Source organism: Miniopterus schreibersii (assembly GCF_964146895.1).
Source record: "Miniopterus schreibersii genome assembly, contig: HAP1_SCAFFOLD_67, whole genome shotgun sequence".
Classification (NCBI taxonomy): Eukaryota; Metazoa; Chordata; class Mammalia; order Chiroptera; family Miniopteridae; genus Miniopterus; species Miniopterus schreibersii.
In genome coordinates, this window is record NW_027669824.1 from 372,339 (window position 1) to 441,594 (window position 69,256).

Sequence of the window (69,256 nt, forward strand, 5' to 3'; positions counted from 1 at the left end):
TGGACCTAGGGTTAGGGTTATGTTGAGGGCTAGGGTTAGAGAGACGGTTAGGGTCAGGATTGGACCTAGGGTTAGGGTTATGTTGAGAGCTAGTGTCAGAGAGACGGTTAGGGTTAGGATTGGACCTAGGGTTAGGGTTATGTTGAGGGCTAGGGTTAGAGAGACGGTATGGGTTAGGATTGGACCTAGGGTTAGTGTTATGTTGAGGGCTAGGGTTAGAGAGACTGTTAGGGTTAGAATTGGACCTAGGGTTAAGGTTATGTTGAGGGCTAGGATTAGAGAGACGGTTAGTGTTAGGATTGGACCTAGGGTTAGGGTTATGTTGAGGGCTAGGGTTAGAGAGACGGTTAGGGTTAGGATTGGACCTAGGGTTAGGGTTATGTTGAGGGGTAGGGTTAGAGAGACGGTTAGGGTGAGGATTTTACCTAGTGTTAGGGTTATGTTGAGGGCTAGGGTTAGAGAGACGGTTAGGGTGAGGACTGGACCTAGGGTTAGGGTTATGTTGAGGGCTAGGGTTAGAGAGACGGTTAGTGTTAGGATTGGACCTAGGGTTAGGGTTATGTTGAGGGCTAGGGTTATAGAGACGGTTAGGGTTAGGATTGGCCCTAGGGTTAGGGATATGTTGAGGGCTAGGGTTAGACAGACGGTTAGGGTGAGGATTGGACCTAGAGTTAGGGTTATGTTGAGGGCTAGGGTTAGAGAGACGGTTAGTGTTAGGATTGGACCTAGGGTTAGGGTTATGTTGAGGGCTAGGGTTATAGAGACGGTTAGGGTTAGGATTGGCCCTAGGGTTAGGGATATGTTGAGGGCTAGGGTTAGAGAGACGGTTAGGGTGAGGATTGGACCTAGAGTTAGGGTTATGTTGAGGGCTAGGGTTAGAGAGACGGTTAGTGTTAGGATTGGACCTAGGGTTAGGGTTATGTTGAGGGCTAGGGTTATAGAGACGGTTAGGGTTAGGATTGGCCCTAGGGTTAGGGATATGTTGAGGGCTAGGGTTAGAGAGACGGTTAGGGTGAGGATTGGACCTAGGGTTAGGGTTATGTTGAGGGCTAGGGTTAGAGAGACGGTTAGGGTGAGGATTGGACCTAGGGTTAGGGTTATGTTGAGGGCTAGGGTTAGAGAGACGGTTAGGGTTAGGATTGGACCTAGGGTTAGTGTTATGTTGAGGGCTAGGGTTAGAGAGACGGTTAGGGTGAGGATTGGACCTAGGGTTAGGGTTATGTTGAGGGCTAGGGTTAGAGAGACGGTTAGGGTGAGGATTGGACCTAGGGTTAGGGTTATGTTGAGGGCTAGCGTTAGAGAGACGGTTAGGGTTAGGATTGGACCTAGGGTTAGTGTTATGTTGAGGGCTAGGGTTAGAGAGACGGTTAGGGTGAGGACTGGACCTAGGGTTAGGGTTATGTTGAGGGCTAGGGTTAGAGAGACGGTTAGGGTGAGGACTGGACCTAGGGTTAGGGTTATGTTGAGGGCTAGCGTTAGAGAGACGGTTAGGGTGAGGATTGGACCTAGGGTTAGGGTTATGTTGAGGGCTAGGGTTAGAGAGACGGTTAGTGTTAGGATTGGACCTAGGGTTAGGGTTATGTTGAGGGCTAGGGTTATAGAGACGGTTAGGGTTAGGATTGGACCTAGGGTTAGGGATATGTTGAGGGCTAGGGTTAGAGAGACGGTTAGGGTGAGGATTGGACCTAGGGTTAGGGTTATGTTGAGGCCTACGGTTAGAGAGACGGTTAGGGTGAGGTTTGGACCTAGGGTTAGGGTTATGTTGAGGGAGAGGGTTAGAGAGACGGTTAGTGTTAGGATTCGACTTAGGATTAGGGTTATGTTGAGGGCTAGGGTTTAAGGACGGTTAGGGTTAGGATTGGACCTAGGGTTAGGGTTATGTTGAGGGATTAGGATTAGAGAGACGGTTAGGGTTAGGATTGGACCTAGGGTTAGGGTTATGTTGAGGGCTAGGGTTAGAGAGACGGTTAGGGTGAGGATTGGACCAAGGGTTAGGGTTATGTTGAGGGCTAGGGTTAGAGAGACCGTTAGGGTGAGGACTGGACCTAGGGTTAGGGTTATGTTGAGGGCTAGGGTTAGAGAGACGGTTAGTGTTAGGATTGGACCTAGGGTTAGGGTTATGTTGAGGGCTAGGGTTAGAGAGACGGTTAGGGTGAGGATTGGACCTAGGGTTAGGGTTATGTTGAGGGCTAGGTTAGAGAGACTGTTGGTGTTAGGATTGGACCTAGGGTTAGGGTTATGTTGAGGGCTAGGGTTAGAGAGACGGTTAGTGTTAGGATTGGACCTAGGGTTAGGGTGAGGTTGAGGGTTAGGGTTAGAGAGACGTTTAGGGTTGGGATTGGACCTAGGGTTAGGGTTATGTTGAGGGCTAGGGTTAGAGAGACAGTTAGTGTTAGGATTGGACCTAGGGTTAGGGTTATGTTGAAGGCTAGGGTTAGAGAGACGGTTAGGGTGAGGATTGGACCTAGGGTTAGGGTTATGTTGAGGGCTAGGGTTAGAGAGACGGTTAGGGTTAGGATTGGACCTAGGGTTAGGGTTATGTTGAGGGCTAGGGTTAGAGAGACGGTTAGGGTGAGGATTGGACCTAGGGTTAGGGTTATGTTGAGTGCTAGGGTTAGAGAGACGGTTAGGGTTAGGATTGGACCTAGGGTTAGGGTTATGTTGAGGGCTAGGGTTATAGAGACGGTTAGGGTGAGGATTGGACCTAGGGTTAGGGTTATGTTGAGGGCTAGGGTTAGAGAGACGGTTAGGGTCAGGATTGGACCTAGGGTTAGGGTTATGTTGAGAGCTAGTGTCAGAGAGACGGTTAGGGTTAGGATTGGACCTAGGGTTAGGGTTATGTTGAGGTCTAGGGTTAGAGCGACGGTTAGGGTAAGGATTGGACCTAGATTTAGGGTTATGTTGAGGGCTAGGGTTAGAGAGACGGTATGGGTTAGGATTGGACCTAGGGTTAGGGTTATGTTGAGGGCTAGGGTTAGAGAGACGGTTAGTGTTAGGATTGGACATAGGGTTAGGGTTATGTTGAGGGCTAGGGTTAGAGAGACGGTTAGGGTTAGGATTGGTCCTAGGGTTAGGGTTATGTTGAGGGCTAGAGTTAGAGACACGGATAGGGTTAGGATTGGACCTAGGGTTAGGGTTATGTTGAGAGCTAGGGTTAGAGAGAAGGTTAGGGTTAGGATTGGACCTAGGGTTAGGGTTATGTTGAGGGCTAGGGTTAGAGAGACTGTTAGGGTGAGAATTGGATCTAGGGTTAGGGTTATGTTGAAGGCTAGGGTTAGAGAGACGGTTAGGGTTAGGATTGGACCTAGGCTTAGGGTTATGTTGAGGGCTAGGGTTAGAGAGACGGTTAGTGTGAGGATTGGACCTAGGGTTCGCGTTATGTTGAGGGCTAGGGTAAGAGAGACGGTTAGGGTGAGGATTGGACCTAGGGTTAGTTTTATGTTGAGGGCTAGGGTTAGAGAGACGGTTAGGGTGAGGATTGGACCTAGGGTTAGGTTTATGTTGAGGGCTATGGTCAGAGAGACGGTTAGGGTTAGGGTTGGGATTGGACCTAGGGTTAGGGTTATGTTGAGGGCTAGGGTTAGACAGACAGTTAGGGTTAGGATTGGACCTAGGGTTAGGGTTATGCTGAGGGCTACGGTCAGAGAGAGGGTTAGCGTTAGGATTGGACCTAGGGTTAGGGTTAGGTTGAGGGCTAGGGTTAGAGAGACGGTTAGGGTTAGGATTGGACGTAGGGTTAGGGTTAGGTTGAGGGCTAGGGTTAGAGAGACGGTTAGGGTTAGGATTGGACCTAGGGTTAGGGTTAGGTTGAGGGCTAGGGTTAGAGAGACGGTTAGGGTTAGGATTGGACCTAGGGTTAGTGTTATGTTGAGGGCTAGGGTTAGAGCGACGGTTAGGGTTAGGATTGGTCCTAGGGTTAGGGTTATGTTGAGGGCTAGGGTTAGAGAGACGGTTAGTGTTAGGATTGGACCTAGGGTTAGGGTTATGTTGAGGGCTAGGGTTAGAGAGACGGTTAGGGTGAGGACTGGACCTAGGGTTTGGGTTATGTTGAGGGCTAGGGTTATAGAGACGGTTAGGGTTAGGATTGGACCTAGGGTTAGGGATATGTTGAGGGCTAGGGTTAGAGAGACGGTTAGGGTGAGGATTGGACCTAGGGTTAGGGTTATGTTGAGGGCTAGGGTTAAAGAGACGGTTAGTGTTAGGATTGGACCTAGGGTTAGGGTTATGTTGATGGCTAGGGTTAGAGAGACGGTTAGTGTTAGGATTGGACCTAGGGTTAGGGTTATGTTGAGGGCTAGGGTTATAGAGACGGTTAGGGTTAGGATTGGACCTAGGGTTAGGGTTATGTTCAGGCCTACGGTTAGAGAGACGGTTAGGGTGAGGTTTGGACCTAGGGTTAGGGTTATGTTGAGGGCGAGGGTTAGAGAGACGGTTAGTGTTAGGATTCGACTTAGGGTTAGGGTTATGTTGAGGGCTAGGGTTTAAGGACGGTTAGGGTTAGGATTGGACCTAGGGTTAGGGTTATGTTGAGGGCTAGGGTTATAGAGACGGTTAGGGTTAGGATTGGCCCTAGGGTTAGGGATATGTTGAGGGCTAGGGTTAGAGAGACGGTTAGGGTGAGGATTGGACCTAGGGTTAGGGTTATGTTGAGGGCTAGGGTTAGAGAGACGGTTAGGGTGAGGATTGGACCTAGGGTTAGGGTTATGTTGAGGGCTAGGGTTAGAGAGACGGTTAGGGTTAGGATTGGACCTAGGGTTAGTGTTATGTTGAGGGCTAGGGTTAGAGAGACGGTTAGGGTGAGGATTGGACCTAGGGTTAGGGTTATGTTGAGGGCTAGGGTTAGAGAGACGGTTAGGGTGAGGATTGGACCTAGGGTTAGGGTTATGTTGAGGGCTAGCGTTAGAGAGACGGTTAGGGTTAGGATTGGACCTAGGGTTAGTGTTATGTTGAGGGCTAGGGTTAGAGAGACGGTTAGGGTGAGGACTGGACCTAGGGTTAGGGTTATGTTGAGGGCTAGGGTTAGAGAGACGGTTAGGGTGAGGACTGGACCTAGGGTTAGGGTTATGTTGAGGGCTAGCGTTAGAGAGACGGTTAGGGTGAGGATTGGACCTAGGGTTAGGGTTATGTTGAGGGCTAGGGTTAGAGAGACGGTTAGTGTTAGGATTGGACCTAGGGTTAGGGTTATGTTGAGGGCTAGGGTTATAGAGACGGTTAGGGTTAGGATTGGACCTAGGGTTAGGGATATGTTGAGGGCTAGGGTTAGAGAGACGGTTAGGGTGAGGATTGGACCTAGGGTTAGGGTTATGTTGAGGCCTACGGTTAGAGAGACGGTTAGGGTGAGGTTTGGACCTAGGGTTAGGGTTATGTTGAGGGAGAGGGTTAGAGAGACGGTTAGTGTTAGGATTCGACTTAGGATTAGGGTTATGTTGAGGGCTAGGGTTTAAGGACGGTTAGGGTTAGGATTGGACCTAGGGTTAGGGTTATGTTGAGGGATTAGGATTAGAGAGACGGTTAGGGTTAGGATTGGACCTAGGGTTAGGGTTATGTTGAGGGCTAGGGTTAGAGAGACGGTTAGGGTGAGGATTGGACCAAGGGTTAGGGTTATGTTGAGGGCTAGGGTTAGAGAGACCGTTAGGGTGAGGACTGGACCTAGGGTTAGGGTTATGTTGAGGGCTAGGGTTAGAGACACGGTTAGTGTTAGGATTGGACCTAGGGTTAGGGTTATGTTGAGGGCTAGGGTTAGAGAGACGGTTAGGGTGAGGATTGGACCTAGGGTTAGGGTTATGTTGAGGGCTAGGTTAGAGAGACGGTTGGTGTTAGGATTGGACCTAGGGTTAGGGTTATGTTGAGGGCTAGGGTTAGAGAGACGGTTAGTGTTAGGATTGGACCTAGGGTTAGGGTGAGGTTGAGGGTTAGGGTTAGAGAGACGTTTAGGGTTAGGATTGGACCTAAGGTTAGGGTTATGTTGAGGGCTAGGGTTAGAGAGACAGTTAGTGTTAGGATTGGACCTAGGGTTAGGGTTATGTTGAGGGCTAGGGTTAGAGAGACGGTTAGGGTGACGATTGGACCTAGGGTTAGGGTTATGTTGAGGGCTAGGGTTAGAGAGACGGTTAGGGTTAGGATTGGACCTAGGGTTAGGGTTATGTTGAGGGCTAGGGTTAGAGAGACGGTTAGGGTGAGGATTGGACCTAGGGTTAGGGTTATGTTGAGTGCTAGGGTTAGAGAGACGGTTAGGGTTAGGATTGGACCTAGGGTTAGGGTTATGTTGAGGGCTAGGGTTATAGAGACGGTTAGGGTCAGGATTGGACCTAGGGTTAGGGTTATGTTGAGGGCTAGGGTTAGAGAGACGGTTAGGGTCAGGATTGGACCTAGGGTTAGGGTTATGTTGAGAGCTAGTGTCAGAGAGACGGTTAGGGTTAGGATTGGACCTAGGGTTAGGGTTATGTTGAGGTCTAGGGTTAGAGCGACGGTTAGGGTAAGGATTGGACCTAGATTTAGGGTTATGTTGAGGGCTAGGGTTAGAGAGACGGTATGGGTTAGGATTGGACCTAGGGTTAGGGTTATGTTGAGGGCTAGGGTTAGAGAGACGGTTAGGGTTAGGATTGGTCCTAGGGTTAGGGTTATGTTGAGGGCTAGAGTTAGAGACACGGATAGGGTTAGGATTGGACCTAGGGTTAGGGTTATGTTGAGGGCTAGGGTTAGAGAGAAGGTTAGGGTTAGGATTGGACCTAGGGTTAGGGTTATGTTGAGGGCTAGGGTTAGAGAGACTGTTAGGGTGAGAATTGGATCTAGGGTTAGGGTTATGTTGAAGGCTAGGGTTAGAGAGACGGTTAGGGTTAGGATTGGACCTAGGCTTAGGGTTATGTTGAGGGCTAGGGTTAGAGAGACGGTTAGTGTGAGGATTGGACCTAGGGTTCGCGTTATGTTGAGGGCTAGGGTCAGAGAGACGGTTAGGGTGAGGATTGGACCTAGGGTTAGGTTTATGTTGAGGGCTATGGTCAGAGAGACGGTTAGGGTTAGGGTTGGGATTGGACCTAGGGTTAGGGTTATGTTGAGGGCTAGGGTTAGACAGACAGTTAGGGTTAGGATTGGACCTAGGGTTAGGGTTATGCTGAGGGCTACGGTCAGAGAGAGGGTTAGCGTTAGGAATGGACCTAGGGTTAGGGTTATGTTGAGGGCTAGCGTTAGAGAGACGGTTAGGGTGAGGACTGGACCTAGGGTTAGGGTTATGTTGAGGGCTAGCGTTAGAGAGACGGTTAGGGTGAGGATTGGACCTAGGGTTAGGGTTATGTTGAGGGCTAGGGTTAGAGAGACGGTTAGTGTTAGGATTGGACCTAGGGTTCGGGTTATGTTGAGGGCTAGGGTTATAGAGACGGTTAGGGTTAGGATTGGACCTAGGGTTAGGGATATGTTGAGGGCTAGGGTTAGAGAGACGGTTAGGGTGAGGATTGGACCTAGGGTTAGGGTTATGTTGAGGGCTAGGGTTAGAGAGACGGTTAGTGTTAGGATTGGACCTAGGGTTAGGGTTATGTTGATGGCTAGGGTTAGAGAGACGGTTAGTGTTAGGATTGGACCTAGGGTTAGGGTTATGTTGAGGGCTAGGGTTATAGAGACGGTTAGGGTTAGGATTGGACCTAGGGTTAGGGTTATGTTCAGGCCTACGGTTAGAGAGACGGTTAGGGTGAGGTTTGGACCTAGGGTTAGGGTTATGTTGAGGGCGAGGGTTAGAGAGACGGTTAGTGTTAGGATTCGACTTAGGGTTAGGGTTATGTTGAGGGCTAGGGTTTAAGGACGGTTAGGGTTAGGATTGGACCTAGGGTTAGGGTTATGTTCAGGGATTAGGATTAGAGAGACGGTTAGGGTTAGGATTGGACCTAGGGTTAGGGTTATGTTGAGGGCTAGGGTTAGAGAGACTGTTAGGGTGAGGATTGGACCAAGGGTTAGGGTTATGTTGAGGGCTAGGGTTAGAGAGACGGTTAGGGTGAGGACTGGACCTAGGGTTAGGGTTATGTTAAGGGCTGGGGTTAGAGAGACGGTTAGTGTTAGGATTGGACCTAGGGTTAGGGTTATGTTGAGGGCTAGGGTTAGAGAGACGGTTAGGGTGAGGATTGGACCTAGGGTTAGGGTTATGTTGAGGGCTATGGTCAGAGAGACGGTTAGGGTTAGGGTTGGGATTGGACCTAGGGTTAGGGTTATGTTGAGGGCTAGGGTTAGACAGACAGTTAGGGTTAGGATTGGACCTAGGGTTAGGGTTATGCTGAGGGCTACGGTCAGAGAGAGGGTTAGCGTTAGGATTGGACCTAGGGTTAGGGTTAGGTTGAGGGCTAGGGTTAGAGAGACGGTTAGGGTTAGGATTGGTCCTAGGGTTAGGGTTATGTTGAGGGCTAGGGTTAGAGAGACGGTTAGTGTTAGGATTGGACCTAAGGTTAGGGTTATGTTGAGGGCTAGGGTTAGAGAGACGGTTAGGGTGAGGACTGGACCTAGGGTTAGGGTTATGTTGAGGGCTAGGGTTAGAGAGACGATTAGGGTGAGGAATGGACCTAGGGTTAGGGTTATGTTGAGGGCTAGCGTTAGAGAGACGGTTAGGGTGAGGACTGGACCTAGGGTTAGGGTTATGTTGAGGGCTAGCGTTAGAGAGACGGTTAGGGTGAGGATTGGACCTAGGGTTAGGGTTATGTTGAGGGCTAGGGTTAGAGAGACGGTTAGTGTTAGGATTGGACCTAGGGTTAGGGTTATGTTGAGGGCTAGGGTTATAGAGACGGTTAGGGTTAGGATTGGACCTAGGGTTAGGGATATGTTGAGGGCTAGGGTTAGAGAGACGGTTAGGGTGAGGATTGGACCTAGGGTTAGGGTTATGTTGAGGGCTAGGGTTAGAGAGACGGTTAGTGTTAGGATTGGACCTAGGGTTAGGGTTATGTTGATGGCTAGGGTTAGAGAGACGGTTAGTGTTAGGATTGGACCTAGGGTTAGGGTTATGTTGAGGGCTAGGGTTAGAGAGACGGTTAGGGTGAGGATTGGACCTAGGGTTAGGGTTATGTTGAGTGCTCGGGTTAGAGAGACGGTTAGGGTTAGGATTGGACCTAGGGTTAGGGTTATGTTGAGGGCTAGGGTTATAGAGACGGTTAGGGTGAGGATTGGACCTAGGGTTAGGGTTATGTTGAGGGCTAGGGTTAGAGAGACGGTTAGGGTCAGGATTGGACCTAGGGTTAGGGTTATGTTGAGAGCTAGTGTCAGAGAGACGGTTAGGGTTAGGATTGGACCTAGGGTTAGGGTTATGTTGAGGTCTAGGGTTAGAGCGACGGTTAGGGTAAGGATTGGACCTAGATTTAGGGTTATGTTGAGGGCTAGGGTTAGAGAGACGGTATGGGTTAGGATTGGACCTAGGGTTAGGGTTATGTTGAGGGCTAGGGTTAGAGAGACGGTTAGTGTTAGGATTGGACATAGGGTTAGGGTTATGTTGAGGGCTAGGGTTAGAGAGACGGTTAGGGTTAGGATTGGTCCTAGGGTTAGGGTTATGTTGAGGGCTAGAGTTAGAGACACGGATAGGGTTAGGATTGGACCTAGGGTTAGGGTTATGTTGAGGGCTAGGGTTAGAGAGAAGGTTAGGGTTAGGATTGGACCTAGGGTTAGGGTTATGTTGAGGGCTAGGGTTAGAGAGACTGTTAGGGTGAGAATTGGATCTAGGGTTAGGGTTATGTTGAAGGCTAGGGTTAGAGAGACGGTTAGGGTTAGGATTGGACCTAGGCTTAGGGTTATGTTGAGGGCTAGGGTTAGAGAGACGGTTAGTGTGAGGATTGGACCTAGGGTTCGCGTTATGTTGAGGGCTAGGGTCAGAGAGACGGTTAGGGTGAGGATTGGACCTAGGGTTAGGTTTATGTTGAGGGCTATGGTCAGAGAGACGGTTAGGGTTAGGGTTGGGATTGGACCTAGGGTTAGGGTTACGTTGAGGGCTAGGGTTAGACAGACAGTTAGGGTTAGGATTGGACCTAGGGTTAGGGTTATGCTGAGGGCTACGGTCAGAGAGAGGGTTAGCGTTAGGATTGGACCTAGGGTTAGGGTTAGGTTGAGGGCTAGGGTTAGAGAGACGGTTAGGGTTAGGATTGGACCTAGGGTTAGGGTTAGGTTGAGGGCTAGGGTTAGAGAGACGGTTAGGGTTAGGATTGGACCTAGGGTTAGGGTTAGGTTGAGGGCTAGGGTTAGAGAGAGGGTTAGGGTTAGGATTGGACCTAGGGTTAGTGTTATGTTGAGGGCTAGGGTTAGAGCGACGGTTAGGGTTAGGATTGGTCCTAGGGTTAGGGTTATGTTGAGGGCTAGGGTTAGAGAGACGGTTAGTGTTAGGATTGGACCTAGGGTTAGGGTTATGTTGAGGGCTAGGGTTAGAGAGACGGTTAGGGTGAGGACTGGACCTAGGGTTAGGGTTATGTTGAGGGCTAGGGTTAGAGAGACGGTTAGGGTGAGGAATGGACCTAGGGTTAGGGTTATGTTGAGGGCTAGCGTTAGAGAGACGGTTAGGGTGAGGACTGGACCTAGGGTTAGGGTTATGTTGAGGGCTAGCGTTAGAGAGACGGTTAGGGTGAGGATTGGACCTAGGGTTAGGGTTATGTTGAGGGCTAGGGTTAGAGAGACGGTTAGTGTTAGGATTGGACCTAGGGTTCGGGTTATGTTGAGGGCTAGGGTTATAGAGACGGTTAGGGTTAGGATTGGACCTAGGGTTAGGGATATGTTGAGGGCTAGGGTTAGAGAGACGGTTAGGGTGAGGATTGGACCTAGGGTTAGGGTTATGTTGAGGGCTAGGGTTAGAGAGACGGTTAGTGTTAGGATTGGACCTAGGGTTAGGGTTATGTTGATGGCTAGGGTTAGAGAGACGGTTAGTGTTAGGATTGGACCTAGGGTTAGGGTTATGTTGAGGGCTAGGGTTATAGAGACGGTTAGGGTTAGGATTGGACCTAGGGTTAGGGTTATGTTCAGGCCTACGGTTAGAGAGACGGTTAGGGTGAGGTTTGGACCTAGGGTTAGGGTTATGTTGAGGGCGAGGGTTAGAGAGACGGTTAGTGTTAGGATTCGACTTAGGGTTAGGGTTATGTTGAGGGCTAGGGTTTAAGGACGGTTAGGGTTAGGATTGGACCTAGGGTTAGGGTTATGTTCAGGGATTAGGATTAGAGAGACGGTTAGGGTTAGGATTGGACCTAGGGTTAGGGTTATGTTGAGGGCTAGGGTTAGAGAGACTGTTAGGGTGAGGATGGGACCAAGGGTTAGGGTTATGTTGAGGGCTAGGGTTAGAGAGACGGTTAGGGTGAGGACTGGACCTAGGGTTAGGGTTATGTTGAGGGCTGGGGTTAGAGAGACGGTTAGTGTTAGGATTGGACCTAGGGTTAGGGTTATGTTGAGGGCTAGGGTTAGAGAGACGGTTAGGGTGAGGATTGGACCTAGGGTTAGGGTTATGTTGAGGGCTAGGTTAGAGAGACGGTTGGTGTTAGGATTGGACCTAGGGTTAGGGTTATGTTGAGGGCTAGGGTTAGAGAGATGGTTAGTGTTAGGATTGGACCTAGGGTTAGGGTTATGTTGAGGGCTAGGGTTAGAGAGACGGTTAGTGTTAGGATTGGACCTAGGGTTAGGGTTATGTTGAGGGCTAGGGTTAGAGAGACGGTTAGTGTTAGGATTGGACCTAGGTTTAGGGTTATGCTGAGGGCTAGGGTCAGAGAGAGGGTTAGGGTTAGGATTGGACCTAGGGTTAGGGTTAGGTTGAGGGCTAGGGTTAGAGGGACGGTTAGGGTTAGGATTGGACCTAGGGTTAGGGTTAGGTTGAGGGTTAGGGTTAGAGAGACGGTTAGGGTTGGGATTGGACCTAGGGTTAGGGTTATGTTGAGGGCTAGGGTTAGAGGGACAGTTAGTGTTAGGATTGGACCTAGGGTTAGGGTTATGTTGAGGGCAAGGGTTACAGAGACGGTTAGGGTGAGGATTGGACCTAGGGTTAGGGTTATGTTGAGGGCTAGGGTTAGAGAGACGGTTAGGGTTAGGATTGGACCTAGGGTTAGGGTTATGTTGAGGGCTAGGGTTAGAGAGACGGTTAGGGTGAGGATTGGACCTAGGGTTAGGGTTATGTTGAGTGCTAGGGTTAGAGAGAGGGTTAGGGTTAGGATTGGACCTAGGGTTAGGGTTATGTTGAGGGCTAGGGTTAGAGAGACGGTTAGGGTGAGGATTGGACCTAGGGTTAGGGTTATGTTGAGTGCTAGGGTTAGAGAGACGGTTAGGGTTAGGATTGGACCTAGGGTTAGGGTTATGTTGAGGGCTAGGGTTAGAGAGACGGTTAGGGTGAGGATTGGACCTAGGGTTAGGGTTATGTTGAGGGCTAGGGTTAGAGAGACGGTATGGGTTAGGATTGGACCTAGGGTTAGGGTTATGTTGAGGGCTAGGGTTAGAGAGAAGGTTAGGGTTAGGATTGGACCTAGGGTTAGGGTTACGTTGAGGGCTAGGGTTAGAGAGACTGTTAGGGTGAGAATTGGATCTAGGGATAGGGTTATGTTGAAGGCTAGGGTTAGAGAGACGGTTAGGGTTAGGATTGGACCTAGGCTTAGGGTTATGTTGAGGGCTAGGGTTAGAGAGTCGGTTAGTGTGAGGATTGGACCTACGGTTCGCGTTATGTTGAGGGCTAGGGTCAGAGAGACGGTTAGGGTGAGGATTGGACCTAGGGTTAGGGTTATGTTGAGGGCTAGGGTTAGAGAGACGGTTAGGGTGAGGATTGGACCTAGGGTTAGGTTTATGTTGAGGGCTATGGTCAGAGAGACGGTTAGGGTTAGGGTTGGGATTGGACCTAGGGTTAGGGTTATGTTGAGGGCTAGGGTTAGACAGACAGTTAGGGTTAGGATTGGACCTAGGGTTAGGGTTATGCTGAGGGCTACGGTCAGAGAGAGGGTTAGCTTTAGGATTGGACCTAGGGTTAGGTTTAAGTTGAGGGCTAGGGTTAGAGAGACGGTTAGGGTTAGGATTGGACCTAGGGTTAGGGTTAGGTTGAGGGCTAGGGTTAGAGAGACGGTTAGGGTTAGGATTGGACCTAGGGTTAGGGTTAGGTTGAGGGCTAGGGTTAGAGAGACGGTTAGGGTTAGGATTGGACCTAGGGTTAGTGTTATGTTGAGGGCTAGGGTTAGAGCGACGGTTAGGGTTAGGATTGGTCCTAGGGTTAGGGTTATGTTGAGGGCTAGGGTTAGAGAGACGGTTAGTGTTAGGATTGGACCTAGGGTTAGGGTTATGTTGAGGGCTAGGGTTAGAGAGACGGTTAGGGTGAGGACTGGACCTAGGGTTAGGGTTATGTTGAGGGCTAGGGTTAGAGAGACGGTTAGGGTGAGGACTGGACCTAGGGTTAGGGTTATGTTGAGGGCTAGCGTTAGAGAGACGGTTAGGGTGAGGACTGGACCTAGGGTTAGGGTTATGTTGAGGGCTAGCGTTAGAGAGACGGTTAGGGTGAGGATTGGACCTAGGGTTAGGGTTATGTTGAGGGCTAGGGTTAGAGAGACGGTTAGTGTTAGGATTGGACCTAGGGTTAGGGTTATGTTGAGGGCGAGGGTTAGAGAGACGGTTAGGGTGAGGTTTGGACCTAGGGTTAGGGTTATGTTGAGGGCGAGGGTTAGAGAGACGGTTAGTCTTAGGATTCGACTTAGGGTTAGGGTTATGTTGAGGGCTAGGGTTTAAGGACGGTTAGGGTTAGGATTGGACCTAGGGTTAGGGTTATGTTGAGGGATTAGGATTAGAGAGACGGTTAGGTTTAGAATTGGACCTAGGGTTAGGGTTATGTTGAGGGCTAGGGTTAGAGAGACGGTTAGGGTGAGGATTGGACCAAGGGTTAGGGTTATGTTGAGGGCTAGGGTTAGAGAGACGGTTAGGGTGAGGACTGGACCTAGGGTTAGGGTTATGTTGAGGGCTAGGGTTAGATAGACTGTTAGGGTGAGAATTGGATCTAGGGTTAGGGTTATGTTGAAGGCTAGGGTTAGAGAGACGGTTAGGGTTAGGATTGGACCTAGGCTTAGGTTTATGTTGAGGGCTAGGGTTAGAGAGACGGTTAGTGTGACGATTGGACCTAGGGTTCGGGTTATGTTGAGGGCTAGGGTCGGAGAGACGGTTAGGGTGAGGATTGGACCTAGGGTTAGGGTTATGTTGAGGGCTAGGGTTAGAGAGACGGGTAGGGTGAGGATTGGACCTAGGGTTAGGGTTATGTTGAGGGCTAGGTTAGAGAGACGGTTGGTGTTAGGATTGGACCTAGGGTTAGGTTTATGTTGAGGGCTAGGGTTAGAGAGACGGTTAGTGTTAGGATTGGACCTAGGGTTAGGGTTATGTTGAGGGCTAGGGTTAGAGAGACGGTTAGTGTTAGGATTGGACCTAGGGTTAGGGTTAGGTTGAGGGCTAGGGTTAGAGAGACGGTTAGTGTTAGGATTGGACCTAGGTTTAGGGTTATGCTGAGGGCTAGGGTCAGAGAGAGGATTAGGGTTAGGATTGGACCTAGGGTTAGGGTTAGGTTGAGGGCTAGGGTTAGAGGGACTGTTAGGGTTAGGATTGGACATAGGGTTAGGGTTAGGTTGAGGGTTAGGGTTAGAGAGACGGTTAGGGTTGGGATTGGACCTAGGGTTAGGGTTATGTTGAGGGCTAGGGTTAGAGAGACAGTTAGTGTTAGGATTGGACCTAGGGTTAGGGTTATGTTGAGGGCTAGGGTTAGAGAGACGGTTAGGGTGAGGATTGGACCTAGGGTTAGGGTTATGTTGAGGGCTAGGGTTAGAGAGACGGTTAGGGTTAGGATTGGACCTAGGGTTAGGGTTATGTTGAGGGCTAGGGTTAGAGAGACGGTTAGGGTGAGGATTGGACCTAGGGTTAGGGTTATGTTGAGTGCTAGGGTTAGAGAGACGGTTAGGGTTAGGATTGGACCTAGGGTTAGGGTTATGTTGAGGGCTAGGGTTAGAGCGACGGTTAGGGTTAGGATTGGTCCTAGGGTTAGGGTTATGTTGAGGGCTAGGGTTAGAGAGACGGTTAGTGTTAGGATTGGACCTAGGGTTAGGGTTATGTTGAGGGCTAGGGTTAGAGAGACGGTTAGGGTGAGGACTGGACCTAGGGTTAGGGTTATGTTGAGGGCTAGGGTTAGAGAGACGGTTAGGGTGAGGACTGGACCTAGGGTTAGGGTTATGTTGAGGGCTAGCGTTAGAGAGACGGTTAGGGTGAGGACTGGACCTAGGGTTAGGGTTATGTTGAGGGCTAGCGTTAGAGAGACGGTTAGGGTGAGGATTGGACCTAGGGTTAGGGTTATGTTGAGGGCTAGGGTTAGAGAGACGGTTAGTGTTAGGATTGGACCTAGGGTTAGGGTTATGTTGAGGGCGAGGGTTAGAGAGACGGTTAGGGTGAGGTTTGGACCTAGGGTTAGGGTTATGTTGAGGGCGAGGGTTAGAGAGACGGTTAGTCTTAGGATTCGACTTAGGGTTAGGGTTATGTTGAGGGCTAGGGTTTAAGGACGGTTAGGGTTAGGATTGGACCTAGGGTTAGGGTTATGTTGAGGGATTAGGATTAGAGAGACGGTTAGGGTTAGGATTGGACCTAGGGTTAGGGTTATGTTGAGGGCTAGGGTTAGAGAGACGGTTAGGGTGAGGATTGGACCAAGGGTTAGGGTTATGTTGAGGGCTAGGGTTAGAGAGACGGTTAGGGTGAGGACTGGACCTAGGGTTAGGGTTATGTTGAGGGCTAGGGTTAGATAGACTGTTAGGGTGAGAATTGGATCTAGGGTTAGGGTTATGTTGAAGGCTAGGGTTAGAGAGACGGTTAGGGTTAGGATTGGACCTAGGCTTAGGTTTATGTTGAGGGCTAGGGTTAGAGAGACGGTTAGTGTGACGATTGGACCTAGGGTTCGGGTTATGTTGAGGGCTAGGGTCGGAGAGACGGTTAGGGTGAGGATTGGACCTAGGGTTAGGGTTATGTTGAGGGCTAGGGTTAGAGAGACGGTTAGGGTGAGGATTGGACCTAGGGTTAGGGTTATGTTGAGGGCTAGGTTAGAGAGACGGTTGGTGTTAGGATTGGACCTAGGGTTAGGTTTATGTTGAGGGCTAGGTTTAGAGAGACGGTTAGTGTTAGGATTGGACCTAGGGTTAGGGTTATGTTGAGGGCTAGGGTTAGAGAGACGGTTAGCGTTAGGATTGGACCTAGGGTTAGGGTTATGTTGAGGGCTAGGGTTAGAGAGACGGTTAGTGTTAGGATTGGACCTAGGTTTAGGGTTATGCTGAGGGCTAGGGTCAGAGAGAGGATTAGGGTTAGGATTGGACCTAGGGTTAGGGTTAGGTTGAGGGCTAGGGTTAGAGGGACTGTTAGGGTTAGGTTTGGACATAGGGTTAGGGTTAGGTTGAGGGTTAGGGTTAGAGAGACGGTTAGGGTTGGGATTGGACCTAGGGTTAGGGTTATGTTGAGGGCTAGGGTTAGAGAGACAGTTAGTGTTAGGATTGGACCTAGGGTTAGGGTTATGTTGAGGGCTAGGGTTAGAGAGACGGTTAGGGTGAGGATTGGACCTAGGGTTAGGGTTATGTTGAGGGCTAGGGTTAGAGAGACGGTTAGGGTTAGGATTGGACCTAGGGTTAGGGTTATGTTGAGGGCTAGGGTTAGAGAGACGGTTAGGGTGAGGATTGGACCTAGGGTTAGGGTTATGTTGAGTGCTAGGGTTAGAGAGACGGTTAGGGTTAGGATTGGACCTAGGGTTAGGGTTATGTTGAGGGCTAGGGTTAGAGAGACGGTTAGGGTGAGGATTGGACCTAGGGTTAGGGTTATGTTGAGGGCTAGGGTTAGAGAGACGGTTAGGGTCAGGATTGGACCAAGGGTTAGGGTTATGTTGAGAGCTAGTGTCAGAGAGACGGTTAGGGTTAGGATTGGACCTAGGGTTAGGGTTATGTTGAGGTCTAGGGTTAGAGAGACGGTTAGTGTTAGGATTGGATATAGGGTTAGGGTTATGTTGAGGGCTAGGGTTAGAGAGACGGTTAGGGTTAGGATTGGACCTAGGGTTAGGGTTACGTTGAGGGCTAGGGTTAGAGAGACTGTTAGGGTGAGAATTGGATCTAGGGTTAGGGTTATGTTGAAGGCTAGGGTTAGAGAGACGGTTAGGGTTAGGATTGGACCTAGGCTTAGGGTTATGTTGAGGGCTAGGGTTAGAGAGACGGTTAGTGTGAGGATTGGACCTAGGGTTCGCGTTATGTTGAGGGCTAGGGTCAGAGAGATGGTTAGGGTGAGGATTGGACCTAGGTTTAGAGTTATGTTGAGGGCTAGGGTTAGAGAGACGGTTAGGGTTAGGGTTGGGATTGGACCTAGGGTTAGGGTTATGTTGAGGGCTAGGGTTAGACAGGCAGTTAGGGTTAGGATTGGACCTAGGGTTAGGGTTATGCTGAGGGCTACGGTCAGAGAGACGGTTAGGGTGAGGATTGGACCTAGGGTTAGGGTTATGTTGAGTGCTAGGGTTAGAGAGACGGTTAGGGTTAGGATTGGACCTAGGGTTAGGGTTATGTTGAGGGCTAGGGTTAGAGAGACGGTTAGGGTGAGGATTGGACCTAGGGTTAGGGTTATGTTGAGGGCTAGGGTTAGAGAGACGGTTAGGGTCAGGATTGGACCAAGGGTTAGGGTTATGTTGAGAGCTAGTGTCAGAGAGACGGTTAGGGTTAGGATTGGACCTAGGGTTAGGGTTATGTTGAGGTCTAGGGTTAGAGCGACGGTTAGGGTAAGGATTGGACCTAGATTTAGGGTTATGTTGAGGGCTAGGGTTAGAGAGACGGTATGGGTTAGGATTGGACCTAGGGTTAGGGTTATGTTGAGGGCTAGGGTTAGAGAGACGGTTAGTGTTAGGATTGGATATAGGGTTAGGGTTATGTTGAGGGCTAGGGTTAGAGAGACGTTTAGGGTTACGATTGGACCTAGGGTTAGGGTTACGTTGAGGGCTAGGGTTAGAGAGACTGTTAGGGTGAGAATTGGATCTAGGGTTAGGGTTATGTTGAAGGCTAGGGTTAGAGAGACGGTTAGGGTTAGGATTGGACCTAGGCTTAGGGTTATGTTGAGGGCTAGGGTTAGAGAGACGGTTAGTGTGAGGATTGGACCTAGGGTTCGCGTTATGTTGAGGGCTAGGGACAGAGAGACGGTTAGGGTGAGGATTGGACCTAGGGTTAGGTTTATGTTGAGGGCTATGGTCAGAGAGACGGTTAGGGTTAGGGTTGGGATTGGACCTAGGGTTAGGGTTATGTTGAGGGCTAGGGTTAGACAGACAGTTAGGGTTAGGATTGGACCTAGGTTAGGGTTATGCTGAGGGCTACGGTCAGAGAGAGGGTTAGCTTTAGGATTGGACCTAGGGTTAGTGTTAGGTTGAGGGCTAGGGTTAGAGAGACGGTTAGGGTTAGGATTGGACCTAGGGTTAGGGTTAGGTTGAGGGCTAGGGTTAGAGAGACGGTTAGGGTTAGGATTGGACCTAGGGTAGGGTTAGGTTGAGGGCTAGGGTTAGAGAGACGGTTATGGTTAGGATTGGACCTAGGGTTAGTGTTATGTTGAGGGCTAGGGTTAGAGCGACGGTTAGGGTTAGTATAGGACCTAGGGTTAGGGTTATGTTGAGGGCTAGGGTTAGAGAGACCGTTAGGGTGAGGATTGGACCTAGGGTTAGGGTTATGTTGAGGGCTAGGTTAGAGAGACGGTTGGTGTTAGGATTGGACCTAGGGTTAGGGTTATGTTGAGGGCTAGGGTTAGAGAGACGGTTAGTGTTAGGATTGGACCTAGGGTTAGGGTTATGTTGAGGGCTAGGGTTAGAGAGACGGTTAGTGTTAGGATTGGACCTAGGGTTAGGGTTATGTTGAGGGCTAGGGTTAGAGAGACGGTTAGTGTTAGGATTGGACCTAGGTTTAGGGTTATGCTGAGGGCTAGGGTCAGAGAGAGGGTTAGGGTGAGGATTGGACCTAGGGTTAGGGTTATGTTGAGGGCTAGGGTTAGAGAGACGGTTACGGTTAGGATTGGACCTAGGGTTAGGGTTATGTTGAGGGCTAGGGTTAGAGAGACGGTTAGGGTGAGGATTGGACCTAGGGTTAGGGTTATGTTGAGTGCTAGGGTTAGAGAGACGGTTAGGGTTAGGATTGGACCTAGGGTTAGGGTTATGTTGAGGGATAGGGTTAGAGAGACGGTTAGGGGGAGGATTGGACCTAGGGTTAGGGTTATGTTGAGGGCTAGGGTTAGAGAGACGGTTAGGGTCAGGATTGGACCTAGGGTTAGGGTTATGTTGAGAGCTAGCGTCAGAGAGACGGTTAGGGTTAGGATTGGAGCTAGGGTTAGGGTTATGTTGAGGTCTAGGGTTAGAGCGACGGTTAGGGTAAGGATTGGACCCAGATTTAGGGTTATGTTGAGGGCTAGGGTTAGAGAGACGGTATGGGTTAGGATTGGACCTAGGGTTAGGGTTATGTTGAGGGCTAGGGTTAGAGAGACGGTTAGTGTTAGGATTGGATATAGGGTTAGGGTTATGTTGAGGGCTAGGGTTAGAGAGACGGTTAGGGTTAGGTTTGGACCTAGGGTTAGGGTTACGTTGAGGGCTAGGGTTAGAGAGACTGTTAGGGTGAGAATTGGATCTAGGGTTAGGGTTATGTTGAAGGCTAGGGTTAGAGAGACGGTTAGGGTTAGGATTGGACCTAGGCTTAGGGTTATGTTGAGGGCTAGGGTTAGAGAGACGGTTAGTGTGAGGATTGGACCTAGGGTTCGCGTTATGTTGAGGGCTAGGGTCAGAGAGACGGTTAGGGTGAGGATTGGACCTAGGGTTAGGGTTATGTTGAGGGCTAGGGTTAGAGAGACGGTTAGGGTGAGGATTGGACCTAGGGTTAGGTTTATGTTGAGGGCTATGGTCAGAGAGACGGTTAGGGTTAGGGTTGGGATTGGACCTAGGGTTAGGGTTATGTTGAGGGCTAGGGTTAGACAGACAGTTAGGGTTAGGATTGGACCTAGGGTTAGGGTTATGCTGAGGGCTACGGTCAGAGAGAGGGTTAGCGTTAGGATTGGACGTAGGGTTAGGGTTAGGTTGAGGGCTAGGGTTAGAGAGACGGTTAGGGTTAGGATTGGACCTTGGGTAGGGTTAGGTTGAGGGCTAGGGTTAGAGAGACGGTTAGGGTTAGGATTGGACCTAGGGTTAGTGTTATGTTGAGGGCTAGGGTTAGAGCGACGGTTAGGGTTAGGATTGGACATAGGGTTAGGGTTATGTTGAGGGCTAGGGTTAGAGAGACGGTTAGGGTGAGGATTGGACCTAGGGTTAGGGTTATGTTGAGGGCTAGGTTAGAGAGACGGTTGGTGTTAGGATTGGACCTAGGGTTAGGGTTATGTTGAGGGCTAGGGTTAGAGAGACGGTTAGTGTTAGGATTGGACCTAGGGCTAGGGTTATGTTGAGGGCTAGGGTTAGAGAGACGGTTAGTGTTAGGATTGGACCTAGGGTTAGGGTTATGTTGAGGGCTAGGGTTAGAGAGACGGTTAGTGTTAGGATTGGACCTAGGTTTAGGGTTATGCTGAGGGCTAGGGTCAGAGAGAGGGTTAGGGTGAGGATTGGACCTAGGGTTAGGGTTATGTTGAGGGCTAGGGTTAGAGAGACGGTTAGGGTTAGGATTGGACCTAGGGTTAGGGTTATGTTGAGGGCTAGGGTTAGAGAGACGGTTAGGGTGAGGATTGGACCTAGGGTTAGGGTTATGTTGAGTGCTAGGGTTAGAGAGACGGTTAGGGTTAGGATTGGACCTAGGGTTAGGGTTATGTTGAGGGCTAGGGTTAGAGAGACGGTTAGGGGGAGGATTGGACCTAGGGTTAGGGTTATGTTGAGGGCTAGGGTTAGAGAGACGGTTAGGGTCTGGATTGGACCTAGGGTTAGGGTTATGTTGAGAGCTAGTGCCAGAGAGACGGTTAGGGTTAGGATTGGACCTAGGGTTAGGGTTATGTTGAGGTCTAGGGTTAGAGCGACGGTTAGGGTAAGGATTGGACCTAGATTTAGGGTTATGTTGAGGGCTAGGGTTAGAGAGACGGTATGGGTTAGGATTGGACCTAGGGTTAGGGTTATGTTGAGGGCTAGGGTTAGAGAGACGGTTAGTGTTAGGATTGGATATAGGGTTAGGGTTATGTTGAGGGCTAGGGTTAGAGAGACGGTTAGGGTTAGGATTGGACCTAGGGTTAGGGTTACGTTGAGGGCTAGGGTTAGAGAGACTGTTAGGGTGAGAATTGGATCTAGGGTTAGGGTTATGTTGAAGGCTAGGATTAGAGAGACGGTTAGGGTTAGGATTGGACCTAGGGTTAGGGTTATGTTGAGGGCTAGGGTTAGAGAGACGGTTAGTGTGAGGATTGGACCTAGGGTTAGGGTTATGTTGAGGGCTAGGGTCAGAGAGACGGTTAGGGTGAGGATTGGACCTAGGGTTAGGGTTATGTTGAGGGCTAGGGTTAGAGAGACGGTTAGGGTGAGGATTGGACCTAGGGTTAGGTTTATGTTGAGGGCTATGGTCAGAGAGACGGTTAGGGTTAGGGTTGGGATTGGACCTAGGGTTAGGGTTATGTTGAGGGTAGGGTTAGACAGACAGTTAGGGTTAGGATTGGACCTAGGGTTAGGGTTATGCTGAGGGCTACGGTCAGAGAGAGGGTTAGCTTTAGGATTGGACCTAGGGTTAGGGTTAGGTTGAGGGCTAGGGTTAGAGAGACGGTTAGGGTTAGGATTGGACCTAGGGTTAGGGTTAGGTTGAGGGCTAGGGTTAGAGAGACGGTTAGGGTTAGGATTGGACCTAGAGTAGGGTTAGGTTGAGGGCTAGGGTTAGAGAGACGGTTAGGGTTAGGATTGGACCTAGGGTTAGTGTTATGTTGAGGGCTAGGGTTAGAGCGACGGTTAGGGTTAGGATTGGACCTAGGGTTAGGGTTATGTTGAGGGCTAGGGTTAGAGAGACGGTTAGGGTGAGGATTGGACCTAGGGTTAGGGTTATGTTGAGGGCTAGGTTAGAGAGACGGTTGGTGTTAGGATTGGACCTAGGGTTAGGGTTATGTTGAGGGCTAGGGTTAGAGAGACGGTTAGTGTTAGGATTGGACCTAGGGTTAGGGTTATGTTGAGGGCTAGGGTTAGAGAGACGGTGAGTGTTAGGATTGGACCTAGGGTTAGGGTTATGTTGAGGGCTAGGGTTAGAGAGACGGTTAGTGTTAGGATTGGACCTAGGTTTAGGGTTATGCTGAGGGCTAGGGTCACAGAGAGGGTTAGGGTGAGGATTGGACCTAGGGTTAGGGTTATGTCGAGGGCTAGGGTTAGAGAGACGGTTACGGTTAGGATTGGACCTAGGGTTAGGGTTATGTTGAGGGCTAGGGTTAGAGAGACGGTTAGGGTGAGGATTGGACCTAGGGTTAGGGTTATGTTGAGTGCTAGGGTTAGAGAGACGGTTAGGGTTAGGATTGGACCTAAGGTTAGGGTTATGTTGAGGGCTAGGGTTAGAGAGACGGTTAGGGGGAGGATTGGACCTAGGGTTAGGGTTATGTTGAGGGCTAGGGTTAGAGAGACGGTTAGGGTCAGGATTGGACCTAGGGTTAGGGTTATGTTGAGAGCTAGTGTCAGAGAGACGGTTAGGGTTAGGATTGGACCAAGGGTTAGGGTTATGTTGAGGTCTAGGGTTAGAGCGACGGTTAGGGTAAGGATTGGACCTAGATTTAGGGTTATGTTGAGGGCTAGGGTTAGAGAGACGGTATGGGTTAGGATTGGACCTAGGGTTAGGGTTATGTTGAGGGCTAGGGTTAGAGAGACGGTTAGTGTTAGGTTTGGATATAGGGTTAGGGTTATGTTGAGGCCTAGGGTTAGAGAGACGGTTAGGGTTAGGATTGGACCTAGGGTTAGGGTTACGTTGAGGGCTAGGGTTAGAGGGACTGTTAGGGTGAGAATTGGATCTAGGGTTAGGGTTATGTTGAAGGCTAGGGTTAGAGAGACGGTTAGGGTTAGGATTGGACCTAGGGTTAGGGTTATGTTGAGGGCTAGGGTTAGAGAGACGGTTAGGGCGAGGATTGGACCTAGGGTTAGGGTTATGTTGAGGGCTAGGTTAGAGAGACGGTTGGTGTTAGGATTGGACCTAGGGTTAGGGTTATGTTGAGGGCTAGGGTTAGAGAGACGGTTAGTGTTAGGATTGGACCTAGGGTTAGGGTTATGTTGAGGGCTAGGGTTAGAGAGACGGTTAGTGTTAGGATTGGACCTAGGGTTAGGGTTATGTTGAGGGCTAGGGTTAGAGAGACGGTTAGTGTTAGGATTGGACCTAGGTTTAGGGTTATGCTGAGGGCTAGGGTCAGAGAGAGGGTTAGGGTGAGGATTGGACCTAGGGTTAGGGTTATGTTGAGGGCTAGGGTTAGAGAGACGGTTACGGTTAGGATTGGACCTAGGGTTAGGGTTATGTTGAGGGCTAGGGTTAGAGAGACGGTTAGGGTGAGGATTGGACCTAGGGTTAGGGTTATGTTGAGTGCTAGGGTTAGAGAGACGGTTAGGGTTAGGATTGGACCTAGGGTTAGGGTTATGTTGAGGGCTAGGGTTAGAGAGACGGTTAGGGTGAGGATTGGACCTAGGGTTAGGGTTATGTTGAGGGCTAGGGTTAGAGAGACGGTTAGGGTCAGGATTGGACCTAGGGTTAGGGTTATGTTGAGAGCTAGTGTCAGAGAGACGGTTAGGGTTAGGATTGGACCTAGGGTTAGGGTTATGTTGAGGTCTAGGGTTAGAGCGACGGTTAGGGTAAGGATTGGACCCAGATTTAGGGTTATGTTGAGGGCTAGGGTTAGAGAGACGGTTAGTGTTAGGATTGGATATAGGGTTAGGGTTATGTTGAGGGCTAGGGTTAGAGAGACGGTTAGTGTTAGGATTGGACCTAGGGTTAGTGTTATGTTGAGGGCTAGGGTTAGAGCGACGGTTAGGGTTAGGATTGGACCTAGGGTTAGGGTTATGTTGAGGGCTAGGGTTAGAGAGACGGTTAGGGTGAGGATTGGACCTAGGGTTAGGGTTATGTTGAGGGCTAGGTTAGAGAGACGGTTGGTGTTAGGATTGGACCTAGGGTTAGGGTTATGTTGAGGGCTAGGGTTAGAGAGACGGTTAGTGTTAGGATTGGACCTAGGGTTAGGGTTATGTTGAGGGCTAGGGTTAGAGAGACGGTGAGTGTTAGGATTGGACCTAGGGTTAGGGTTATGTTGAGGGCTAGGGTTAGAGAGACGGTTAGTGTTAGGATTGGACCTAGGTTTAGGGTTATGCTGAGGGCTAGGGTCACAGAGAGGGTTAGGGTGAGGATTGGACCTAGGGTTAGGGTTTTGTTGAGGGCTAGGGTTAGAGAGACGGTTACGGTTAGGATTGGACCTAGGGTTAGGGTTATGTTGAGGGCTAGGGTTAGAGAGACGGTTAGGGTGAGGATTGGACCTAGGGTTAGGGTTATGTTGAGTGCTAGGGTTAGAGAGACGGTTAGGGTTAGGATTGGACCTAGGGTTAGGGTTATGTTGAGGGCTAGGGTTAGAGAGACGGTTAGGGGGAGGATTGGACCTAGGGTTAGGGTTATGTTGAGGGCTAGGGTTAGAGAGACGGTTAGGGTCAGGATTGGACCTAGGGTTAGGGTTATGTTGAGAGCTAGTGTCAGAGAGACGGTTAGGGTTAGGATTGGACCAAGGGTTAGGGTTATGTTGAGGTCTAGGGTTAGAGCGACGGTTAGGGTAAGGATTGGACCTAGATTTAGGGTTATGTTGAGGGCTAGGGTTAGAGAGACGGTATGGGTTAGGATTGGACCTAGGGTTAGGGTTATGTTGAGGGCTAGGGTTAGAGAGACGGTTAGTGTTAGGTTTGGATATAAGGTTAGGGTTATGTTGAGGCCTAGGGTTAGAGAGACGGTTAGGGTTAGGATTGGACCTAGGGTTAGGGTTACGTTGAGGGCTAGGGTTAGAGGGACTGTTAGGGTGAGAATTGGATCTAGGGTTAGGGTTATGTTGAAGGCTAGGGTTAGAGAGACGGTTAGGGTTAGGATTGGACCTAGGCTTAGGGTTATGTTGAGGGCTAGGGTTAGAGAGACGGTTAGTGTGAGGATTGGACCTAGGGTTCGCGTTATGTTGAGGGCTAGGGTCAGAGAGACGGTTAGGGTGAGGATTGGACCTAGGGTTAGGGTTATGTTGAGGGCTAGGGTTAGAGAGACGGTTAGGGTGAGGATTGGACCTAGGGTTAGGGTTATGTTGAGGGCTAGGGTTAGAGAGACGGTTAGGGTCAGGATTGGACAAAGGGTTAGGGTTATGTTGAGAGCTAGTGTCAGAGAGACGGTTAGGGTTAGGATTGGACCTAGGGTTAGGGTTATGTTGAGGTCTAGGGTTAGAGCGACGGTTAGGGTAAGGATTGGACCTAGATTTAGGGTTATGTTGAGGGCTAGGGTTAGAGAGACGGTATGGGTTAGGATTGGACCTAGGGTTAGGGTTATGTTGAGGGCTAGGGTTAGAGAGACGGTTAGTGTTAGGATTGGATATAGGGTTAGGGTTATGTTGAGGGCTAGGGTTAGAGAGACGTTTAGGGTTAGGATTGGACCTAGGGTTAGGGTTACGTTGAGGGCTAGGGTTAGAGAGACTGTTAGGGTGAGAATTGGATCTAGGGTTAGGGTTATGTTGAAGGCTAGGGTTAGAGAGACGGTTAGGGTTAGGATTGGACCTAGGCTTAGGGTTATGTTGAGGGCTAGGGTTAGAGAGACGGTTAGTGTGAGGATTGGACCTAGGGTTCGCGTTATGTTGAGGGCTAGGGTCAGAGAGACGGTTAGGGTGAGGATTGGACCTAGGGTTAGGTTTATGTTGAGGGCTATGGTCAGAGAGACGGTTAGGGTTAGGGTTGGGATTGGACCTAGGGTTAGGGTTATGTTGAGGGCTAGGGTTAGACAGACAGTTAGGGTTAGGATTGGACCTAGGTTAGGGTTATGCTGAGGGCTACGGTCAGAGAGAGGGTTAGCTTTAGGATTGGACCTAGGGTTAGGGTTAGGTTGAGGGCTAGGGTTAGAGAGACGGTTAGGGTTAGGATTGGACCTAGGGTTAGGGTTAGGTTGAGGGCTAGGGTTAGAGAGACGGTTAGGGTTAGGATTGGACCTAGGGTAGGGTTAGGTTGAGGGCTAGGGTTAGAGAGACGGTTATGGTTAGGATTGGACCTAGGGTTAGTGTTATGTTGAGGGCTAGGGTTAGAGCGACGGTTAGGGTTAGGATTGGACCTAGGGTTAGGGTTATGTTGAGGGCTAGGGTTAGAGAGACGGTTAGGGTGAGGATTGGACCTAGGGTTAGGGTTATGTTGAGGGCTAGGTTAGAGAGACGGTTGGTGTTAGGATTGGACCTAGGGTTAGGGTTATGTTGAGGGCTAGGGTTAGAGAGACGGTTAGTGTTAGGATTGGACCTAGGGTTAGGGTTATGTTGAGGGCTAGGGTTAGAGAGACGGTTAGTGTTAGGATTGGACCTAGGGTTAGGGTTATGTTGAGGGCTAGGTTTAGAGAGACGGTTAGTGTTAGGATTGGACCTAGGTTTAGGGTTATGCTGAGGGCTAGGGTCAGAGAGAGGGTTAGGGTGAGGATTGGACCTAGGGTTAGGGTTATGTTGAGGGCTAGGGTTAGAGAGACGGTTACGGTTAGGATTGGACCTAGGGTTAGGGTTATGTTGAGGGCTAGGGTTAGAGAGACGGTTAGGGTGAGGATTGGACCTAGGGTTAGGGTTATGTTGAGTGCTAGGGTTAGAGAGACGGTTAGGGTTAGGATTGGACCTAGGGTTAGGGTTATGTTGAGGGCTAGGGTTAGAGAGACGGTTAGGGTGAGGATTGGACCTAGGGTTAGGGTTATGTTGAGGGCTAGGGTTAGAGAGACGGTTAGGGTCAGGATTGGACCTAGGGTTAGGGTTATGTTGAGAGCTAGTGTCAGAGAGACGGTTAGGGTTAGGATTGGACCTAGGGTTAGGGTTATGTTGAGGTCTAGGGTTAGAGCGACGGTTAGGGTAAGGATTGGACCCAGATTTAGGGTTATGTTGAGGGCTAGGGTTAGAGAGACGGTATGGGTTAGGATTGGACCTAGGGTTAGGGTTATGTTGAGGGCTAGGGTTAGAGAGACGGTTAGTGTTAGGATTGGATATAGGGTTAGGGTTATGTTGAGGGCTAGGGTTAGAGAGACGGTTAGGGTTAGGATTGGACCTAGGGTTAGGGTTACGTTGAGGGCTAGGGTTAGAGAGACTGTTAGGGTGAGAATTGGATCTAGGGTTAGGGTTATGTTGAAGGCTAGGGTTAGAGAGACGGTTAGGGTTAGGATTGGACCTAGGCTTAGGGTTATGTTGAGGGCTAGGGTTAGAGAGACGGTTAGTGTGAGGATTGGACCTAGGGTTCGCGTTATGTTGAGGGCTAGGGTCAGAGAGACGGTTAGGGTGAGGATTGGACCTAGGGTTAGGGTTATGTTGAGGGCTAGGGTTAGAGAGACGGTTAGGGTGAGGATTGGACCTAGGGTTAGGTTTATGTTGAGGGCTATGGTCAGAGAGACGGTTAGGGTTAGGGTTGGGATTGGACCTAGGGTTAGGGTTATGTTGAGGGCTAGGGTTAGACAGACAGTTAGGGTTAGGATTGGACCTAGGGTTAGGGTTATGCTGAGGGCTACGGTCAGAGAGAGGGTTAGCGTTAGGATTGGACGTAGGGTTAGGGTTAGGTTGAGGGCTAGGGTTAGAGAGACGGTTAGGGTTAGGATTGGACCTTGGGTAGGGTTAGGTTGAGGGCTAGGGTTAGAGAGACGGTTAGGGTTAGGATTGGACCTAGGGTTAGTGTTATGTTGAGGGCTAGGGTTAGAGCGACGGTTAGGGTTAGGATTGGACCTAGGGTTAGGGTTATGTTGAGGGCTAGGGTTAGAGAGACGGTTAGGGTGAGGATTGGACCTAGGGTTAGGGTTATGTTGAGGGCTAGGTTAGAGAGACGGTTGGTGTTAGGATTATACCTAGGGTTAGGGTTATGTTGAGGGCTAGGGTTAGAGAGACGGTTAGTGTTAGGATTGGACCTAGGGTTAGGGTTATGTTGAGGGCTAGGGTTAGAGAGACGGTTAGTGTTAGGATTGGACCTAGGGTTAGGGTTATGTTGAGGGCTAGGGTTAGAGAGACGGTTAGTGTTAGGATTGGACCTAGGTTTAGGGTTATGCTGAGGGCTAGGGTCAGAGAGAGGGTTAGGGTGAGGATTGGACCTAGGGTTAGGGTTATGTTGAGGGCTAGGGTTAGAGAGACGGTTAGGGTTAGGATTGGACCTAGAGTTAGGGTTACGTTGAGGGCTAGGGTTAGAGAGACTGTTAGGGTGAGAATTGGATCTAGGGTTAGGGTTATGTTGAAGGCTAGGGTTAGAGAGACGGTTAGGGTTAGGATTGGACCTAGGCTTAGGGTTATGTTGAGGGCTAGGGTTAGAGAGACGGTTAGTGTGAGGATTGGACCTAGGGTTCGCGTTATGTTGAGGGCTAGGGTCAGAGAGACGGTTAGGGTGAGGATTGGACCTAGGGTTAGGTTTATGTTGAGGGCTATGGTCAGAGAGACGGTTAGGGTTAGGGTTGGGATTGGACCTAGGGTTAGGGTTATGTTGAGGGCTAGGGTTAGACAGACAGTTAGGGTTAGGATTGGACCTAGGTTAGGGTTATGCTGAGGGCTACGGTCAGAGAGAGGGTTAGCTTTAGGATTGGACCTAGGGTTAGGGTTAGGTTGAGGGCTAGGGTTAGAGAGACGGTTAGGGTTAGGATTGGACCTAGGGTTAGGGTTAGGTTGAGGGCTAGGGTTAGAGAGACGGTTAGGGTTAGGATTGGACCTAGGGTAGGGTTAGGTTGAGGGCTAGGGTTAGAGAGACGGTTATGGTTAGGATTGGACCTAGGGTTAGTGTTATGTTGAGGGCTAGGGTTAGAGCGACGGTTAGGGTTAGGATTGGACCTAGGGTTAGGGTTATGTTGAGGGCTAGGGTAAGAGAGACGGTTAGGGCGAGGATTGGACCTAGGGTTAGGGTTATGTTGAGGGCTAGGTTAGAGAGACGGTTGGTGTTAGGATTGGACCTAGGGGTAGGGTTATGTTGAGGGCTAGGGTTAGAGAGACGGTTAGTGTTAGGATTGGACCTAGGGTTAGGGTTATGTTGAGGGCTAGGGTTAGAGAGACGGTTAGTGTTAGGATTGGACCTAGGGTTAGGGTTATGTTGAGGGCTAGGGTTAGAGAGACGGTTAGTGTTAGGATTGGACCTAGGTTTAGGGTTATGCTGAGGGCTAGGGTCAGAGGGAGGGTTAGGGTGAGGATTGGACCTAGGGTTAGGGTTATGTTGAGGGCTAGGGTTAGAGAGACGGTTACGGTTAGGATTGGACCTAGGGTTAGGGTTATGTTGAGGGCTAGGGTAGGAGAGACGGTTAGGGTGAGGATTGGACCTAGGGTTAGGGTTATGTTGAGTGCTAGGGTTAGAGAGACGGTTAGGGTTAGGATTGGACCTAGGGTTAGGGTTATGTTGAGGGCTAGGGTTAGAGAGACGGTTAGGGTGAGGATTGGACCTAGGGTTAGGGTTATGTTGAGGGCTAGGGTTAGAGAGACGGTTAGGGTCAGGATTGGACCTAGGGTTAGGGTTATGTTGAGAGCTAGTGTCAGAGAGACGGTTAGGGTTAGGATTGGACCTAGGGTTAGGGTTATGTTGAGGTCTAGGGTTAGAGCGACGGTTAGGGTAAGGATTGGACCCAGATTTAGGGTTATGTTGAGGGCTAGGGTTAGAGAGACGGTTAGTGTTAGGATTGGATATAGGGTTAGGGTTATGTTGAGGGCTAGGGTTAGAGAGACGGTTAATGTTAGGATTGGACCTAGGGTTAGTGTTATGTTGAGGGCTAGGGTTAGAGCGACGGTTAGGGTTAGGATTGGACCTAGGGTTAGGGTTATGTTGAGGGCTAGGGTTAGAGAGACGGTTAGGGTGAGGATTGGACCTAGGGTTAGGGTTATGTTGAGGGCTAGGTTAGAGAGACGGTTGGTGTTAGGATTGGACCTAGGGTTAGGGTTATGTTGAGGGCTAGGGTTAGAGAGACGGTTAGTGTTAGGATTGGACCTAGGGTTAGGGTTATGTTGAGGGCTAGGGTTAGAGAGACGGTGAGTGTTAGGATTGGACCTAGGGTTAGGGTTATGTTGAGGGCTAGGGTTAGAGAGACGGTTAGTGTTAGGATTGGACCTAGGTTTAGGGTTATGCTGAGGGCTAGGGTCACAGAGAGGGTTAGGGTGAGGATTGGACCTAGGGTTAGGGTTATGTTGAGGGCTAGGGTTAGAGAGACGGTTACGGTTAGGATTGGACCTAGGGTTAGGGTTATGTTGAGGGCTAGGGTTAGAGAGACGGTTAGGGTGAGGATTGGACCTAGGGTTAGGGTTATGTTGAGTGCTAGGGTTAGAGAGACGGTTAGGGTTAGGATTGGACCTAGGGTTAGGGTTATGTTGAGGGCTAGGGTTAGAGAGACGGTTAGGGGGAGGATTGGACCTAGGGTTAGGGTTATGTTGAGGGCTAGGGTTAGAGAGACGGTTAGGGTCAGGATTGGACCTAGGGTTAGGGTTATGTTGAGAGCTAATGTCAGAGAGACGGTTAGGGTTAGGATTGGACCAAGGGTTAGGGTTATGTTGAGGTCTAGGGTTAGAGCGACGGTTAGGGTAAGGATTGGACCTAGATTTAGGGTTATGTTGAGGGCTAGGGTTAGAGAGACGGTATGGGTTAGGATTGGACCTAGGGTTAGGGTTATGTTGAGGGCTAGGGTTAGAGAGACGGTTAGTGTTAGGTTTGGATATAAGGTTAGGGTTATGTTGAGGCCTAGGGTTAGAGAGACGGTTAGGGTTAGGATTGGACCTAGGGTTAGGGTTACGTTGAGGGCTAGGGTTAGAGGGACTGTTAGGGTGAGAATTGGATCTAGGGTTAGGGTTATGTTGAAGGCTAGGGTTAGAGAGACGGTTAGGGTTAGGATTGGACCTAGGCTTAGGGTTATGTTGAGGGCTAGGGTTAGAGAGACGGTTAGTGTGAGGATTGGACCTAGGGTTCGCGTTATGTTGAGGGCTAGGGTCAGAGAGACGGTTAGGGTGAGGATTGGACCTAGGGTTAGGGTTATGTTGAGGGCTAGGGTTAGAGAGACGGTTAGGGTGAGGATTGGACCTAGGGTTAGGGTTATGTTGAGGGCTAGGGTTAGAGAGACGGTTAGGGTCAGGATTGGACCAAGGGTTAGGGTTATGTTGAGAGCTAGTGTCAGAGAGACGGTTAGGGTTAGGATTGGACCTAGGGTTAGGGTTATGTTGAGGTCTAGGGTTAGAGCGACGGTTAGGGTAAGGATTGGACCTAGATTTAGGGTTATGTTGAGGGCTAGGGTTAGAGAGACGGTATGGGTTAGGATTGGACCTAGGGTTAGGGTTATGTTGAGGGCTAGGGTTAGAGAGACGGTTAGTGTTAGGATTGGATATAGGGTTAGGGTTATGTTGAGGGCTAGGATTAGAGAGACGTTTAGGGTTAGGATTGGACCTAGGGTTAGGGTTACGTTGAGGGCTAGGGTTAGAGAGACTGTTAGGGTGAGAATTGGATCTAGGGTTAGGGTTATGTTGAAGGCTAGGGTTAGAGAGACGGTTAGGGTTAGGATTGGACCTAGGCTTAGGGTTATGTTGAGGGCTAGGGTTAGAGAGACGGTTAGTGTGAGGATTGGACCTAGGGTTCGCGTTATGTTGAGGGCTAGGGTCAGAGAGACGGTTAGGGTGAGGATTGGACCTAGGGTTAGGTTTATGTTGAGGGCTATGGTCAGAGAGACGGTTAGGGTTAGGGTTGGGATTGGACCTAGGGTTAGGGTTATGTTGAGGGCTAGGGTTAGACAGACAGTTAGGGTTAGGATTGGACCTAGGTTAGGGTTATGCTGAGGGCTACGGTCAGAGAGAGGGTTAGCTTTAGGATTGGACCTAGGGTTAGGGTTAGGTTGAGGGCTAGGGTTAGAGAGACGGTTAGGGTTAGGATTGGACCTAGGGTTAGGGTTAGGTTGAGGGCTAGGGTTAGAGAGACGGTTAGGGTTAGGATTGGACCTAGGGTAGGGTTAGGTTGAGGGCTAGGGTTAGAGAGACGGTTATGGTTAGGATTGGACCTAGGGTTAGTGTTATGTTGAGGGCTAGGGTTAGAGCGACGGTTAGGGTTAGGATTGGACCTAGGGTTAGGGTTATGTTGAGGGCTAGGGTTAGAGAGACGGTTAGGGTGAGGATTGGACCTAGGGTTAGGGTTATGTTGAGGGCTAGGTTAGAGAGACGGTTGGTGTTAGGATTGGACCTAGGGTTAGGGTTATGTTGAGGGCTAGGGTTAGAGAGACGGTTAGTGTTAGGATTGGACCTAGGGTTAGGGTTATGTTGAGGGCTAGGTTTAGAGAGACGGTTAGTGTTAGGATTGGACCTAGGTTTAGGGTTATGCTGAGGGCTAGGGTCAGAGAGAGGGTTAGGGTGAGGATTGGACCTAGGGTTAGGGTTATGTTGAGGGCTAGGGTTAGAGAGACGGTTACGGTTAGGATTGGACCTAGGGTTAGGGTTATGTTGAGGGCTAGGGTTAGAGAGACGGTTAGGGTGAGGATTGGACCTAGGGTTAGGGTTATGTTGAGTGCTAGGGTTAGAGAGACGGTTAGGGTTAGGATTGGACCTAGGGTTAGGGTTATGTTGAGGGCTAGGGTTAGAGAGACGGTTAGGGTGAGGATTGGACCTAGGGTTAGGGTTATGTTGAGGGCTAGGGTTAGAGAGACGGTTAGGGTCAGGATTGGACCTAGGGTTAGGGTTATGTTGAGAGCTAGTGTCAGAGAGAAGGTTAGGGTTAGGATTGGACCTAGGGTTAGGGTTATGTTGAGGTCTAGGGTTAGAGCGACGGTTAGGGTAAGGATTGGACCCAGATTTAGGATTATGTTGAGGGCTAGGGTTAGAGAGACGGTATGGGTTAGGATTGGACCTAGGGTTAGGGTTATGTTGAGGGCTAGGGTTAGAGAGACGGTTAGTGTTAGGATTGGATATAGGGTTAGGGTTATGTTGAGGGCTAGGGTTAGAGAGACGGTTAGGGTTAGGATTGGACCTAGGGTTAGGGTTACGTTGAGGGCTAGGGTTAGAGAGACTGTTAGGGTGAGAATTGGATCTAGGGTTAGGGTTATGTTGAAGGCTAGGGTTAGAGAGACGGTTAGGGTTAGGATTGGACCTAGGCTTAGGGTTATGTTGAGGGCTAGGGTTAGAGAGACGGTTAGTGTGAGGATTGGACCTAGGGTTCGCGTTATGTTGAGGGCTAGGGTCAGAGAGACGGTTAGGGTGAGGATTGGACCTAGGGTTAGGGTTATGTTGAGGGCTAGGGTTAGAGAGACGGTTAGGGTGAGGATTGGACCTAGGGTTAGGTTTATGTTGAGGGCTATGGTCAGAGAGACGGTTAGGGTTAGGGTTGGGATTGGACCTAGGGTTAGGGTTATGTTGAGGGCTAGGGTTAGACAGACAGTTAGGGTTAGGATTGGACCTAGGGTTAGGGTTATGCTGAGGGCTACGGTCAGAGAGAGGGTTAGCGTTAGGATTGGACGTAGGGTTAGGGTTAGGTTGAGGGCTAGGGTTAGAGAGACGGTTAGGGTTAGGATTGGACCTTGGGTAGGGTTAGGTTGAGGGCTAGGGTTAGAGAGACGGTTAGGGTTAGGATTGGACCTAGGGTTAGTGTTATGTTGAGGGCTAGGGTTAGAGCGACGGTTAGGGTTAGGATTGGACCTAGGGTTAGGGTTATGTTGAGGGCTAGGGTTAGAGAGACGGTTAGGGTGAGGATTGGACCTAGGGTTAGGGTTATGTTGAGGGCTAGGTTAGAGAGACGGTTGGTGTTAGGATTATACCTAGGGTTAGGGTTATGTTGAGGGCTAGGGTTAGAGAGACGGTTAGTGTTAGGATTGGACCTAGGGTTAGGGTTATGTTGAGGGCTAGGGTTAGAGAGACGGTTAGTGTTAGGATTGGACCTAGGGTTAGGGTTATGTTGAGGGCTAGGGTTAGAGAGACGGTTAGTGTTAGGATTGGACCTAGGTTTAGGGTTATGCTGAGGGCTAGGGTCAGAGAGAGGGTTAGGGTGAGGATTGGACCTAGGGCTAGGGTTATGTTGAGGGCTAGGGTTAGAGAGACGGTTAGGGTTAGGATTGGACCTAGAGTTAGGGTTATGTTGAGGGCTAGGGTTAGAGAGACGGTTAGGGTGAGGATTGGACCTAGGGTTAGGGTTATGTTGAGTGCTAGGGTTAGAGAGACGGTTAGGGTTAGGATTGGACCTAGGGTTAGGGTTATGTTGAGGGCTAGGGTTAGAGAGACGGTTAGGGGGAGGATTGGACCTAGGGTTAGGGTTATGTTGAGGGCAAGGGTTAGAGAGACGGTTAGTGTCAGGATTGGACCTAGGGTTAGGGTTATGTTGAGAGCTAGTGTCAGAGAGACGGTTAGGGTTAGGATTGGACCTAGGGTTAGGGTTATGTTGAGGTCTAGGGTTAGAGCGACGGTTAGGGTAAGGATTGGACCTAGATTTAGGGTTATGTTGAGGGCTAGGGTTAGAGAGACGGTATGGGTTAGGATTGGACCAAGGGTTAGGGTTATGTTGAGGGCTAGGGTTAGAGAGACGGTTAGTGTTAGGATTGGATATAGGGTTAGGGTTATGTTGAGGGCTAGGGTTAGAGAGACGGTTAGGGTTAGGATTGGACCTAGGGTTAGGGTTACGTTGAGGGCTAGGGTTAGAGAGACTGTTAGGGTGAGAATTGGATCTAGGGTTAGGGTTATGTTGAAGGCTAGGGTTAGAGAGACGGTTAGGGTTAGGATTGGACCTAGGCTTAGGGTTATGTTGAGGGCTAGGGTTAGAGAGACGGTTAGTGTGAGGATTGGACCTAGGTTTAGGGTTATGTTGAGGGCTAGGGTCAGAGAGACGGTTAGGGTGAGGATTGGACCTAGGGTTAGGGTTATGTTGAGGGCTAGGGTTAGAGAGACGGTTAGGGTGAGGATTGGACCTAGGGTTAGGTTTATGTTGAGGGCTATGGTCAGAGAGACGGTTAGGGTTAGGGTTGGGATTGGACCTAGGGTTAGGGTTATGTTGAGGGCTAGGGTTAGACAGACAGTTAGGGTTAGGATTGGACCTAGGGTTAGGGTTATGCTGAGGGCTACGGTCAGAGAGAGGGTTAGCTTTAGGATTGGACCTAGGGTTAGGGTTAGGTTGAGGGCTAGGGTTAGAGAGACGGTTAGGGTTAGGATTGGACCTAGGGTTAGGGTTAGGTTGAGGGCTAGGGTTAGAGAGACGGTTAGGGTTAGGATTGGACCTAGAGTAGGGTTAGGTTGAGGGCTAGGGTTAGAGAGACGGTTAGGGTTAGGATTGGACCTAGGGTTAGTGTTATGTTGAGGGCTAGGGTTAGAGCGACGGTTAGGGTTAGGATTGGACCTAGGGTTAGGGTTATGTTGAGTGCTAGGGTTAGAGAGACGGTTAGGGTGAGGATTGGACCTAGGGTTAGGGTTATGTTGAGGGCTAGGTTAGAGAGACGGTTAGTGTTAGGATTGGACCTAGGGTTAGGGTTATGTTGAGGGCTAGGGTTAGAGAGACGGTTAGTGTTAGGATTGGACCTAGGGTTAGGGTTATGTTGAGGGCTAGGGTTAGAGAGACGGTTAGTGTTAGGATTGGACCTAGGGTTAGGGTTATGTTGAGGGCTAGGGTTAGAGAGACGGTTAGTGTTAGGATTGGACCTAGGTTTAGGGTTATGCTGAGGGCTAGGGTCACAGAGAGGGTTAGGGTGAGGATTGGACCTAGGGTTAGGGTTATGTTGAGGGCTAGGGTTAGAGAGACGGTTACGGTTAGGATTGGACCTAGGGTTAGGGTTATGTTGAGGGCTAGGGTTAGAGAGACGGTTAGGGTGAGGATTGGACCTAGGGTTAGGGTTATGTTGAGTGCTAGGGTTAGAGAGACGGTTAGGGTTAGGATTGGACCTAGGGTTAGGGTTATGTTGAGGGCTAGGGTTAGAGAGACGGTTAGGGGGAGGATTGGACCTAGGGTTAGGGTTATGTTGAGGGCTAGGGTTAGAGAGACGGTTAGGGTCAGGATTGGACCTAGGGTTAGGGTTATGTTGAGAGCTAGTGTCAGAGAGACGGTTAGGGTTAGGATTGGACCAAGGGTTAGGGTTATGTTGAGGTCTAGGGTTAGAGCGACGGTTAGGGTAAGGATTGGACCTAGATTTAGGGTCATGTTGAGGGCTAGGGTTAGAGAGACGGTATGGGTTAGGATTGGACCTAGGGTTAGCGTTATGTTGAGGGCTAGGGTTAGAGAGACGGTTAGTGTTAGGTTTGGATATAGGGTTAGGGTTATGTTGAGGGCTAGGGTTAGAGAGACGGTTAGGGTTAGGATTGGACCTAGGGTTAGGGTTACGTTGAGGGCTAGGGTTAGAGGGACTGTTAGGGTGAGAATTGGATCTAGGGTTAGGGTTATGTTGAAGGCTAGGTTTAGAGAGACGGTTAGGGTTAGGATTGGACCTAGGCTTAGGGTTATGTTGAGGGTTAGGGTTAGAGAGACGGTTAGGGTGAGGATTGGACCTAGGGTTATGGTTATGTTGAGGGCTGGGGTTAGAGAGACGGTTAGTGTTAGGATTGGACCAAGGGTAGGGTTATGTTGAGGGCTAGGGTTAGAGAGACTGTTAGTGTTAGGTTTGGACCTAGGGTTAGGGTTATGTTGAGGACTAGGGTTAGAGTGACGGTTAGGGTGAGGATTGGACTTAGGGTTAGGGTTATGTTGAGGGCTAGGGTTAGAGAGACGGTTAGGGTGAGGATTGGACCTAGGGTTAGGGTTATGTTGAGGGCTAGGGTTAGAGAGACGGTTCGGGTGAGGATTGGACCTAGGGTTAGGGTTATGTTGAGGGCTAGGGTTAGAGAGACGGTTAGGGTGAGGATTGGACCTAGGGTTAGGGTTATGTTGAGGGCTAGGGTTAGAGAGACGGTTAGGGTTAGGATTGGACCTAGGGTTAGGGTTATGTTGAGGGCTAGGGTTAGAGAGACGGTTTGGGTTAGGATTGTACCTAGGGTTAGGGTTATGTTGAGGGCTAGGTTTAGAGAGACGGTTAGGGTGAGGATTGGACCTAGGGTTAGGGTTATGTTGAGGGCTAGGTTTAGTGAGACGGTTAGGGTGAGGATTGGAGCTAGGGTTAGGGTTATGTTGAGGGCTAGGGTCAGAGAGACGGTTAGGGTTAGGATTGGACCTAGGGTTAGGGTTATGTTGAGGGCTAGAGTTAGACAGACGGTTAGGGTTAGGATTGGACCTCTGGTTAGGGTTAGGTTGAGGGCTAGGGTTACAGAGACGGTTAGGGTTAGGATTGGACCTAGGGTTAGGGTTAAGTAGAGGGCTGGGGTTAGAGAGACAGTTAGGGTTAGGATTGGACCTAGGGTTAGGGTTATGTTGAGGGCAGGGTTAGAGAGACGGTTAGGGTTAGGATTGGACCTAGGGTTAGGGTTATGTTGAGGGCAGGGTTAGAGAGACGGTTAGGGTTAGGATTGGACCTAGGGTTAGGGTTATGTTGAGGGCTAGGGTTAGAGAGACGGTTAGTGTTAGGATTGGACCTAGGGTTAGGGTTATGTTGAGGGCTAGGGTTAGAGAAACGGTTAGGGTTAGGATTGGACCTAGGGTTAGGGTTATGTTGAGGGCTAGGGTTAGAGAGACGTTTACGGTGAGGATTGGACCTAGGGTTAGGGTTATGTTGAGGGCTAGAGTTAGAGAGACGGTTAGGGTGAGGATTGGACCTAGGGTTAGGGTTATGTTGAGGGCTAGGTTTAGAGAGACGGTTAGTGTTAGGATTGGACCTAGGGTTAGGGTTATGATGAGGGCTAGGGTTAGAGAGACGGTTAGGGTGAGGATTGGACCTAGGGTTAGGGTTATGTTGAGGGCTAGGGTTAGAGAGACGGTTAGGGTGAGGATTGGACCTAGGGTTAGGGTGGTGTTGAGGGCTAGGGTTAGAGAGACGGTTAGTGTTAGGATTGGACCTAGGGTTAGGGTTATGTTGAGGGCTAGGATTATAGAGACGGTTAGGATTAGGATTGGACCTAGGGTTAGGGTTATGTTGAGGGCTAGGGTTAGAGAGACGGTTAGGGTGAGGATTGGACCTAGGGTTAGGGTTATGTTGAGGGCTAGGGTTAGAGAGACGGTTAGTGTTACGATTGGACCTAGGGTTAGGGTTATGTTGAGGGCTAGGGTTAGAGAGACGGTTAGGGTGAGGATTGGACCTAGGGTTAGGGTTATGTTGAGGGCTAGGGTTAGAGAGACGGTTAGGGTTAGGATTGGACCTAGGGTTAGGGTTATGTTGAGGGCTGGGGTTAGACAGACGGTTAGGGTTAGGATTGGACCTAGGGTTAGGGTTAGGTTGAGGGCTAGGTTTAGAGAGACGGTTAGGGTTAGGATTGGACCTAGGGTTAGGGTTAGGTAGAGGGCTAGGATTAGAGAGACGGTTAGGGTTAGGATTGGACCTAGGTTTAGGGTTATGTTGAGGGCTAGGGTTAGAGAGACGGTTAGGGTGAGGATTGGACCTAGGGTTAGGGTTATGTTGAGGGCTAAGGTTAGAGAGACGGTTAGTGTTAGGATTGGACCTAGGGTTAGGGTTATGTTGAGGGCTAGGGTTAGAGAGACGGTTAGTGTTAGGTTTGGACCTAGGGTTAGGGTTATGTTGAGGGCTAGGGTTAGAGAGACGGTTAGGGTGAGGATTGGACCTAGGGTTAGGGTTATGTTGAGGGCTAGGATTAGAGAGACGGTTAGGGTGAGGATTGGACCTAGGGTTAGGGTTATGTTGAGGGCTAGGGTTAGAGAGACGGTTAGGGTGAGGATTGGACCTAGGGTTAGGGTTATGTTGAGGGTTAGGGTTAGAGAGACGGTTAGGGTGAGGATTGGACCTAGGGTTATGGTTATGTTGAGGGCTGGGGTTAGAGAGACGGGTAGTGTTAGGATTGGACCAAGGGTAGGGTTATGTTGAGGGCCAAGGTTAGAGAACTGTTAGTGTTAGGTTTGGACCTAGGGTTAGGGTTATGTTGAGGACTAGGGTTAGAGTGACGGTTAGGGTGAGGATTGGACTTAGGGTTAGGGTTATCTTGAGGGCTAGGGTTAGAGAGACGGTTAGGGTGAGGATTGGACCTAGGGTTAGGGTTATGTTGAGGGCTAGGGTTAGAGAGACGGTTCGGGTGAGTATTGGACCTAGGGTTAGGGTTATGTTGAGGGCTAGGGTTAGAGAGACGGTTAGGGTTAGGATTGGACCTAGGGTTAGGGTTATGTTGATGGCTAGGGTTAGAGAGACGGTTAGGGTTAGGATTGGACCTAGGGTTAGGGTTATGTTGAGGGCTAGGGTTATAGAGACGGTTAGGGTTAGGATTGGACCTAGGGTTAGGGATATGTTGAGGGCTAGGGTTAGAGAGACGGTTAGGGTGAGGATTGGACCTAGGGTTAGGGTTATGTTGAGGGCTAGGGTTATAGAGACGGTTAGGGTTAGGATTGGACCTAGGGTTAGGGATATGTTGAGGGCTAGGGTTAGAGAGACGGTTAGGGTGAGGATTGGACCTAGGGTTAGGGTTATGTTGAAGGCTAGGGTTAGAGAGACGGTTAGTGTTAGGATTGGACCTAGGGTTAGGGTATTGTTGAGGGCTAGGGTTAGACAGACGGTTAGTGTTAGGATTGGACCTAGGGTTAGGGTTATGATGAGGGCTAGGATTAGAGAGACGGTTAGTGTTAGGATTGGACTTAGGGTTAGGGTTATGTTGACGGCTAGGGTTAGAGAGACGGTTAGGCTAAGGATTGGACCTAGGGTTAGGGTTATGTTGAGGGCTAGGGTTAGAGAGACGGTTAGGATGAGGATTGGACCTAGGGTTAGGGTTATGTTGAGGGCTAGGGTTAGAGAGACGGTTAGTGTTAGGATTGGACCTAGGGTTATGGTTATGTTGAGGGCTAGGGTTTAAGGACGCTTAGGGTTAGGATTGGTCCTAGGGTTAGGGTTATGTTGAGGGCTAGGGTTAGACAGACGGTTAGGGTTAGGATTGGACCTAGGGTTAGGGTTATGTTGAGGGCTAAGGTTAGAGAGACGGTTAGGGTGAGGATTGGACCTAGGGTTAGGGTTATGTTGAGGGCTAGGGTTAGAGAGACGGTTAGGGTGAGGATTGGACATAGGGTTAGGGTTATGTTGAGGGCTAGGGTTAGAGAGACGGTTAGTGTTAGGATTGGACCTAGGGTTAGGGTTATGTTGAGGGGAAGGGTTAGAGAGACGGTTAGGGTGAGGATTGGACCTAGGGTTAGGGTTATGTTGAGGGCTAGGGTTAGAGAGACGGTTAGTGTTAGAATTGGACCTAGGGTTAGGGTTATGTTGAGGGCTAGGTTTAGAGAGATGGTTATTGTTAGGATTGGACCTAGGGTTAGGGTTATGTTGAGGGCTAGGGTTAGAGAGACGGTTAGTGTTAGGATTGGACCTAGGGTTAGGGTTATGTTGACGGCTAGGGTTAGAGAGACGGTTAGGCTGAGGATTGGACCTAGGGTTAGGGTTATGTTGAGGGCTAGGGTTAGAGAGACGGTTAGGGTGAGGATAAGACCTAGGGTTAGGGTTATGTTGAGGGCTACGGTTAGAGAGACGTTTAGTGTTAGGATTGGACCTAGGGTTAGGGTTATGTTTAGGGCTAGGGTTAGACAGACGGTTAGTGTTAGGATTGGACCTAGGGTTAGGGTTATGTTGAGGGCTAGAGTTAGAGAGACGGTTAGGGTGAGGATTGGACCTAGGGTTAGGGTTATGTTGAGGGCTAGGGTTAGAGAGACGGTTAGGGTTAGGATTGGACCTAGGGTTAGGGTTATGTTGAGGGCTAGGTTTAGAGAGACGGTTAGGGTGAGGATTGGACCTAGGGTTAGGGTTATGTTGAGGGCTAGGGTTAGAGAGACGGTTAGTGTTACGATTGGACCTAGGGTTAGGGTTATGTTGAGGGCTAGGGTTAGAGAGACGGTTAGTGTTAGGATTGGACCTAGGGTTAGGGTTATGTTGAGGGCTAGGGTTAGAGAGACGGTTAGTGTTAGGATTGGACCTAGGGTTAGGGTTATGTTGAGGGCTAGGGTTAAAGAGACGGTTAGGGTTAGGATTGGACCTAGGTTTAGGGTTATGTTGAGGACTAGGGTTAGAGAGACGGTTAGGGTGAGGATTGGACCTAGAGTTAGGGTTATGTTGAGGGCTAGGGTTAGAGACACGGTTAGTGTTAGAATTGTAACTAGGGTTAGGGTTATGTTGAGGGCTAGGGTTAGAGAGACGGTTAGGGTGAGGATTGGACCTAGGGTTAGGGTTATGTTGAGGGCTAGGGTTAGAGAGACTCTTAGGGTGAGGATTGGACCTAGGGTTAGGGTTAGGTTGAGGGCTAGGTTTAGAGAGACGGTTAGGGTTAGGATTGGACCTAGGGTTAGGGTTATGTTGAGGGCTAGGGTTAGACAGACGGTTAGTGTTAGGTTTGGACCTAGGGTTAGGGTTATGTTGAGGGCTAGGGTTAGAGAGACGGTTAGGGTGAGGATTGGACCTAGGGTTAGGGTTATGTTGAGGGCTAGGATTAGAGAGACGGTTAGGGTGAGGATTGGACCTAGGGTTAGGGTTATGTTGAGGGCTAGGGTTAGAGAGACGGTTAGGGTGAGGATTGGACCTAGGGTTAGGGTTATGTTGAGGGTTAGGGTTAGAGAGACGGTTAGGGTGAGGATTGGACCTAGGGTTATGGTTATGTTGAGGGCTGGGGTTAGAGAGACGGTTAGTGTTAGGATTGGACCAAGGGTAGGGTTATGTTGAGGGCTAGGGTTAGAGAGACTGTTAGTGTTAGGTTTGGACCTAGGGTTAGGGTTATGTTGAGGACTAGGGTTAGAGTGACGGTTAGGGTGAGGATTGGACTTAGGGTTAGGGTTATGTTGAGGGCTAGGGTTAGAGAGACGGTTAGGGTGAGGATTGGACCTAGGGTTAGGGTTATGTTGAGGGCTAGGGTTAGAGAGACGGTTCGGGTGAGGATTGGACCTAGGGTTAGGGTTATGTTGAGGGCTGGGGTTAGAGAGACGGTTAGGGTTAGGATTGGACCTAGGGTTAGGGTTATGTTGAGGGCTAGGGTTAGAGAGACGGTTAGGGTGAGGATTGGACCTAGGGTTAGGGTTATGTTGAGGGCTAGGGTTAGAGAGACGGTTAGGGTGAGGATTGGACCTAGGGTTAGGGTTATGTTGAGGGCTAGGGTTAGAGAGACGGTTAGGGTTAGGATTGGACCTAGGGTTAGGGTTAGGTTGAGGGCTAGGGTTAGAGCGACGGTTAGGGTGAGGACTGGACGTATGGTTAGGGTTATGTTGAGGGCTAGGGTTAGAGGGACGGTTAGGGTGAGGACTGGACCTAGGGTTAGGGTCATGTTGAGGGCTAGCGTTAGAGAGACGGTTAGGGTGAGGATTGGACCTAGGGTTAGGGTTATGTTGAAGGCTAGGGTTAGAGAGACGGTTAGTGTTAGGATTGGACCTAGGGTTAGGGTTATGTTGAGGGCTAGGGTTATAGAGACGGTTAGGGTTAGGATTGGACCTAGGGTTAGGGATATGTTGAGGGCTAGGGTTAGAGAGACGGTTAGGGTGAGGATTGGACGTAGGGTTAGGGTTATGTTGAAGGCTAGGGTTAGAGAGACGGTTAGTGTTAGTATTGGACCTAGGGTTAGGGTATTGTTGAGGGCTAGGGTTAGACAGACGGTTAGTGTTAGGATTGGACCTAGGGTTAGGGTTATGTTGAGGGCTAGGATTAGAGAGACGGTTAGTGTTAGGATTGGACCTAGGGTTAGGGTTATGTTGACGGCTAGGGTTAGAGTGACGGTTAGGCTAAGGATTGGACCTAGGGTTAGGGTTATGTTGAGGGGAAGGGTTAGAGAGACGGTTAGCGTTAGGATTGGACCTAGGGTTAGGTTTATGTTGAGGGCAAGGGTTAGAGAGACGGTTAGGGTGAGGATTGGACCTAGGGTTAGGGTTATGTTGAGGGCTAGGGTTAGAGAGACGGTTAGTGTTAGGATTGGACCTAGGGTTAGGGTCATGTTGAGGGCTAGCGTTAGAGAGACGGTTAGGGTGAGGATTGGACCTAGGGTTAGGGTTATGTTGAAGGCTAGGGTTAGAGAGACGGTTAGTGTTAGGATTGGACCTAGGGTTAGGGTTATGTTGAGGGCTAGGGTTATAGAGACGGTTAGGGTTACGATTGGACCTAGGGTTAGGGATATGTTGAGGGCTAGGGTTAGAGAGACGGTTAGGGTGAGGATTGGACGTAGGGTTAGGGTTATGTTGAAGGCTAGGGTTAGAGAGACGGTTAGTGTTAGTATTGGACCTAGGGTTAGGGTATTGTTGAGGGCTAGGGTTAGACAGACGGTTAGTGTTAGGATTGGACCTAGGGTTAGGGTTATGTTGAGGGCTAGGATTAGAGAGACGGTTAGTGTTAGGATTGGACCTAGGGTTAGGGTTATGTTGACGGCTAGGGTTAGAGAGACGGTTAGGCTAAGGATTGGACCTAGGGTTAGGGTTATGTTGAGGGCTAGGGTTAGAGAGACGGTTAGCGTTAGGATTGGACCTAGGGTTAGGGTTATGTTGAGGGCAAGGGTTAGAGAGACGGTTAGGGTGAGGATTGGACCTAGGGTTTGGGTTTTGTTGAGGGCTAGGGTTAGAGAGACGTTTAGGCTGAGGATTGGACCTAGGGTTAGGGTTATGTTGAGGGCGAGCGTTAGAGAGACGGTTAGTGTTAGGATTGGACCTAGGGTTAGGGTTATGTTGAGGGGAAGGGTTATAGAGACGGTTAGGGTGAGGATTGGACCTAGGGTTAGGGTTATGTTGAGGGCTAGGTTTAGAGAGACGGTTAGTGTTAGAATTGGACCTAGGGTTAGGGTTATGTTGAGGGCTAGGTTTAGAGAGATGGTTAGTGTTAGGATTGGACCTAGGGTTAGGGTTATGTTGAGGGCTAGGGTTAGAGAGACGGTTAGTGTTAGGATTGGACCTAGGGTTAGGGTTATGTTGAAGGCTAGGGTTAGAGAGACGGTTAGGGTGAGGATTGGACCTAGGGTTAGGGTTATGTTGAGGGCTAGGGTTAGAGAGACGGTTAGGGTGAGGATAGGACCTAGGGTTAGGGTTATGTTGAGGGCTACGGTTAGAGAGACGTTTAGTGTTAGGATTGGACCTAGGGTTAGGGTTATGTTTAGGGCTAGGGTTAGACAGACGGTTAGTGTTAGGATTGGACCTAGGGTTAGGGTTATGTTGAGGGCTAGAGTTAGAGAGACGGTTAGGGTGAGGATTGGACCTAGGGTTAGGGTTATGTTGAGGGCTAGGATTAGAGAGACGGTTAGGGTGAGGATTGGACCTAGAGTTAGGGTTATGTTGAGGGCTAGGGTTAGAGACACGGTTAGTGTTAGAATTGGAACTAGGGTTAGGGTTATGTTGAGGGCTGGGGTTAGAGAGACGGTTAGGGTGAGGATTGGACCTAGGGTTAGGGTTATGTTGAGGGCTAGGGTTAGAGAGACGGTTAGGGTGAGGATTGGACCTAGGGTTAGGGTTATGTTGAGGGCTAGGGTTAGAGAGACGGTTAGTGTTAGGATTGGACCTAGGGTTAGGGTTATGTTGACGGCTAGGGTTAGAGAGACGGTTAGGCTAAGGATTGGACCTAGGGTTAGGGTTATGTTGAGGGCTAGGGTTAGAGAGACGGTTAGCGTTAGGATTGGACCTAGGGTTAGGGTTATGTTGAGGGCAAGGGTTAGAGAGACGGTTAGGGTGAGGATTGGACCTAGGGTTAGGGTTATGTTGAGGGCTAGGGTTAGAGAGACGGTTAGTGTTAGGATTGGACCTAGGGTTAGGGTTATGTTGAGGGCTAGGGTTAGAGAGACGGTTAGTGTTAGGATTGGACCTAGGGTTAGGGTTATGTTGAGGGCTAGGGTTTAAGGACGCTTAGGGTTAGGATTGGTCCTAGGGTTAGGGTTATGTTGAGGGCTAGGGTTAGACAGACGGTTAGGGTTAGGATTGGACCTAGGGTTAGGGTTATGTTGAGGGCTAGGGTTAGAGAGATGGTTAGGGTGAGGATTGGACCTAGGGTTAGGGTTATGTTGAGGGCTAGGGTTAGAGAGACGGTTAGGGTGAGGATTGGACATAGGGTTAGGGTTATGTTGAGGGCTAGGGTTAGAGAGACGGTTAGTGTTAGGATTGGACCTAGGGTTAGGGTTATGTTGACGGCTAGGGTTAGAGAGACGGTTAGGCTGAGGATTGGACCTCGGGTTAGGGTTATGTTGAGGCCTAGGGTTAGAGAGACGGTTAGTGTTAGGATTGGACCTAGGGTTAGAGTTATGTTGAGGGCAAGGGTTAGAGAGACGGTTAGGGTGAGGATTGGACCTAGGGTTAGGGTTATGTTGAGGGCTAGGGTTAGAGAGACGGTTAGTGTTAGGATTGGACCTAGGGTTAGGGTTATGTTGAGGGCTAGGATTAGAGAGACGGTTAGTGTTAGGATTGGACCTAGGGTTAGGGTTATGTTGAGGGCTAGGGTTAGAGAGACGGTTAGTGTTAGGATTGGACCTAGGGTTAGGGTTATGTTGAGGGCTAGGGTTAAAGAGACGGTTAGGGTTAGGATTGGACCTAGGGTTAGGGTTATGTTGAGGACTAGGGTTAGAGAGACGGTTAGGGTGAGGATTGGACCTAGAGTTAGGGTTATGTTGAGGGCTAGGGTTAGAGAGACGGTTAGGGCTAGGATTGGACCTAGGGTTAGGGTTATGTTGAGGGCTAGGGTTAGAGAGACGGTTAGGGTGAGGATTGGACCTAGGGTTAGGGTTATGTTGAGGGCTAGGGTTAGAGAGACGGTTAGGGTGAGGATTTGACCTAGGGTTAGGGTTATGTTGAGGGCTAGGGTTAGAGAGACGGTTAGGGTGAGGATTGGACCTAGGGTTAGGGTTATGTTGAGGTCTAGGGTTAGAGAGACGGTTAGGGTGAGGATTGGACCTAGGGTTAGGGTTATGTTTAGGGCTAGGGTTAGAGAGACGGTTAGGGTGAGGATTGGACCTAGGGTTAGGGTTATGTTGTCGGCTAGGGTTAGAGAGACGGTTAGTGTTAGGATTGGACCTAGGGTTAGGGTTATGTTGAGGGCTAGGGTTAGAGAGACGGTTAGTGTTAGGATTGGACCTAGGTTTAGGGTTATGTTGAGGGCTAGGGTTATACAGACGGTTAAGGTTAGGATTGAATCTAGGGTTAGGGTTATGTTGAGGGCTAGGGTTAGAGAGACGGTTAGGGTGAGGATTGCACCTAGGGTTAGGGTTATGTTGAGGGCTAGGGTTAGAGAGACGGTTAGTGTTTGGATTGGACCTAGGGTTAGGGTTATGTTGAGGGCTAGGGTTAGAGACACGGTTAGTGTTAGGATTGGACCTAGGGTTAGGGTTATGTTGAGGGCTAGGGTTAGAGAGAGGGTTAGTGTTAGGATTGGACCTAGGGTAAGGGTTATGTTGAGGGCTAGGGTTAGAGAGACGGTTAGTGTTAGGATTGGACCTAGGGTTTGGGTTATGTTGAGGGCTAGGGTTAGAGAGACGGTTAGGCTGAGGATTGGACCTAGGGTTAGGGTTATGTTGAGGGCGAGCGTTAGAGAGACGGTTAGTGTTAGGATTGGACCTAGGGTTAGGGTTATGTTGAGGGGAAGGGTTAGAGAGACGGTTAGGGTGAGGATTGGACCTAGGGTTAGGGTTATGTTGAGGGCTAGGGTTAGAGAGACGGTTAGTGTTAGAATTGGACCTAGGGTTAGGGTTATGTTGAGGGCTAGGTTTAGAGAGATGGTTAGTGTTAGGATTGGACCTAGGGTTAGGGTTATGTTGAGGGCTAGGTTTAGAGAGACGGTTAGTGTTAGGATTGGACCTAGGGTTAGGGTTATGTTGAAGGCTAGGGTTAGAGAGACGGTTAGGGTGAGGATTGGACCTAGGGTTAGGGTTATGTTGAGGGCTAGGGTTAGAGAGACGGTTAGGGTGAGGATAAGACCTAGGGTTAGGGTTATGTTGAGGGCTACGGTTAGAGAGACGTTTAGTGTTAGGATTGGACCTAGGGTTAGGGTTATGTTTAGGGCTAGGGTTAGACAGACGGTTAGTGTTAGGATTGGACCTAGGGTTAGGGTTATGTTGAGGGCTAGAGTTAGAGAGACGGTTAGGGTGAGGATTGGACCTAGGGTTAGGGTTATGTTGAGGGCTAGGTTTAGAGAGACGGTTAGGGTTAGGATTGGACCTAGGGTTAGGGTTATGTTGAGGGCTAGGTTTAGAGAGACGGTTAGGGTGAGGATTGGACCTAGGGTTATGGTTATTTTGAGGGCTAGGGTTAGAGAGACGGTTAGGGTGAGGATTGGACCTAGGGTTAGGGTTATGTTGAGGGCTAGGGTTAGAGAGTCGGTTAGGGTGAGGATTGGACCTAGATTAGGGTTATGTTGAGGGCTAGGGTTAGAGAGACGGTTAGTGTTAGGATTGGACCTAGGGTTGGGGTTATGTTTAGGGCTAGGGTTAGAGAGACGGTTAGGGTTGGGATTGGACCTAGGGTTAGGGTTATGTTGAGGGCTAGGGTTAGAAAGACGGTTAGGGTTAGGATTGGACCTAGGGTTAGGGATATGTTGAGGGCTAGGGTTAGAGAGACGGTTAGGGTTAGGATTGGACCTAGGGTTAGGGATATGTTGAGGGCTAGTGTTAGAGAGACGGTTAGGGTGAGGATTGGACCTAGGGTTAGGGTTATGTTGAGGGCTAGGGATAGAGAGACGGTTAGAGTTAGGATTGGACCTAGGGTTAGGGTTATGTTGAGGGCTAGGGTTAGAGAGACGGTTAGTGTTAGGATTGGACCTAGGGTTAGGGTTATGTTGAGGGCTAGGGTTAGAGAGACGGTTAGGGTTAGGATTGGACCTAGGGTTAGGGTTATGTTGAGGGCTAGGGTTAGAGAGACGGTTAGGGTGAGGATTGGACCTAGGGTTAGGGTTATGTTGAGGGCTAGGGTTAGAGAGACGGTTAGGGTGAGGATTAGACCTAGGGTTAGGGTTATGTTGAGGGCTAGGGTTAGAGAGACGGTTAGTGTTAGGATTGGACCTAGGGTTAGTGTTATGTTGAGGGCTAGGGTTAGAAAGACGGTTAGGGTGAGGATTGGACCTAGGGTTAGGGTTATGTTGAGGGCTAGGGTTAGAGAGACGGTTAGTGTTAGGATTGGACCTAGGGTTAGGGTTATCTTGAGGGCAAGGGTTAGAGAGACGGTTAGGGTGAGGATTAGACCTAGGGTTAGGGTTATGTTGAGGTCTAGGGTTAGAGAGACGGTTAGTGTTAGGATTGTACCTAGGGTTAGGGTTATGTTGAGGGCTAGGGTTAGAGAGACGGTTAGGGTGAGGATTGGACCTAGGGTTAGGGTTATGTTGAGGGCTAGGGTTAGAGAGATGGTTAGGGTTAGGATTGGACCTAGGGTTAGGGTTATGTTGAGGCCTAGGGTTAGAGAGACGGTTAGTGTTAGGATTGGACCTAGGGTTAGGGTTATGTTGAGGGCTAGGGTTAGAGAGACGGTTAGTGTTAGGATTGCACCTAGGGTTAGGGTTATGTTGAGGGCTAGGGTTAGAGAGACGGTTAGGGTGAGGATTGGACCTAGGGTTAGGGTTATGTTGAGAGCTAGGGTCAGAGAGACGGTTAGGGTTAGGATTGGACCTAGGGTTAGGGGTGTGTTGAGGGCTAGGTTTAGAGCGACGGTTAGGGTACGGATTGGACCTAGGGTTAGGGTTATGTTGAGGGCTAGGGTTAGAGAGACGTTTTGGGTTAGGACTGGACCTAGGATTAGGGTTATGTTGAGGGCTAGGTTTAGAGAGACGGTTAGGGTGAGGATTGGAGCTAGGGTTAGGGTTATGTTGAGGGCTAGGGTCAGAGAGACGGTTAGGGTTAGGATTGGACCTAGGGTTAGGGTTATGTTGAGGGCTAGAGTTAGACAGACGGTTAGGGTGAGGATTGGACCTCTGGTTAAGGTTAGATTGAGGGCTAGGGTTAGAGAGACGGTTAGGGTTAGGATTGGACCTAGGGTTAGGGTTAGGTAGAGGGCTGGGGTTAGAGAAACGGTTAGGGTTAGGATTGGACCTAGGGTTAGGGTTATGTTGAGAGCTAGGGTCAGAGAGACGGTTAGGGTTAGGATTGGACCTAGGGTTAGGGGTATGTTGAGGGCTAGGGTTAGAGAGACGGTTAGGGTACGGATTGGACCTAGGGTTAGGGTTATGTTGAGGGCTAGGGTTAGAGAGACGTTTTGGGTTAGGATTGGAAATAGGGTTAGGGTTATGTTGAGGGCTAGGTTTAGAGAGACGGTTAGGGTGAGGATTGGAGCTAGGGTTAGGGTTATGTTGAGGGCTAGGGTCAGAGAGACGGTTAGGGTTAGGATTGGACCTAGGGTTAGGGTTATGTTGAGGGCTAGAGTTAGACAGACGGTTAGGGTTAGGATTGGACCTCTGGTTAAGGTTAGGTTGAGGGCTAGGGTTAGAGAGACGGTTAGGGTTAGGATTGGACCTAGGGTTAGGGTTATGTTGAGGGCTAGGGTTAGAGAGACGGTTAGGGTGAGGATTGGACCTAGGGTTAGGGTTATGTTGAGGGCTAGGGTTAGAGAGACGGTTAGGGTGAGGATTGGACCTAGGGTTAGGGTTATGTTGAGGGCTAGGGTTAGAGAGACGGTTAGTGTTAGGATTGGACCTAGGGTTAGGGTTATGTTGAGGGCTAGGGTTAGAGAGACGGTTAGGGTGAGGATTGGACCTAGGTTTAGGGTTACGTTGAGGGCTAGGGTTAGAGAGACGGTTAGTCTTAGGATTGGACCTAGGGTTAGGGTGGTGTTGAGGGCTAGGGTTAGAGAGACGGTTAGTGTTAGGATTGGACCTAGGGTTAGGGTTATCTTGAGGGCTAGGGTTAGAGAGACGGTTAGGGTTAGGATTGGACGTAGGGTTAGGGTTATGTTGAGGGCTAGGGTTAGACAGACGGTTAGGGTTCGGATTGGACCTAGGGTTAGGGTTAGGTTGAGGGCTAGGTTTAGAGAGACGGTTAGGGTGAGGATTGGACCTAGGGTTAGGGTTATGTTGACGGCTAGGGTTAGAGAGACGGTTAGTGTTAGGTTTGGACCTAGGGTTAGGGTTATTTTGAGGGCTAGGGATAGAGAGACGGTTAGGGTGAGGATTGGACCTAGGGTTAGGGTTATGTTGAGGGCTAGGATTAGAGAGACGATTAGGGTGAGGATTGGACCTAGGGTTAGGGTTATGTTGAGGGCTAGGGTTAGAGAGACGGTTAGGGTGAGGATTGGACCTAGGGTTAGGGTTATGTTGAGGGCTAGGGTTAGAGAGACGGTTAGGGTTAGGATTGGACCTAGGGTTAGGGTTATGTTGAGGGCTAGGGTTAGAGAGACGGTTTGGGTTAGGATTGGACCTAGGGTTAGGGTTATGTTGAGGGCTAGGTTTAGAGAGACGGTTAGGGTGAGGATTGGACCTAGGGTTAGGGTTATGTTGAGGGCTAGGTTTAGTGAGACGGTTAGGGTGAGGATTGGAGCTGGGGTTAGGGTTATGTTGAGGGCTAGGGTCAGAGAGACGGTTAGGGTTAGGATTGGACCTAGGGTTAGGGTTATGTTGAGGGCTAGAGTTAGACAGACGGTTAGGGTTAGGATTGGACCTCTGGTTAGGGTTAGGTTGAGGGCTAGGGTTACAGAGACGGTTAGGGTTAGGATTGGACCTAGGGTTAGGGTTAAGTAGAGGGCTGGGGTTAGAGAGACAGTTAGGGTTAGGATTGGACCTAGGGTTAGGGTTAGGTTGAGGGCTAGGGTTAGAGAGACGGTTAGGGTTAGGATTGGACCTAGGGTTAGGGCTATGTTGAGGGCTAGGGTTAGAGAGACGGATAGGGTTAGGGTTGGACCTAGGGTTAGGGTTATGTTGAGGGCTAGGGTTAGAGAGACGGTTAGTGTTAGGATTGGACCTAGGGTTAGGGTTATGTTGAGGGCTAGGGTTAGAGAAACGGTTAGGGTTAGGATTGGACCTAGGGTTAGGGTTATGTTGAGGGCTAGGGTTAGAGAGACGTTTACGGTGAGGATTGGACCTAGGGTTAGGGTTATGTTGAGGGCTAGAGTTAGAGAGACGGTTAGGGTGAGGATTGGACCTAGGGTTAGGGTTATGTTGAGGGCTAGGGTTAGAGAGACGGTTAGTGTTAGGATTGGACCTAGGGTTAGGGTTATGTTGAGGGCTAGGATTATAGAGACGGTTAGGATTAGGATTGGACCTAGGGTTAGGGTTATGTTGAGGGCTAGGGTTAGAGAGACGGTTAGGGTGAGGATTGGACCTAGGGTTAGGGTTATGTTGAGGGCTAGGGTTAGAGAGACGGTTAGTGTTACGATTGGACCTAGGGTTAGGGTTATGTTGAGGGCTAGGGTTAGAGAGACGGTTAGGGTGAGGATTGGACCTAGGGTTAGGGTTATGTTGAGGGCTAGGGTTAGAGAGACGGTTAGGGTTAGGATTGGACCTAGGGTTAGGGTTATGTTGAGGGCTAGGGTTAGACAGACGGTTAGGGTTAGGATTGGACCTAGGGTTAGGGTTAGGTTGAGGGCTAGGTTTAGAGAGACGGTTAGGGTTAGGATTGGACCTAGGGTTAGGGTTAGGTAGAGGGCTAGGATTAGAGAGACGGTTAGGGTTAGGATTGGACCTAGGTTTAGGGTTATGTTGAGGGCTAGGGTTAGAGAGACGGTTAGGGTGAGGATTGGACCTAGGGTTAGGGTTATGTTGAGGGCTAAGGTTAGAGAGACGGTTAGTGTTAGGATTGGACCTAGGGTTAGGGTTATGTTGAGGGCTAGGGTTAGAGAGACGGTTAGTGTTAGGTTTTGACCTAGGGTTAGGGTTATGTTGAGGGCTAGGGTTAGAGAGACGGTTAGGGTGAGGATTGGACCTAGGGTTAGGGTTATGTTGAGGGCTAGGATTAGAGAGACGGTTAGGGTGAGGATTGGACCTAGGGTTAGGGTTATGTTGAGGGCTAGGGTTAGACAGACGGTTAGGGTGAGGATTGGACCTAGGGTTAGGGTTATGTTGAGGGTTAGGGTTAGAGAGACGGTTAGGGTGAGGATTGGACCTAGGGTTATGGTTATGTTGAGGGCTGGGGTTAGAGAGACGGTTAGTGTTAGGATTGGACCAAGGGTAGGGTTATGTTGAGGGCTAGGGTTAGAGAACTGTTAGTGTTAGGTTTGGACCTAGGGTTAGGGTTATGTTGAGGACTAGGGTTAGAGTGACGGTTAGGGTGAGGATTGGACTTAGGGTTAGGGTTATGTTGAGGGCTAGGGTTAGAGAGACGGTTAGGGTGAGGATTGGACCTAGGGTTAGGGTTATGTTGAGGGCTAGGGTTAGAGAGACGGTTCGGGTGAGTATTGGACCTAGGGTTAGGGTTATGTTGAGGGCTAGGGTTAGAGAGACGGTTAGGGTTAGGATTGGACCTAGGGTTAGGGTTATGTTGATGGCTAGGGTTAGAGAGACGGTTAGGGTTAGGATTGGACCTAGGGTTAGGGTTATGTTGAGGGCTAGGGTTATAGAGACGGTTAGGGTTAGGATTGGACCTAGGGTTAGGGATATGTTGAGGGCTAGGGTTAGAGAGACGGTTAGGGTGAGGATTGGACCTAGAGTTAGGGTTATGTTGAGGGCTAGGGTTATAGAGACGGTTAGGGTTAGGATTGGACCTAGGGTTAGGGATATGTTGAGGGCTAGGGTTAGAGAGACGGTTGGGGTGAGGATTGGACCTAGGGTTAGGGTTATGTTGAAGGCTAGGGTTAGAGAGACGGTTAGTGTTAGGATTGGACCTAGGGTTAGGGTATTGTTGAGGGCTAGGGTTAGACAGACGGTTAGTGTTAGGATTGGACCTAGGGTTAGGGTTATGATGAGGGCTAGGATTAGAGAGACGGTTAGTGTTAGGATTGGACTTAGGGTTAGGGTTATGTTGACGGCTAGGGTTAGAGAGACGGTTAGGCTAAGGATTGGACCTAGGGTTAGGGTTATGTTGAGGGCTAGAGTTAGAGAGACGGTTAGGATGAGGATTGGACCTAGGGTTAGGGTTATGTTGAGGGCTAGGGTTAGAGAGACGGTTAGTGTTAGGATTGGACCTAGGGTTATGGTTATGTTGAGGGCTAGGGTTTAAGGACGCTTAGGGTTAGGATTGGTCCTAGGGTTAGGGTTATGTTGAGGGCTAGGGTTAGACAGACGGTTAGGGTTAGGATTGGACCTAGGGTTAGGGTTATGTTGAGGGCTAGGGTTAGAGAGACGGTTAGGGTGAGGATTGGACCTAGGGTTAGGGTTATGTTGAGGGCTAGGGTTAGAGAGACGGTTAGGGTGAGGATTGGACATAGGGTTAGGGTTATGTTGAGGGCTAGGGTTAGAGAGACGGTTAGTGTTAGGATTGGACCTAGGGTTAGGGTTATGTTGACGGCTAGGGTTAGAGAGACGGTTAGGCTGAGGATTGGACCTAGGGTTAGGGTTATGTTGAGGCCTAGGGTTAGAGAGACGGTTAGTGTTAGGATTGGACCTAGGGTTAGAGTTATGTTGAGGGCAAGGGTTAGAGAGACTGTTAGGGTGAGGATTGGACCTAGGGTTAGGGTTATGTTGAGGGCTAGGGTTAGAGAGACGGTTAGTGTTAGGATTGGACCTAGGGTTAGGGTTATGTTGAGGGCTAGGGTTAGAGAGACGGTTAGTGTTAGGATTGGACCTAGGGTTAGGGTTATGTTGAGGGCTAGGGTTAGAGAGACGGTTAGTGTTAGGATTGGACCTAGGGTTAGGGTTATGTTGAGGGCTAGGGTTAAAGAGACGGTTAGGGTTAGGATTGGACCTAGGTTTAGGGTTATGTTGAGGACTAGGGTTAGAGAGACGGTTAGGGTGAGGATTGGACCTAGAGTTAGGGTTATGTTGAGGGCTAGGGTTAGAGACACGGTTAGTGTTAGAATTGTAACTAGGGTTAGGGTTATGTTGAGGGCTAGGGTTAGAGAGACGGTTAGGGTGAGGATTGGACCTAGGGTTAGGGTTATGTTGAGGGCTAGGGTTAGAGAGACTCTTAGGGTGAGGATTGGACCTAGGGTTAGGGTTAGGTTGAGGGCTAGGTTTAGAGAGACGGTTAGGGTTAGGATTGGACCTAGGGTTAGGGTTATGTTGAGGGCTAGGGTTAGACAGACGGTTAGTGTTAGGTTTGGACCTAGGGTTAGGGTTATGTTGAGGGCTAGGGTTAGAGAGACGGTTAGGGTGAGGATTGGACCTAGGGTTAGGGTTATGTTGAGGGCTAGGATTAGAGAGACGGTTAGGGTGAGGATTGGACCTAGGGTTAGGGTTATGTTGAGGGCTAGGGTTAGAGAGACGGTTAGGGTGAGGATTGGACCTAGGGTTAGGGTTATGTTGAGGGTTAGGGTTAGAGAGACGGTTAGGGTGAGGATTGGACCTAGGGTTATGGTTATGTTGAGGGCTGGGGTTAGAGAGACGGTTAGTGTTAGGATTGGACCAAGGGTAGGGTTATGTTGAGGGCTAGGGTTAGAGAGACTGTTAGTGTTAGGTTTGGACCTAGGGTTAGGGTTATGTTGAGGACTAGGGTTAGAGTGACGGTTAGGGTGAGGATTGGACTTAGGGTTAGGGTTATGTTGAGGGCTAGGGTTAGAGAGACGGTTAGGGTGAGGATTGGACCTAGGGTTAGGGTTATGTTGAGGGCTAGGGTTAGAGAGACGGTTCGGGTGAGGATTGGACCTAGGGTTAGGGTTATGTTGAGGGCTGGGGTTAGAGAGACGGTTAGGGTTAGGATTGGACCTAGGGTTAGGGTTATGTTGAGGGCTAGGGTTAGAGAGACGGTTAGGGTGAGGATTGGACCTAGGGTTAGGGTTATGTTGAGGGCTAGGGTTAGAGAGACGGTTAGGGTGAGGATTGGACCTAGGGTTAGGGTTATGTTGAGGGCTAGGGTTAGAGAGACGGTTAGGGTTAGGATTGGACCTAGGGTTAGGGTTAGGTTGAGGGCTAGGGTTAGAGCGACAGTTAGGGTGAGGACTGGACGTATGGTTAGGGTTATGTTGAGGGCTAGGGTTAGAGAGACGGTTAGGGTGAGGACTGGACCTAGGGTTAGGGTCATGTTGAGGGCTAGCGTTAGAGAGACGGTTAGGGTGAGGATTGGACCTAGGGTTAGGGTTATGTTGAAGGCTAGGGTTAGAGAGATGGTTAGTGTTAGGATTGGACCTAGGGTTAGGGTTATGTTGAGGGCTAGGGTTATAGAGACGGTTAGGGTTAGGATTGGACCTAGGGTTAGGGATATGTTGAGGGCTAGGGTTAGAGAGACGGTTAGGGTGAGGATTGGACGTAGGGTTAGGGTTATGTTGAAGGCTAGGGTTAGAGAGACGGTTAGTGTTAGTATTGGACCTAGGGTTAGGGTATTGTTGAGGGCTAGGGTTAGACAGACGGTTAGTGTTAGGATTGGACCTAGGGTTAGGGTTATGTTGAGGGCTAGGATTAGAGAGACGGTTAGTGTTAGGATTGGACCTAGGGTTAGGGTTATGTTGACGGCTAGGGTTAGAGAGACGGTTAGGCTAAGGATTGGACCTAGGGTTAGGGTTATGTTGAGGGGAAGGGTTAGAGAGACGGTTAGCGTTAGGATTGGACCTAGGGTTAGGGTTATGTTGAGGGCAAGGGTTAGAGAGACGGTTAGGGTGAGGATTGGACCTAGGGTTAGGGTTATGTTGAGGGCTAGGGTTAGAGAGACGGTTAGTGTTAGGATTGGACCTAGGGTTAGGGTCATGTTGAGGGCTAGCGTTAGAGAGACGGTTAGGGTGAGGATTGGACCTAGGGTTAGGGTTATGTTGAAGGCTAGGGTTAGAGAGACGGTTAGTGTTAGGATTGGACCTAGGGTTAGGGTTATGTTGAGGGCTAGGGTTATAGAGACGGTTAGGGTTAGGATTGGACCTAGGGTTAGGGATATGTTGAGGGCTAGGGTTAGAGAGACGGTTAGGGTGAGGATTGGACGTAGGGTTAGGGTTATGTTGAAGGCTAGGGTTAGAGAGACGGTTAGTGTTAGTATTGGACCTAGGGTTAGGGTATTGTTGAGGGCTAGGGTTAGACAGACGGTTAGTGTTAGGATTGGACCTAGGGTTAGGGTTATGTTGAGGGCTAGGATTAGAGAGACGGTTAGTGTTAGGATTGGACCTAGGGTTAGGGTTATGTTGACGGCTAGGGTTAGAGAGACGGTTAGGCTAAGGATTGGACCTAGGGTTAGGGTTATGTTGAGGGCTAGGGTTAGAGAGACGGTTAGCGTTAGGATTGGACCTAGGGTTAGGGTTATGTTGAGGGCAAGGGTTAGAGAGACGGTTAGGGTGAGGATTGGACCTAGGGTTTGGGTTTTGTTGAGGGCTAGGGTTAGAGAGACGTTTAGGCTGAGGATTGGACCTAGGGTAAGGGTTATGTTGAGGGCGAGCGTTAGAGAGACGGTTAGTGTTAGGATTGGACCTAGGGTTAGGGTTATGTTGAGGGGAAGGGTTAGAGAGACGGTTAGGGTGAGGATTGGACCTAGGGTTAGGGTTATGTTGAGGGCTAGGTTTAGAGAGACGGTTAGTGTTAGAATTGGACCTAGGGTTAGGGTTATGTTGAGGGCTAGGTTTAGAGAGATGGTTAGTGTTAGGATTGGACCTAGGGTTAGGGTTATGTTGAGGGCTAGGGTTAGAGAGACGGTTAGTGTTAGGATTGGACCTAGGGTTAGGGTTATGTTGAAGGCTAGGGTTAGAGAGACGGTTAGGGTGAGGATTGGACCTAGGGTTAGGGTTATGTTGAGGGCTAGGGTTAGAGAGACGGTTAGGGTGAGGATAAGACCTAGGGTTAGGGTTATGTTGAGGGCTACGGTTAGAGAGACGTTTAGTGTTAGGATTGGACCTAGGGTTAGGGTTATGTTTAGGGCTAGGGTTAGACAGACGGTTAGTGTTAGGATTGGACCTAGGGTTAGGGTTATGTTGAGGGCTAGAGTTAGAGAGACGGCTAGGGTGAGGATTGGACCTAGGGTTAGGGTTATGTTGAGGGCTAGGGTTAGAGAGACGGTTAGGGTTAGGATTGGACCTAGGGTTAGGGTTATGTTGAGGGCTAGGGTTAGAGAGACGGTTAGTGTTAGGATTGGACCTAGGGTTAGGGTTATGTTGACGGCTAGGGTGAGAGAGACGGTTAGGCTGAGGATTGGACCTAGGGTTAGGGTTATGTTGAGGCCTAGGGTTAGAGAGACGGTTAGTGTTAGGATTGGACCTAGGGTTAGAGTTATGTTGAGGGCAAGGGTTAGAGAGACGGTTAGGGTGAGGATTGGACCTAGGGTTAGGGTTATGTTGAGGGCTAGGGTTAGAGAGACGGTTAGTGTTAGGATTGGACCTAGGGTTAGGGTTATGTTGAGGGCTAGGGTTAGAGAGACGGTTAGTGTTAGGATTGGACCTAGGGTTAGGGTTATGTTGAGGGCTAGGGTTAGAGAGACGGTTAGTGTTAGGATTGGACCTAGGGTTAGGGTTATGTTGAGGGCTAGGGTTAGAGAGACGGTTAGTGTTAGGATTGGACCTAGGGTTAGGGTTATGTTGAGGTCTAGGGTTAAAGAGACGTTTAGGGTTAGGATTGGACCTAGGGTTAGGGTTATGTTGAGGATTAGGGTTAGAGAGACGGTTAGGGTGAGGATTGGACCTAGAGGTAGGGTTATGTTGAGGGCTAGGGTTAGAAACACGGTTAGTGTTAGAATTGGAACTAGGGTTAGGGTTATGTTGAGGGCTGGGGTTAGAGAGACGGTTAGGGTGAGGATTGGACCTAGGGTTAGGGTTATGTTGAGGGCTAGGGTTAGAGAGACTCTTAGGGTGAGGATTGGACCTAGGGTTAGGGTTATGTTGAGGGCTAGGGTTAGAGAGACGGTTAGGGCTAGGATTGGACCTAGGGTTAGGGTTATGTTGAGGGCTAGGGTTAGAGAGACGGTTAGGGTGAGGATTGGACCTAGGGTTAGGGTTATGTTGAGGGCTAGGATTAGAGAGACGGTTAGGGTGAGGATTTGACCTAGGGTTAGGGTTATGTTGAGGGCTAGGGTTAGAGAGACGGTTAGAGTGAGGATTGGACCTAGGGTTAGGGTTATGTTGAGGTCTAGGGTTAGAGAGACGGTTAGGGTGAGGATTGGACCTAGGGTTAGGGTTATGTTGAGGGCTAGGGTTAGAGAGACGGTTAGGGTGAGGATTGGACCTAGGGTTAGGGTTATGTTGTCGGCTAGGGTTAGAGAGACGGTTAGTGTTAGGATTGGACCTAGGGTTAGGGTTATGTTGAGGGCTAGGGTTAGAGAGACGGTTAGTGTTAGGATTGGACCTAGGTTTAGGGTTATGTTGAGGGCTAGGGTTAAACAGACGGTTAAGGTTAGGATTGGATCTAGGGTTAGGGTTATGTTGAGGGCTAGGGTTAGAGAGACGGTTAGGGTGAGGATTGGACCTAGGGTTAGGGTTATGTTGAGGGCTAGGGTTAGAGAGACGGTTAGTGTTAGGATTGGACCTAGGGTTAGGGTTATGTTGAGGGCTAGGGTTAGAGACACGGTTAGTGTTAGGATTGGACCTAGGGTTAGGGTTATGTTGAGGGCTAGGGTTAGAGAGAGGGTTAGTGTTAGGATTGGACCTAGGGTAAGGGTTATGTTGAGGGCTAGGGTTAGAGAGACGGTTAGTGTTAGGATTGGACCTAGGGTTTGGGTTATGTTGAGGGCTAGGGTTAGAGAGACGGTTAGGCTGAGGATTGGACCTAGGGTTAGGGTTATGTTGAGGGCGAGCGTTAGAGAGACGGTTAGTGTTAGGATTGGACCTAGGGTTAGGGTTATGTTGAGGGGAAGGGTTAGAGAGACGGTTAGGGTGAGGATTGGACCTAGGGTTAGGGTTATGTTGAGGGCTAGGGTTAGAGAGACGGTTAGTGTTAGAATTGGACCTAGGGTTAGGGTTATGTTGAGGGCTAGGTTTAGAGAGATGGTTATTGTTAGGATTGGACCTAGGGTTAGGGTTATGTTGAGGGCTAGGGTTAGAGAGACGGTTAGTGTTAGGATTGGACCTAGGGTTAGGGTTATGTTGAAGGCTAGGGTTAGAGAGACGGTTAGGGTGAGGATTGGACCTAGGGTTAGGGTTATGTTGAGGGCTAGGGTTAGAGAGACGGTTAGGGTGAGGATAAGACCTAGGGTTAGGGTTATGTTGAGGGCTACGGTTAGAGAGACGTTTAGTGTTAGGATTGGACCTAGGGTTAGGGTTATGTTTAGGGCTAGGGTTAGACAGACGGTTAGTGTTAGGATTGGACCTAGGGTTAGGGTTATGTTGAGGGCTAGAGTTAGAGAGACGGTTAGGGTGAGGATTGGACCTAGGGTTAGGGTTATGTTGAGGGCTAGGGTTAGAGAGACGGTTAGGGTTAGGATTGGACCTAGGGTTACGGTTATGTTGAGGGCTAGGTTTAGAGAGACGGTTAGGGTGAGGATTGGACCTAGGGTTAGGGTTATGTTGATGGCTAGGGTTAGAGAGACGGTTAGTGTTACGATTGGACCTAGGGTTAGGGTTATGTTGAGGGCTAGGGTTAGAGAGACGGTTAGTGTTAGGATTGGACCTAGGGTTAGGGTTATGTTGAGGGCTAGATTTAGAGAGACGGTTAGTGTTAGGATTGGACCTAGGGTTAGGGTTATGTTGAGGGCTAGGGTTAAAGAGACGGTTAGGGTTAGGATTGGACCTAGGTTTAGGGTTATGTTGAGGACTAGGGTTAGAGAGACGGTTAGGGTGAGGATTGGACCTAGAGTTAGGGTTATGTTGAGGGCTAGGGTTAGAGACACGGTTAGTGTTAGAATTGTAACTAGGGTTAGGGTTATGTTGAGGGCTAGGGTTAGAGAGACGGTTAGGGTGAGGATTGGACCTAGGGTTAGGGTTATGTTGAGGGCTAGGGTTAGAGAGACTCTTAGGGTGAGGATTGGACCTAGGGTTAGGGTTAGGTTGAGGGCTAGGTTTAGAGAGACGGTTAGGGTTAGGATTGGACCTAGGGTTAGGGTTATGTTGAGGGCTAGGGTTAGACAGACGGTTAGTGTTAGGTTTGGACCTAGGGTTAGGGTTATGTTGAGGGCTAGGGTTAGAGAGACGGTTAGGGTGAGGATTGGACCTAGGGTTAGGGTTATGTTGAGGGCTAGGATTAGAGAGACGGTTAGGGTGAGGATTGGACCTAGGGTTAGGGTTATGTTGAGGGCTAGGGTTAGAGAGACGGTTAGGGTGAGGATTGGACCTAGGGTTAGGGTTATGTTGAGGGTTAGGGTTAGAGAGACGGTTAGGGTGAGGATTGGACCTAGGGTTATGGTTATGTTGAGGGCTGGGGTTAGAGAGACGGTTAGTGTTAGGATTGGACCAAGGGTAGGGTTATGTTGAGGGCTAGGGTTAGAGAGACTGTTAGTGTTAGGTTTGGACCTAGGGTTAGGGTTATGTTGAGGACTAGGGTTAGAGTGACGGTTAGGGTGAGGATTGGACTTAGGGTTAGGGTTATGTTGAGGGCTAGGGTTAGAGAGACGGTTAGGGTGAGGATTGGACCTAGGGTTAGGGTTATGTTGAGGGCTAGGGTTAGAGAGACGGTTCGGGTGAGGATTGGACCTAGGGTTAGGGTTATGTTGAGGGCTGGGGTTAGAGAGACGGTTAGGGTTAGGATTGGACCTAGGGTTAGGGTTATGTTGAGGGCTAGGGTAAGAGAGACGGTTAGGGTGAGGATTGGACCTAGGGTTAGGGTTATGTTGAGGGCTAGGGTTAGAGAGACGGTTAGGGTGAGGATTGGACTTAGGGTTAGGGTTATGTTGAGGGCTAGGGTTAGAGAGACGGTTAGGGTTAGGATTGGACCTAGGGTTAGGGTTAGGTTGAGGGCTAGGGTTAGAGCGACGGTTAGGGTGAGGACTGGACGTATGGTTAGGGTTATGTTGAGGGCTAGGGTTAGAGAGACGGTTAGGGTGAGGACTGGACCTAGGGTTAGGGTCATGTTGAGGGCTAGCGTTAGAGAGACGGTTAGGGTGAGGATTGGACCTAGGGTTAGGGTTATGTTGAAGGCTAGGGTTAGAGAGACGGTTAGTGTTAGGATTGGACCTAGGGTTAGGGTTATGTTGAGGGCTAGGGTTATAGAGACGGTTAGGGTTAGGATTGGACCTAGGGTTAGGGATATGTTGAGGGCTAGGGTTAGAGAGACGGTTAGGGTGAGGATTGGACGTAGGGTTAGGGTTATGTTGAAGGCTAGGGTTAGAGAGACGGTTAGTGTTAGTATTGGACCTAGGGTTAGGGTATTGTTGAGGGCTAGGGTTAGACAGACGGTTAGTGTTAGGATTGGACCTAGGGTTAGGGTTATGTTGAGGGCTAGGATTAGAGAGACGGTTAGTGTTAGGATTGGACCTAGGGTTAGGGTTATGTTGACGGCTAGGGTTAGAGAGACGGTTAGGCTAAGGATTGGACCTAGGGTTAGGGTTATGTTGTCGGCTAGGGTTAGAGAGACGGTTAGTGTTAGGATTGGACCTAGGGTTAGGGTTATGTTGAGGGCTAGGGTTAGAGAGACGGTTAGTGTTAGGATTGGACCTAGGTTTAGGGTTATGTTGAGGGCTAGGGTTATACAGACGGTTAAGGTTAGGATTGGATCTAGGGTTAGGGTTATGTTGAGGGCTAGGGTTAGAGAGACGGTTAGGGTGAGGATTGGACCTAGGGTTAGGGTTATGTTGAGGGCTAGGGTTAGAGAGACGGTTAGTGTTAGGATTGGACCTAGGGTTAGGGTTATGTTGAGGGCTAGGGTTAGAGACACGGTTAGTGTTAGGATTGGACCTAGGGTTAGGGTTATGTTGAGGGCTAGGGTTAGAGAGAGGGTTAGTGTTAGGATTGGACCTAGGGTAAGGGTTATGTTGAGGGCTAGGGTTAGAGAGACGGTTAGTGTTAGGATTGGACCTAGGGTTTGGGTTATGTTGAGGGCTAGGGTTAGAGAGACGGTTAGGCTGAGGATTGGACCTAGGGTTAGGGTTATGTTGAGGGCGAGCGTTAGAGAGACGGTTAGTGTTAGGATTGGACCTAGGGTTAGGGTTATGTTGAGGGGAAGGGTTAGAGAGACGGTTAGGGTGAGGATTGGACCTAGGGTTAGGGTTATGTTGAGGGCTAGGGTTAGAGAGACGGTTAGTGTTAGAATTGGACCTAGGGTTAGGGTTATGTTGAGGGCTAGGTTTAGAGAGATGGTTATTGTTAGGATTGGACCTAGGGTTAGGGTTATGTTGAGGGCTAGGGTTAGAGAGACGGTTAGTGTTAGGATTGGACCTAGGGTTAGGGTTATGTTGAAGGCTAGGGTTAGAGAGACGGTTAGGGTGAGGATTGGACCTAGGGTTAGGGTTATGTTGAGGGCTAGGGTTAGAGAGACGGTTAGGGTGAGGATAAGACCTAGGGTTAGGGTTATGTTGAGGGCTACGGTTAGAGAGACCTTTAGTGTTAGGATTGGACCTAGGGTTAGGGTTATGTTTAGGGCTAGGGTTAGACAGACGGTTAGTGTTAGGATTGGACCTAGGGTTAGGGTTATGTTGAGGGCTAGAGTTAGAGAGACGGTTAGGGTGAGGATTGGACCTAGGGTTAGGGTTATGTTGAGGGCTAGGGTTAGAGAGACGGTTAGGGTTAGGATTGGACCTAGGGTTAGGGTTATGTTGAGGGCTAGGTTTAGAGAGACGGTTAGGGTGAGGATTGGACCTAGGGTTAGGGTTATGTTGAGGGCTAGGGTTAGAGAGACGGTTAGTGTTACGATTGGACCTAGGGTTAGGGTTATGTTGAGGGCTAGGGTTAGAGAGACGGTTAGTGTTAGGATTGGACCTAGGGTTAGGGTTATGTTGAGGGCTAGGGTTAGAGAGACGGTTAGTGTTAGGATTGGACCTAGGGTTAGGGTTATGTTGAGGGCTAGGGTTAAAGAGACGGTTAGGGTTAGGATTGGACCTAGGTTTAGGGTTATGTTGAGGACTAGGGTTAGAGAGACGGTTAGGGTGAGGATTGGACCTAGAGTTAGGGTTATGTTGAGGGCTAGGGTTAGAGACACGGTTAGTGTTAGAATTGTAACTAGGGTTAGGGTTATGTTGAGGGCTAGGGTTAGAGAGACGGTTAGGGTGAGGATTGGACCTAGGGTTAGGGTTATGTTGAGGGCTAGGGTTAGAGAGACTCTTAGGGTGAGGATTGGACCTAGGGTTAGGGTTAGGTTGAGGGCTAGGTTTAGAGAGACGGTTAGGGTTAGGATTGGACCTAGGGTTAGGGTTATGTTGAGGGCTAGGGTTAGACAGACGGTTAGTGTTAGGTTTGGACCTAGGGTTAGGGTTATGTTGAGGGCTAGGGTTAGAGAGACGGTTAGGGTGAGGATTGGACCTAGGGTTAGGGTTATGTTGAGGGCTAGGATTAGAGAGACGGTTAGGGTGAGGATTGGACCTAGGGTTAGGGTTATGTTGAGGGCTAGGGTTAGAGAGACGGTTAGGGTGAGGATTGGACCTAGGGTTAGGGTTATGTTGAGGGTTAGGGTTAGAGAGACGGTTAGGGTGAGGATTGGACCTAGGGTTATGGTTATGTTGAGGGCTGGGGTTAGAGAGACGGTTAGTGTTAGGATTGGACCAAGGGTAGGGTTATGTTGAGGGCTAGGGTTAGAGAGACTGTTAGTGTTAGGTTTGGACCTAGGGTTAAGGTTATGTTGAGGACTAGGGTTAGAGTGACGGTAAGGGTGAGGATTGGACTTAGGGTTAGGGTTATGTTGAGGGCTAGGGTTAGAGAGACGGTTAGGGTGAGGATTGGACCTAGGGTTAGGGTTATGTTGAGGGCTAGGGTTAGAGAGACGGTTCGGGTGAGGATTGGACCTAGGGTTAGGGTTATGTTGAGGGCTGGGGTTAGAGAGACGGTTAGGGTTAGGATTGGACCTAGGGTTAGGGTTATGTTGAGGGCTAGGGTTAGAGAGACGGTTAGGGTGAGGATTGGACCTAGGGTTAGGGTTATGTTGAGGGCTAGGGTTAGAGAGACGGTTAGGGTGAGGATTGGACCTAGGGTTAGGGTTATGTTGAGGGCTAGGGTTAGAGAGACGGTTAGGGTTAGGATTGGACCTAGGGTTAGGGTTAGGTTGAGGGCTAGGGTTAGAGCGACGGTTAGGGTGAGGACTGGACGTATGGTTAGGGTTATGTTGAGGGCTAGGGTTAGAGAGACGGTTAGGGTGAGGACTGGACCTAGGGTTAGGGTCATGTTGAGGGCTAGCGTTAGAGAGACGGTTAGGGTGAGGATTGGACCTAGGGTTAGGGTTATGTTGAAGGCTAGGGTTAGAGAGACGGTTAGTGTTAGGATTGGACCTAGGGTTAGGGTTATGTTGAGGGCTAGGGTTATAGAGACGGTTAGGGTTAGGATTGGACCTAGGGTTAGGGATATGTTGAGGGCTAGGGTTAGAGAGACGGTTAGGGTGAGGATTGGACGTAGGGTTAGGGTTATGTTGAAGGCTAGGGTTAGAGAGACGGTTAGTGTTAGTATTGGACCTAGGGTTAGGGTATTGTTGAGGGCTAGGGTTAGACAGACGGTTAGTGTTAGGATTGGACCTAGGGTTAGGGTTATGTTGAGGGCTAGGATTAGAGAGACGGTTAGTGTTAGGATTGGACCTAGGGTTAGGGTTATGTTGAGGGCAAGGGTTAGAGAGACGGTTAGGGTGAGGATTGGACCTAGGGTTAGGGTTATGTTGAGGGCTAGGGTTAGAGAGACGGTTAGTGTTAGGATTGGACCTAGGGTTAGGGTCATGTTGAGGGCTAGCGTTAGAGAGACGGTTAGGGTGAGGATTGGACCTAGGGTTAGGGTTATGTTGAAGGCTAGGGTTAGAGAGACGGTTAGTGTTAGGATTGGACCTAGGGTTAGGGTTATGTTGAGGGCTAGGGTTATACAGACGGTTAGGGTTAGGATTGGACCTAGGGTTAGGGATATGTTGAGGGCGAGCGTTAGAGAGACGGTTAGTGTTAGGATTGGACCTAGGGTTAGGGTTATGTTGAGGGGAAGGGTTAGAGAGACGGTTAGGGTGAGGATTGGACCTAGGGTTTGGGTTTTGTTGAGGGCTAGGGTTAGAGAGACGTTTAGGCTGAGGATTGGACCTAGGGTTAGGGTTATGTTGAGGGCGAGCGTTAGAGAGACGGTTAGTGTTAGGATTGGACCTAGGGTTAGGGTTATGTTGAGGGGAAGGGTTAGAGAGACGGTTAGGGTGAGGATTGGACCTAGGGTTAGGGTTATGTTGAGGGCTAGGTTTAGAGAGACGGTTAGTGTTAGAATTGGACCTAGGGTTAGGGTTATGTTGAGGGCTAGGTTTAGAGAGATGGTTAGTGTTAGGATTGGACCTAGGGTTAGGGTTATGTTGAGGGCTAGGGTTAGAGAGACGGTTAGTGTTAGGATTGGACCTAGGGTTAGGGTTATGTTGAAGGCTAAGGTTAGAGAGACGGTTAGGGTGAGGATTGGACCTAGGGTTAGGGTTATGTTGAGGGCTAGGGTTAGAGAGACGGTTAGGGTGAGGGTAAGACCTAGGGTTAGGGTTATGTTGAGGGCTACGGTTAGAGAGACGTTTAGTGTTAGGATTGGACCTAGGGTTAGGGTTATGTTTAGGGCTAGGGTTAGACAGACGGTTAGTGTTAGGATTGGACCTAGGGTTAGGGTTATGTTGAGGGCTAGAGTTAGAGAGACGGTTAGGGTGAGGATTGGACCTAGGGTTAGGGTTATGTTGAGGGCTAGGGTTAGAGAGACGGTTAGGGTTAGGATTGGACCTAGGGTTAGGGTTATGTTGAGGGCTAGGGTTAGAGAGACGGTTAGTGTTAGGATTGGACCTAGGGTTAGGGTTATGTTGACGGCTAGGGTGAGAGAGACGGTTAGGCTGAGGATTGGACCTAGGGTTAGGGTTATGTTGAGGCCTAGGGTTAGAGAGACGGTTAGTGTTAGGATTGGACCTAGGGTTAGAGTTATGTTGAGGGCAAGGGTTAGAGAGACGGTTAGGGTGAGGATTGGACCTAGGGTTAGAGTTATGTTGAGGGCTAGGGTTAGAGAGACGGTTAGTGTTAGGATTGGACCTAGGGTTAGGGTTATGTTGAGGGCTAGGGTTAGAGAGACGGTTAGTGTTAGGATTGGACCTAGGGTTAGGGTTATGTTGAGGGCTAGGGTTAGAGAGACGGTTAGTGTTAGGATTGGACCTAGGGTTAGGGTTATGTTGAGGGCTAGGGTTAGAGAGACGGTTAGTGTTAGGATTGGACCTAGGGTTAGGGTTATGTTGAGGTCTAGGGTTAAAGAGACGTTTAGGGTTAGGATTGGACCTAGGGTTAGGGTTATGTTGAGGACTAGGGTTAGAGAGACGGTTAGGGTGAGGATTGGACCTAGAGGTAGGGTTATTTTGAGGGCTAGGGTTAGAGACACGGTTAGTGTTAGAATTGGAACTAGGGTTAGGGTTATGTTGAGGGCTGGGGTTAGAGAGACGGTTGGGGTGAGGATTGGACCTAGGGTTAGGGTTATGTTGAGGGCTAGGGTTAGAGAGACTCTTAGGGTGAGGATTGGACCTAGGGTTAGGGTTATGTTGAGGGCTAGGGTTAGAGAGACGGTTAGGGCTAGGATTGGACCTAGGGTTAGGGTTATGTTGAGGGCTAGGGTTAGAGAGACGGTTAGGGTGAGGATTGGACCTAGGGTTAGGGTTATGTTGAGGGCTAGGGTTAGAGAGACGGTTAGGGTGAGGATTGGAGCTAGGGTTAGGGTTATGTTGAGGGCTAGGGTTAGAGAGACGGTTAGGGTGAGGATTGGACCTAGGGTTAGGGTTATGTTGAGTTCTAGGGTTAGAGAGACGGTTAGGGTGAGGATTGGACCTAGGGTTAGGGTTATGTTGAGGGCTAGGGTTAGAGAGACGGTTAGGGTGAGGATTGGACCTAGGGTTAGGGTTATGTTGTCGGCTAGGGTTAGAGAGACGGTTAGTGTTAGGATTGGACCTAGGGTTAGGGTTATGTTGAGGGCTAGGGTTAGAGAGACGGTTAGTGTTAGGATTGGACCTAGGTTTAGGGTTATGTTGAGGGCTAGGGTTATACAGACGGTTAAGGTTAGGATTGGATCTAGGGTTAGGGTTATGTTGAGGGCTAGGGTTAGAGAGACGGTTAGGGTGAGGATTGGACCTAGGGTTAGGGTTATGTTGAGGGCTAGGGTTAGAGAGACGGTTAGTGTTAGGATTGGACCTAGGGTTAGGGTTATGTTGAGGGCTAGGGTTAGAGACACGGTTAGTGTTAGGATTGGACCTAGGGTTAGGGTTATGTTGAGGGCTAGGGTTAGAGAGAGGGTTAGTGTTAGGATTGGACCTAGGGTAAGGGTTATGTTGAGGGCTAGGGTTAGAGAGACGGTTAGTGTTAGGATTGGACGTAGGGTTTGGGTTATGTTGAGGGCTAGGGTTAGAGAGACGGTTAGGCTGAGGATTGGACCTAGGGTTAGGGTTATGTTGAGGGCGAGCGTTAGAGAGACGGTTAGTGTTAGGATTGGACCTAGGGTTAGGGTTATGTTGAGGGGAAGGGTTAGAGAGACGGTTAGGGTGAGGATTGGACCTAGGGTTAGGGTTATGTTGAGGGCTAGGGTTAGAGAGACGGTTAGTGTTAGAATTGGACCTAGGGTTAGGGTTATGTTGAGGGCTAGGTTTAGAGAGATGGTTAGTGTTAGGATTGGACCTAGGGTTAGGGTTATGTTGAGGGCTAGGGTTAGAGAGACGGTTAGTGTTAGGATTGGACCTAGGGTTAGGGTTATGTTGAAGGCTAGGGTTAGAGAGACGGTTAGGGTGAGGATTGGACCTAGGGTTAGGGTTATGTTGAGGGCTAGGGTTAGAGAGACGGTTAGGGTGAGGATAAGACCTAGGGTTAGGGTTATGTTGAGGGCTACGGTTAGAGAGACGTTTAGTGTTAGGATTGGACCTAGGGTTAGGGTTATGTTTAGGGCTAGGGTTAGACAGACGGTTAGTGTTAGGATTGGACCTAGGGTTAGGGTTATGTTGAGGGCTAGAGTTAGAGAGACGGTTAGGGTGAGGATTGGACCTAGGGTTAGGGTTATGTTGAGGGCTAGGGTTAGAGAGACGGTTAGGGTTAGGATTGGACCTAGGGTTAGGGTTATGTTGAGGGCTAGGTTTAGAGAGACGGTTAGGGTGAGGATTGGACCTAGGGTTATGGTTATTTTGAGGGCTAGGGTTAGAGAGACGGTTAGGGTGAGGATTGGACCTAGGGTTAGGGTTATGTTGAGGGCTAGGGTTAGAGAGTCGGTTAGGGTGAGGATTGGACCTAGATTAGGGTTATGTTGAGGGCTAGGGTTAGAGAGACGGTTAGTGTTAGGGTTGGACCTAGGGTTGGGGTTATGTTTAGGGCTAGGGTTAGAGAGACGGTTAGGGTTGGGATTGGACCTAGGGTTAGGGTTATGTTGAGGGCTAGGTTTAGAAAGACGGTTAGGGTTAGGATTGGACCTAGGGTTAGGGATATGTTGAGGGCTAGGGTTAGAGAGACGGTTAGGGTTAGGATTGGACCTAGGGTTAGGGATATGTTGAGGGCTAGTGTTAGAGAGACGATTAGGGTGAGGATTGGACCTAGGGTTAGGGTTATGTTGAGGGCTAGGGATAGAGAGACGGTTAGAGTTAGGATTGGACCTAGGGTTAGGGTTATGTTGAGGGCAAGGGTTAGAGAGACGGTTAGTGTTAGGATTGGACCTAGGGTTAGGGTTATGTTGAGGGCTAGGGTTATAGAGACGGTTAGGGTTAGGATTGGACCTAGGGTTAGGGTTATGTTGAGGGCTAGGGTTAGAGAGACGGTTAGGGTGAGGATTGGACCTAGGGTTAGGGTTATGTTGAGGGCTAGGGTTAGAGAGACGGTTAGGGTGAGGATTAGACTTAGGGTTAGGGTTATGTTGAGGGCTAGGGTTAGAGAGACGGTTAGGGTGAGGATTGGACCTAGGGTTAGGGTTATGTTGAGGGCTAGGGTTAGAGAGACGGTTAGGGTGAGGATTAGACTTAGGGTTAGGGTTATGTTGAGGGCTAGGGTTAGAGAGACGGTTAGTGTTAGGATTGGACCTAGGGTTAGGGTTATGTTGAGGGCTAGGGTTAGAGAGACGGTTAGGGTGAGGATTGGACCTAGGGTTAGGGTTATGTTGAGGGCTAGGGTTAGAGAGACGGTTAGTGTTAGGATTGGACCTAGGGTTAGGGTTATGTTGAGGGCAAGGGTTAGAGAGACGGTTAGGGTGAGGATTGGACCTAGGGTTAGGGTTATGTTGAGGGCTAGG